This window comes from Sarcophilus harrisii, chromosome 3 (genome assembly GCF_902635505.1).
Source record: "Sarcophilus harrisii chromosome 3, mSarHar1.11, whole genome shotgun sequence".
Lineage (NCBI taxonomy): Eukaryota > Metazoa > Chordata > Mammalia > Dasyuromorphia > Dasyuridae > Sarcophilus > Sarcophilus harrisii.
The window spans coordinates 459,754,176-459,826,264 of record NC_045428.1 but is presented as its reverse complement, the minus strand read 5'-3'; the positions used below and the strand labels follow the sequence as shown (position 1 = coordinate 459,826,264).

Below are 72,089 nucleotides of genomic sequence, written 5' to 3'. Positions count from 1 at the left end.
TAGTTTTGTTCAATTCTTAATGACCTCATTTAGAATTCTCTTAGCAAAGTTACTGGAGTGATTTGCCATTTCCTGGGCAATCTATATTTTTGTAGATATTCCTTAATTTCACTTAGGTTGCAAATTTATTGGCATAAAATTGGGCAAAGTAACTCCTAATTTCCTAATTGCTCTAATTTCCTCTTCATTGGTGGAAAGTTCTCCCTTTTCATTTTTGAGACAAATAATTTGATTTTCCTCTTTCCTTTTTCTAATCAAATTAACTAAAGGTTCATCTATTTTGTTGTTTTTTTCATAAAACCAACTCAGTTTTTTTTTTATTAACTCAATAGTTTTTTTTTTTTTTACTTTCAATTTTATTGATCTTTCCTTTTATTTTTAGAATTTCAAGTTTGGTATTTGATTGGGGGTTTTTAATTTGTTCTTTTTCTAACTTTTTTAGTTATAAGCCCAATTCACTGATCTTCTCTTTCTCTATTTTATGTAAATAAGCATCTAGAGATATAAAATTTCCCCTAATTACCACTTTGGCTGCATTCCACAAATTTTGGTATGTTGTCTCATTATTGTCATTCTCTTGGATGAAATTATTGATTGTGTCTATGATTTGTTTTTTCACCCATTTATTCTTTAGAATGAGATTATTTAGTTTCCAATTATTTTTTTGGTCTATTTTCCTCTGGCCTTTTATTGAATGTAATTTTTATTGCATTGTGATCTGAAAAAAAAATGCATTTACCATTTCTGCTTTTCTGCATTTGATTTTGAGGTCTTTATGTCCTAATATATGGTCTATTTTTGTGTAGGTTCCATGAACTGCCAAGTAGTGTACCCTTTTTTTGTCTCTATTCAATTTTCTCCAAAGATCTAGCATATATAACTTTTCTAGTATTCTATTTATCTCTTTAACTTCTTTCTTATTTATTTTGTGGTTTGATTTATCTAGCTCTGAGAGAGCAAGGTTGAGATCTCTCACTATTATAGTTTTGCTGTCTATTTCTTCTTGCAACTCTCTCCTTTAGGAATTTACATGATATACCACTTGGTACATATCTGTTTAATATTGATATTTCTTCATTATCTATTGTATCTTTTAGCAATATATATAATTTTCTTCCTTCTCTCTTTTAATTAGATCCTTTTTTGCTTTTGCTTGATCTGAAGCACAAGAGATTCTGCTCCAACCTTTTATCTTTACTCTGTATGTATCACTCTGCTTTAAATGTGTTGTAGGATTCTGGCTTTTTATCCAATCTGCTATCTGCTTATGTTTTATGGGAGAGTTCACCCCAATCACATTTACAGTTAAAACAACTAATTCTGTATTTCCTACCATCTTATTAACCCCAAAATATACTTTTCTCTTTCCTTTTCCCCTTTCCCCCCTCCCCAGTATTTTACTTACTACTTCCATAATTGATCATATCAATAACAAAATCCAACAGAAATCATATGATGATCTTAGTGGATGCAGAAAAAGGTTTTGACAAAATGCAACATCAATTCTTTTTAAAAAACTAGAGAGTATAAAGATAAAGGGATCTTTAAATTAATAAGCAATATCAAAAACCAACAGCAAGCATTATTTGTAATGGAGAGAAGCTGGATGCATTCCCAATAAGAACAGGAGTGAAATAAGGATGCCCATTATCAGCAATATTATTCATTATTGTACTAGAGATGTTAACTTTAGCAATAAGAAAAGAAAAAGAAATTAAAGTAATTAGAATAGGCAATGAAGAGATAAAACTATCATTCTTTGCAGATGATATGATGATATACTTGGAGAATTCTAGAAAATTATCCAAAAACCTACTGGAAACAATTAAAAGCTTTAGCAAAGTTGCAGGATATAAAATAAAAGCACACACATTATCAGCATTTCTATATATTACTGATAAATTCCATCAGCAAGAAATAAAAGGATAGAAATTCCATTTAAAATAACTGTAGAAAAAAAAATATTTGGTCATCTACCTGCCAATACAAACCCAGTTCTATATGAACACAATTTCAAAACATTTCTCACCCAAATAAAGTCAGATCTAAACAATTGGAAAAATATCAATTATCAAAGGTTCACCAAGCTAATATAACAAAAATGACAACTCTACCTAAATCAGTCTACTTGTTCATTGCCATGGAAATAAAAGTGCCCAAAAATTATTTTATAGAACTAGAAAAAATGATTTAAAAATTCATCTAGAAAAACAAAAGGTCAAGAAGATCAAGGGAATTAATGAAAAAAAAAAAATACAAAGGTTGGTAACCTAGCAGTACCAAACTTAAAACTATGTTATAAAGCAACACTCATGAAAAGTATTGGGTATTGGCTGAGAAATAGAATGGTGGACCAGTGGAATAGATTAGACACACATAATAAAATAATCAATGACTATAGTAATATAATATTTGATAAACCCTCAAACTCCAGCTTCTAGGACAAGAATTCACAATTTCACAAAATTTTCTAGGAAAACTGGAAAATATGTCATAAACAGCATGGACCTATATGTCACACCTTATAGCAAAATAAGGTCAAAATGGGTACATGATTTGGGCATAAAAGGTGATAAGCAAATTAGGAGAGCAAGGGATAATTTATCTATCATTTTGAAGAAGGGAGGAATTTAGGAGCAAAGAAGAACTACAGAAAATTATGAAATGCAAAACTGATAACTGTGATTATATTAAATTAAAAAAGTTTTGCACAAATAAAACCAAGAAAAACAAGATTAAAGGGGAAGTACAAAGTCGGGGAAAAAAATTTTACAGCATGCATTTTGATCTTATCTTGGTCTTGGATATGTGGGTCAGTGTTTAGTTTCTGCCATACTAGTTTCCAATTTTCCCAGCACTTTTTGTCAAATAATGAGTCTTTGGGTCACTGGGCTGACTCAAAAGCTAGGGTCTTTGGGTTTGTCAGACACTAAATTATTGTAGTCATTGACTATTTCATCCTGTGAGCCTAACCTATTCCACTGATCAACTATTCTATTTCTTAGCCAGTACCAAATGGTTTTGATGACTGCTGCTTTATAATATACTTTTAGATCTGGCACAGCAAGGCCACCTTCATTGGCATTTTTTTCCATTAATGCCCTTGAAATTCTTGACCTTTTGCCTCATTTCCAAAATACATAGAGGATTAATTTATAAGAAATCAAGCCGTACTCCAATTGATAGTCAAAGGATATAACAGACAATTCTCAGAAGAAGAAGAAACTATTTCTAGCCATATGAAAAGATGCTCCAAGTCATTATTAATCAGAAAAATGCAAATTAAGACAACTCTGAGATACTACTACACACCTGTCAGATTGGCTAGAACGACAGGGAAAGATAATGCACAATGTTGGAGGGGATGTAGGAAAACTGAGACACTGATACATTGTTGGTGGAATTGTGAATACTTCCAGCCATTCTGGAGAATGATTTGGAACTATGCTCAAAAAGTTATCAAATTGTGCAGTGTTACTACTGGGCTTATATCCCAAAGAAATCTTAAAGAAGGGAAAGGGATCTGTAGGTGCAAGAATGTTTGTGGCAGCCCTCTTTTAGTGGCCAGAAACTTGAAACTGAGTGGATGCCCATCAATTGGAGAATGGCTGAATAAATTGTCATATATGAATATTATGGAATATTATTGTTCTGTAAAGAAATGACCAGCAGGGGAAAATTGGAAACTAATATGGCAGAAACTAGGCATTGATCCATACTTAACGCCGTACACCAAGATAAGGTCAAAATGGGTTCATGACCTAGGCATAAAGAATGAAATCATTAATAAATTAGAGGAACATAGGATAGTTTACCTCTCAGACCTGTGGAAGGGGAAGGTCTTTATGACCAAAGCAGAACTAGAGATCATTACTGATCACAAAATAGAAAATTTTGATTATACCAAACTGAAAAGTTTTTGTACAAACAAAACTAATGCAGACAAGATTAGAAGGGAAGCAATAAACTGGGAAAATATTTTTACAGTCAAAGGTTCTGATAAAGGCCTCATTTCCAAAATATATAGAGAATTAACTCTAATTTATAAAAAATCAAGCCATTCTCCAATTGAAAAATGGTCAAAGGATATGAACAGACAATTCTCAGATGAAGAAATTGAAACTATTTCTAGTCATATGAAAAGATGCTCCAAGTCATTATTAATCAGAGAAATGCAAATTAAGACAACTCTAAGATACCACTACACACCTGTCAGATTGGCTAAGATGACAGGAAAAAATAATGATGATTGTTGGAGGGGATGCGGGAAAACTGGGACATTGATGCATTGTTGGTGGAGTTGTGAACGAATCCAACCATTTTGGAGAGTAGTTTGGAACTATGCTCAAAAAGTTATCAAACTGTGCATACCCTTTGATCCAGCAGTGTTACTACTGGGATTATATCCCAAAGAGATTATAAAGAAGGGAAAGGGACCTGTATGTGCACGAATGTTTGTGGCAGCCCTTTTTGTAGTGGCTAGAAACTGGAAACTGAATGGATGTCCATCAGTTGGAGAATGGCTGAATAAATTGTGGTATATGAAAATTATGGAATATTACTGTTCTGTAAGAAATGACCAGCAGGATGATTACAGAAAGGCCTGGAGAGACTTACATGAACTGATGCTGAGTGAAATGAGCAGGACCAGGAGTTCATTATATACTTCAAAAACAATACTATATGATGACCAGTTCTGATGGATCAGGCCATCCTCAGCAACAAGATCAACCAAATCATTTCTAATGGAGCAGTAATGAACTGAACTAGCTATACCCAGAAAAAGAACTCTGGGAGATGACTAAAACCATTACATTGAATTCCCAATCCCTATATTTATGCACACCTGCATTTTTGATTTCCTTCACAAGCTAATTGTACAATAATTCAGAGTCTGATTCTTTTGTACAGCAAAATAATGTTTTGGTCATGTATACTTATTGTGTATCTAAGTTATATTTTAATATATTTAACATCTACTGGTCATCCTGCCATTTAGGGAGGGGGTGGGGGCGTAAGAGGTGAAAAATTGGAAGAGGTTTGGCAATTGTTAATGCTGTAAAGTTACCCATGTATATATCCTGTAAATAAAAGGCTATTAAACGTAAAAAAAAAAAAAAAAAAAAAAAGAAATGACCAGCAGGATGATTACAGAAAGGCCTGGAGAGACTTACATGAACTGATGCTGAGTGAAATGAGCAGGACCAGGAGTTCATTATATACTTCAAAAACAATACTATATGATGATCATTTTTGATGGACATGACCCTCTTCAACAATGAGATGAATCAAATCAGTTGCAATGGAGCAGTAATGAATTGAACCAGCCACATCCAGTGAAAAAACTTTGGGAAATGACTATGAACCACCACACAGAATTCCCAATCCCTCTATTTTTGTCCGCCTGCATTTTTTATTTCCTTCACAGGCTAATTGTACACTATTTCAAAGTCCGATTCTTTTTGTACAGCGAAATAACTGTATGGACATGTATACATATATTGTATTTAACTTATACTTTAACATATTTAACATGTATTGGCCAACCTGCCATCTGGGGGAAGGGTGGGGGAAAGGAGGGGAAAAGTTGGAACAAAAGATCTTGCAATTGTCAGTGCTGAAAAACTATCCATGCATATATCTTGTAAATAAAAAGTTATAATAAAAAAAAAGAAATTCTCGACCTTTTGTTCTTCCAGATGAAGAACATTATTTTTTGTTATTAGTTTTATTTGTTTTTATTTTTTCTAGATCTATAAAATAATTTCTTGGGAGTTTGATAGGTATGGCACTAAATAAGTAAATTAATTTAGATAGTATTGTCATTTTTATTATATTTCCTTGATCTTCCATGAGCAACTGATATTTTTCCAATTGATTAGATCTGACTTTATTTGTTTGGAAAGTGTTTTATAGTTGTGTTTATCTGGTCCCTGACTTTGCCTTGGTAGATGAGACTCCTAAATATTTTATATTATCAACAGTGATTTTAAATGGAATTTCTCTTTGCATTTCTTGCTGCTTGACTTTGTTGGTAATATATAAAAATGCTAATGTTTATGTAGATTGATTTTGTATCCTGCAACTTTGCAAAAGTTGTGAATTGTTTCTAGTAGTTCTTTAGTTGATTTTCTAGGATTCTCTAAGTATACCATCATATCATCTGCAAAGAGTGATAATTTGGTTTCTTCATTAACTACTTTAATTCCTTTAATCTATTTTTTTTCTTATTGCCAAAGCTAAAATTTCTCATATAATATTGAATAGTAATGGTGGTAGTGGGCAATCTTGTTTCACCCCTGATCTTATTGAGAATGGTTCTAGTTTGTCCCCATTACATATGATACTTGCTGATAGTTTTAAATAGAGGTTACTGATCATTTTAAAGAAAAGTCCATTTATTCCTATACTCTCTAGTGTTTTTAATAGGAATGAGTGTTGGAATTTATCAAATGTTTTTTCTGCCTCTATTGAGAAAATCATGATTTTTGTTAGTTTAATTATTGATATAGTCAAATTGTGCTAATAGTTTTCCTAATATTGAACCAGCTTTGCATCCCTGGTATAAATCCCATTTGGTCATAGTGTATTATCCTGGAGGTGACTTTCTGAATCTCTTTTCTAAGATTTTATTTAAGATTTTTGCGTCAATATTCATTAGAGAAATTGGTCTATAATTTTCTTTCCCTGTTTTTACCCCACCTTGTTTAAGCATCAGCACTATATCTGTGTCATAAAAGGGATTTAGTAGGATTCCTTCTTTTCCAAATAAGGATGGTTTGATTTGATTTAGCAAACAATTTTATCAGTAATTCATCTTACTAACATTACCCAATTGTTATTAATATTATGTAAGTCTCTGTTGTTGCATCTTTCAGTAAATCTTACATCATCATCATCCATCTTCTTATTCGTATCCTCCTTCTCCTCCTCCTCCTCCTCCTCTTCCTCTTCTTCTTCCTCCTGCTCCTCCTCCTCCTCCTTTTCTTCTTCCTCCTCCTCTTTTTCTTCCTCCTCTTCCTCCTCCTCCTCCTCTTCTTCCTCCTCCTCCTCCTCTTCTTCCTTTTCCTCTTCCTCCTCCTCCTTTGCTTTCTTCTTCTTCTTCTTCTTCTTCTTCTTCTTCTCTTTCTCCTTCTCCCTTTCCTTCTCCTTCTCCTTCTCCTCATCCTTCTCCTCCTTCTTCTTTTTCTTCTCCTCCTCCCCCTCCTCTCTCTCCTCCTCCTCCTCCCCCTTCTCCTCCCCATCCTCTTCTTCCTCCTCTTGCTCCTTCTCTTCCTCCTCCTCCTCCTTCTTGTTCTTTTTCTTGTTCTTCTTCACTACCTAGCAATTTTATAGCCCTTTAAAATTTAAAATTAAGAGCTCTTTTCATTCATCTATTCATCTTCTGGAGAATTTAAAGGTTTTTGAGCTGTGTCACTTACTGGAGCACTGAACCTAGAGGAATCAATGATCAACTGGTATTTTAAAGCATCACATGTAAAAATTTCTGCTTGGATTTATTTTATTGGAGAAAATGTCACTAGCATTTCTAGTAAGCAGGATGATATAGTGATAACATTGTAGATGGAAAGAAAGGACCCTCACTTGAATCTTGGCTTCTATCTATGTCATGAGAGACCTAATATAACCACCAGTAATAACTAATGCTTATTTTTCTCCTCTGGAAAATAATTTGCATCATTGCTGTGAGTATCAAATGAGGGAATGAAAATAAGAGGCATATGGGGCTAAGTGGAAAGTGGGCCATAGGCTGGGTTGTAGAATTCAATCCAGCAGTAGCTTGAGCCCTCTTCTCTGTTTCTCTGTGCCACCATCTACAGACAGATTCAGCTTTAAAAGCTGACAAAGCCAAGGAGAAACTTTTCCCCAGGTTTATTCCTTTCCTAACATTCCCATCCTCTACTTCCAGAACTTCAATATACTAGAAGTTTTGTATACAAGAACTTAGGAATACCCAGCAGATTTCCAATGCATCCACATCTTCTCAATCTCCTTCATTTAATCATCCTTTTCTTTATACTCTCCACGGGGATGCATCTCAAAATCTATGTTCTGGGCCCAGTATAATTCTCTTTTTGCACTCATTAATTTTGTCACTTTCCATAGGTCCAATTCTCAGATGTGAAGAGTGTTTTAGATTCAAATAGTCAGCCCTCATCTCTCTACTGAACTCTACCTCCATATCACTAATTGCCTGCTAGACATCTCTTTGTGGAGGTTAAGAGAACTGTCCAAATTCACATGGATAATAGATATTAGAAGCAGGTTTCAAACTCAGGTCTTCTGGCTGCAGCTGTCATTCTCTTTGAATCTACTATAGTGTGTTTACCTTGGTCTGAATGTGATAGCCAAGAAACCGATGACTGAGGTAATAGGTAACCTGTTTTTCCCAACATCAGATCAATCTTGTTAATATCTATGACCTAAGTTTCCATGCTGACTATTCCCTTAGTCTGGGCAGATATAATTTACAGTCCCTCTCTCTTCTCTCCAGGAGAGGAAAAGCTTCCCAGGTGCTGATTAGTATGACAAAAATTCCTCAATGAGGTAATGAAAGCATATGAGGTGAGAACCTGGGACTGCACAAAATTACAAGGACCCCATGGACTATGACAAACTTTTCCCTATGCCCCTCGTGCAAAAACAAAATTTCCCAAATTTATGTTCTGCTACTTCAGAATCACAGCAGGTCTATTTTTGCATCACTCAAAGATCCTGAATTACAATCCATTTACAAAATCTGCAAATAGTTCTTAACTCTGTGGAGTTTGTCTAAAAGTGCATTTTCTTCTGTCAGCTTCTGTGAACCTGTGTCCATCCTCCCACTGCACTGGCTGCCTCCCAGACTGCTAGGGTGTAATATCTAATTAGTATTCTAGGATTTGGGGTAGAATAGCTCCTTATTCCTCTCTGGAGGCACTACCTCCTGGAGAGTGATTTGACCTGTTGGTAATAACATTCCTTCTCCTATTTTCTATCCAGGATTTAATCTAGGAAGTGATGGAGTTCTGGGTTCAACTCAACTGGGCAAAATGGCTTCTTGATCAAGTCCCAGAAAAGACTAGTAAAAGCCAAGATTTAGAGTACCCAGGAACCTTTCTATGTTTTTAAAGAGATTTCCTATATAAACTCGTTTCTAAATACTTCTTAGATTCAAGCACTTCTTCCATGTCATGTCCAAGTCTTGTTCTTTAGAGAACCCAAGATCATTTAAGATAATGACTATCACTCATAATTGACTCTAGACAGTTGTCTTTAATTTCTAATAAGTCTATACTCCAGATCTGCATACCCTTCTGCCACTATTCTCAACGTGAGCTCTGGGGTATGATGACCATGAGTAGCTCTTCTGATGTAGGAATGAATTAAATCATTTGTCCTTAAATCAATTGAAACATCATAGTATTAACAAAAATTTTACTAAGAAGTTTAGGGAAAAAGTAACATTGGTAAGTACAAATTTAAGATAGTTAAATTGACATTTAGGGACAAATGTGCTTTCATTCTACTCTTCATGAATATTTTTTGACCACATATAGACTGATTCTGGATCCAAAGGGCAGTGACCAGGCCTGAAGCCATTACATAGACCTGTGAAGTAGGAAACAAGATGGGAATTAATCTGGGAAATTAACAAAAAAGATGGCACAGACAGAGGTATCAGGGAAGATTTCCTTTTCTAGTGATTTTTTATTTTGACAGGCTTGTTACATTTGTTTTGTGAACAGCATAAAGTCCAAAATGTCTTGGAACCGATGGAGATTGCAGATACATCACAGTCTTCATCGCAGCCCAATTCAACATGTGAAAAGTACCAGGCTGGAAAAAGAGAAGGTACCAACCTTGAAAAGTCTGTTTTAATTCAAAATACTAACTAGAGAGAGGGATTCAATATAAACATCAGTTTTCTCATGCATATCTTAAGTAGGAATATTGCCCAAGAATATCTCCTGTAGAATCTCTTTTAGGTTCCAGCCTTTATTATCTGAGATGGGAAGAGTAAGAACCCAAGTTTCCTATCCATGTGGTTTTGGACAGAATTGTAGATCTGATTTCAGGTCACCTGAATTGAATAACTTTTTTTTTTTCATATACTAGTCAAGCAACTACAGATAAGTAATTTTCTCTTTGAGTCTTAAATTCCTCACCTCTAAACTGGGGTACCCAGTGGGTATAAGTGGGAAACCCAACTTATAGTGTTGTTATAAGTAATTATTACTGTCCTCCATCTCCAGAGGAACCAAATGATTTTAAGGCATTTCATTTCATTTCATTAAGGCATAAGAACCCTCTCCCAGTGGCTAAGAAAGTCAGATCATAAACTTAGGGAGTTGATCTTACCTCTATTGTGCCTCTGGTAGTAAATACGTGCTCTACAATAATTGTTTTTCAAAGGACAGGTATCTTCACCTTCCAAGCAATTATCATCCATAAATTTTTTGCAGACAAAGCAAACAGAGTTTTTGTCTCCAGACAAAGAGTGCTTCTCTGCCTCCCCATCTTGGAGACAATATAGATCATGTTACATTGTATCCTTCTGTTCCATATCTTCTGTCCCATATCTTCTGTCATACAACCTCTCCCTCCCTCCAGTTGTTAATGTATTCAGTCTCTAAAAGGGATTTGAATGTAGTTAGAAATGGGGAAGAAGATGTGAGATCCCTAAGACAAAGAATGGATCTGAAGTTGGTCTATCACTCCAAATCTTATATCCCAGATCTGAGCTTGAGGGAAAATGAGGGAGACCCAGGGGCAAGATCTCCAATTTTCTATCCCAACACTCACCTGCCAAGAGGCAGAGCAGAAAGAATCCCAACAACAACAGATTATCCATCATATTCATTGGCTGCTTGCTGGCAATTGAGACCATGGGATCCTTAGTAAAGTTATTGTTATAATGTCTGTAGGAGTTATTGTTATGGACTTGCCTCTCAATGGCTTCTCTTTTATAACATTCTGAATGTCTTAAGAAATGGGAGGAGAGTAGGAGGGGCTAGAGAGACTCTTCAGTCCTTTCCAAACAACTGCTCTCTATACTTTTCTCCCATGTGAATCCTCAGTGGTCTTCCCAAAAGTTCATCACTTTGGAGATTTGATATCTCTTCCACTTGCCTTCTAAAACATTTGATTCTCCTGGATAATATATGAGGGGGGAAATAAAGAAATATTCAATTTATCAATTCATTGACAAGAACTTAGTGAGTACTTCTTATGCAATTTTTGCATTTTTGCACATTTTAAATTTAATTTTAAAGTTTAAAATTAATTTAAATTTTAAAAATGCAATTTTGAAATAAATTCTATGAGGGACAAAATAAGTATGACATAGTCTCTGAATTCAATGAGTTTATAATCTAATTGAAGAAACAATAGTAACAGTGAAAACAATAAATATTTTAGGGATCCAATGAACTACATAGACCTAGTTACACTGGCTTGTTGCTTTTCTTTATACAAGACATGCCATCACCTGACAATAAATTTTGACTGGTTGTCTCCCAAACTGAAAATGTTCTTCTTCCTCATCTTTCCCTCCAGGCTTCATGGATTTCCTTCAAAATCTAGTTAAAATCATAACTTTCACTGAAAGCTTCTCTCAATGCCCCTTAACTCTAGTGCCCTTCCCCTGCTAGCTCCTGTTTTTCCTGTTGTTTACATAATGCTTACCCTATTAGTGTCTGCAATTCTTGACAATAGGGATTGTCTTTTGTTCCTACTCTTTTTGTATCTCCAGATTTTAACATAGTTCCTGGCACATAGTTGATGCTCAGTGAAGTTTTTTTGACTAATTCAAAAATGATAACTAATAGCCAAGAAATGTTAAATCCAAAGTCACCCCTTGGCACATATCAGGCTACAAAGCAAGTGTTCTGAATGCCAGTGTTATTTCCACCACCTCACTGCCTCCAAGTGAAAGATCAGTGTGGGAACAAGTTGTATGAGAAGGCTTCATGAAGCAGTTGATAGTTTGGCTTGAACTTGAAGGATTATGAGGATATACACAGGTAGAGTAGAAAGTGAGGGCATCTCAGTTAAGAGGAATGATCTCACTATTCAAGTTTCATGGGAGCTGCGATCCTTGGGTGTTGGGCCATTGAAATAATATTGGAGGCTTAGTAACCTTCTCTTCATTGACTATGACAGATATGTTTATATCAGGAAGAGAAAATTGACTATACACTTGAGAAATAGGAAATGAGGTCTCCAGTATTCATTGGCTGACTCCCATTGCAGAATTAGTACAATTCAAGTAAGGAAATCCTTGTCTGTCTCATGGCTCAGTATTTCCATGAAAAAGGGTAGCACTGACTTCTGCAAAAAGTTGGCAGGAACAAAAGAGGAAATGAAATATGGGAATGTTACCCAGGACAATTCATTTACTTCTTGGAATTGTCCCCAATGGATGACTAGGCCCAACTCTAAGCGATTTTAATTCAATTTCATTTTATTTTAAATTCTGAACTCTTTCCCTTTCATATCCTCTTATCCCACAATTAATAAGACAAGAAAAATAAAACCTATTTGTCTCTACTGGGTCTATATCCCAAAGAGATCAAAAAAGAGGGAAAAGGACCCATATGAGCAAAAATGTTTTTAGCAACCCTTTTTTAGAGTGCCAAGGAACTGGAAATTGAGTGATGCCCATCAGTGTGGGAATGCCTGAATAAATCATGTTATGTGAATGTAATGGCATATTATTGTTTTATAAGAAATGATGAGCATGCTGATTTTAGAAAAGTCTGGAAAGATTTACATGAATGTATGCTAAGTGAAGTGAGCAGAATCAAGAGAACATTGTATATGGTAACCACAAGATTATATGATGCTAATTGTGATAGACTTTGTTCTTTTCAATAATGAGGTGATTAAAGGCAATTACAATAGACTTGGATATAAAGAGCCATCTACATCCAGAGAGAGAATTATGGCGACTGAATGTGGATCAAACTGTAGTATTTCCATCTTTATTTTCATTGTTGTTGTTTGTTTCCTTGTTTTCTTTTTCCTTACTCGTTTTTTTTTTCCTTTTGATTTAGGTTTTTTGTGCAGCATGAGAAATATGGAAATTGATTTAAAAAATTGCATGTGTTTAACCTATATTGGATTGCTTGCTGGGTAAGGGCTGTTGGACTAGGAGAAAGAGAAAAATTTGGAATACAAAGTTTTGCAAAGGGGAATGTTGAAAACTATCTTTGCATGTATTTGAAAAAATAAAATACTGTTAAATTTAAAAACAAAATCTGTTAATTATACCTATACACATATATTTATACATGTGAATGTATATATATATATATATATATATATATATATATATAGGTATGTATGTGTATATAAACAAAAGCATATTCCACATTAGCTATTTTTTTAAAAGGAAGGAAAGAAAGGAGTGAAAGGAGAAAAAGAGGAAGAAGTGAAGAAAGGAAGGAAAGAATAAAAGAAAAAAGGAGAGAAGAAAATATGCTTAAATTCACTTTGTTCACCTTCCTATCCAAACATAGATAGCATGTTTCATCATGAGATCTCTGAAATTGTGAGTGGTCATTGTGTTGATTAAAGTTACTAAATCTTTCAAAGTTGTTTGTCTTTACAATACTGTTGTTATTATTGGAATTGTTCTGGTTTTGCTCACTTCCTTTTGCATTATTTCATATAAATTGTCCCAGGTTTTTCCTGAAAACACCCCTTTCATTGTTTTTTTATAGCACAACAATATTCTATCATTTTCATTTACCATAACTTGTTCAGCCGTTCTCCAATTGATGGGTATTCCCTCAATGTCCAATTCTTTGCCAGGGAAAAAAAAAGGAGCTACTATAAATATATATAAATATATGTACATACATATACTTTTCCTCCTTCGTTATTCTTTTTGTAATATAGATCTAATCATGGTATCACTGGGTTAAAAGGAATGCACAATTCTGTAGTTCTTTGTGGATAATTTCAGATTGATTTCCAGAATGGCTAGAGAATTTCACTTCCATCAAAAGTGTAAGGTTTTTCACCCATTGTAAGCCTCCTAGAAATTACTTAACATCTGTGCTATCACTTATATGAGGAAAATTAGTCAGTTGGTTCTGGACTTCATGTCCTCTTCCTTCTATCTGATACTATCTCTCCCTAAAAAAAATAAAATAAAATAAAATAAATTTTAAAAAAAGGCTCTGAGTTTCCAGCTGCTAAAATGTTGCACAAATGTTAAATTCCTTCTAGCAATCAGATACAGCTCTTTGGCAGTGGGGGTGAGGGGGTAAGATGAAAGGGAAAGAAATGAAATTGTGAGTGGACCTAGTAGAGTTTGCAAGTGCAATGTGTACCTTAAGTTTGAGGGTCTGTGGGATTTAGGATGGAAGGATATCTAGAGAATGTTTAAAACAACGTTTGTTTTTGCTTTTAATTTCTTCCTATAAGAGGCAGTTAATCAATAAAGATTTATTAATAACTATGTGCCAAACACAATGCTAAACATTGTTGATAAAAAGAAAGCCAAAAATAGTTTTTGTCATTGAAAAGCTCACAATATAACTGGAGAGGCAACATGCAAACAAAAAAAAAAAGTACAAACATGCTATATTCTAGGTAAATAGAAAAGAATCAATATTGGAAAGCCAATACAATTAAGAAGGGTGTGAAGGCTTCTTGTAGCAGATATGATTTTAAATGGGACTTGAAGTAAGCCAGGGAGGTCAGACTGTTGGCATGAGGAAGGAAAGCATTCCAGGCCTGAGGAACAATCAGAGAAAATTCCTAGATCTGAGAAATGGAGTGTTTGGGAAAACAGCCAAGAAGCCAGTGTCACTAGATCAAAGAGTATATTGTGGAGGAATATTGTATGTGAAAAATATAAGAAGAATTGGAAAGATTAGTGAGTGGCAGGGCACTAGGTAATGAAGGGATCTGAACATAAAAGAGGTTTTGTATATTTATGTGATAGGTAACTACTAGAGTTTATTAAGTAGAGACAATAGCATAGTTGGATTTGAGCACTTTGATGATTTAATGGAGGACAATCTGGATTGTGAAGAGATTTGTGGCAGGCAGACCAGTCATAATACTATTCCAATAGTCTATATGTGAGGAGATAAATCCCTACACCAGAGTGGTGGAAGTGTCTGAGCAGAGAAGCTGGCTTATTTGGGAGATATTATAAAAGTGAAATTAATAGGCTATGGCAACTATTTAGATATGGGAGATGAAAGAAAGAACTCAAGGATGAACCTAAGTTACCAGCCTGGGATATTAGGATGATGATGGTACCCTCAATTACAATAGAAAAATTTGTAAGCGGGAAGGGTTTGGAGGAATATATACATATATGGTATAAATAGTATGCTTATATCTGCATTTAGACTCCATCAGTTCTTTCTCCAGTGGTGGATAGCATTTTTCATTATGAGTCCTTCAGGATTGTCTTGGATCTTTGTATTGCTTTGTATTGCTGAAAATAGTTAAGCTAATGACATTGGTTCATTACATATTATTACTCTTATTGTGTATAATGTTTTCTTAGTTCTGCTCACTTCATTCAGCATCAGGTGATTTAAGTTTTTTTTGTTTTTTCCTGAAAGCATTCTGCTCATCATTTCTTATAGCACAATAATATTCCATCACAACCATATACTATAATTTATTCAGTCATCCCCCAATTAATAGCATCCCTTCAGTTTCCAATTCTTTCCCACCACAAAAAGAGCTGCTATAAATATTTTTGTAGCTTAAAAAAAAAAGTTCTTTGGAATATAAACCTAATAGTGCTCTTTCTGAGGCAAAGAGTGTTGTAGTTTTATAGCCCTTTGGATATAGTTCTAAAGTGCTTTCCAGAATGCCAAGGAAAATTCACAATTCTACTGTGCATTAATGTTTTAATTTTTCCACAATCTTTTCAATTATTGTCGTTCTCCTTTTATGTCATTTTAGCCAATCTGATAAGAGTGAGGTGATATCATATGATTACAGAGAATTTTGATTCCATCGTCTGAAGATTGCCTGATAGATAATATTCGCTGATCATTTTTCAATTGGGAAAGTTTTACTTTTACAAATTTGACTCAATTACCTATATATTTGAGAAATGAGACCTATACCAGAGAAACTTGTAAAAAATTGTTTCTGATTTTCTTCTTTCCTTCTAATGTTGATTGTATTGATTTTATTTGTGTAAAACCATTTTAACTTAATGTAATCTAAGTTAACACATTCTATACCTTGTAGTGATTTCTATTTCTTGTTTGGTCACATATTGTTCTTTTATCTTAGGTCTGACAAATACACAGAAGGTGGAGTTGAGGGAAGAGGGTCAGGAATTGGAAAATTCCCCAAAGGTCAAATTAAAGTCCAAACCAAGTTTTGCACATCAAAAGAATTAAACCTCTTTTCAATGGCAGGGTAGTCAATAAATTCCTTAAGACAATAATACACACAGCAAAATAATGTTTTGGTCATGTATACTTATTGTGTATCTAAGTTATATTTTAATATATTTAACATCTACTGGTCATCCTGCCATTTAGGGGAGGGGGTGGGGGGGGTAAGAGGTGAAAAATTGGAACAAGAGGTTTGGCAATTGTTAATGCTGTAAAGTTACCCATGTATATATCCTGTAAATTAAAGACTATTAAATAAAAAAAAAAAAAAAAAAAAAAGACAATAATACACAATAATATTCTCTCTTTGTGGCTTCTCATTTACAGTAGAAATTGCCAACTATTATCTGATCTCCACTGCAATTCCTTAGTAACTGAATATTTTCTTTCTGAATCCTTGTAATATATTTTTTTCTTTAATGGGTTTAATTCTGAATTTTGACTGTGCTTTCTTAAAACTTTTCATTTTGAGTTTCTTTCAGTTGACAGTCAGTGAATTCTATTCTATCTTCAGCATTCCCTCTAATTTTTATAGATCTGGGCAGTTTTAATTTATGATTTCCTGAAATAATATCTAGAGATTTTTTTTAATTGTGGTTCTCCTTTTTTTAAATTCTCTCTCCTTGATCTGTTTTCTAAACCTGCTATTTTTAATAGCAAATACATTATATTTTCTTTGGGGTTTTCTATCTTATTATTTTCATCCAAATACTTTTTACCTTCTTATGGAGTCATTGATTACCATTTAAATGGTCTATTTGATTTTCAAGGGATCCATTTCTTGGATAAGATTTAAACACTTTTCCTTCTAAACTATTTGTTTCCCTTCCAGTTCTGTTCTTCAATTTTAAAAAATTCCATATTTTATCTATTGCTTCATTTCTATTTAATTCTTTTTTTTTTTCAATTGAAATTGGAAATTGCTGAAATTACAATGCCACTCTCTGCTTCTAGCTTGGATTCTTGTGTCTCTTTGAACCTATTAAAAATTTTTTATAGCTGTCTATATCTTCTTATGTTATTATTTTATCCAGTTAATTTGTGGATTCATGAATTTGGGCTTTGTGCCAGATAAAGCTTCCACTCCCATTACACTTTTAGGTGGAGTGACTGGGTCTGCCTCATCTCAGTTTGGATCACATGGTTTTCTATTCTGGCCTTCATATTCCAGGGTTAGGTACCATTGAATCTTTGAGGTTCACTAGCCCTAGATCTTCTGAGGTAGTCTGGGTACTTCAGAGATTTTGGCCTAAGATGTGCCAGTCTAAGTGCTGCCTTGCCCAAATTGTTGGCTGCTACTACTGGCCATTTCTGATGATTTTGCTGTGAGTTTCTGAGCATACTAAGATTTTCTTGGGAGTGTCTTCTACTTTTATTGCCTCTAGATACAGAACCATGAAGACTATATGTATTTCTGGAGTGTCTCTTGTCCCACTGGATGGCCACTAGGTTGTTTGCCTGATTGGCACTGCCAATCTTGGAAGTCCCTTTCCAATTAGCAGTAGGCTTCTGGATAATTTTTTGTGATGGTCTGGAATGGAATAAATGAATTTCTATAGTTTCTCATTTCATTTCTTGATCCTTTTTTGGTCTCATGTGATTTTTAGGCTTTTGCTAAAAGAGGGATATGAAAATAAGATGGCCTGCTTTTATTCATGTACCAATATTGGCTAGAAATATTGAGACCTTTTCATTTCCATTCTTCTAGACTAGCTTTTTCCACAGGCTATTACTATTATTATTATTACTATTTTATTATTATTATTCAACTCCCTTTGATTACTACTGTGAATCTCATGTCAGTGTTATAGTATGTTTGAAATTATAGCTGTTAGTATAACAAGAAAGATAGTGAAGTTAAATTGTAGGTTCAGGAAAGCACCAGTTATAAACCAATCATTTTTGTAGGGCACACTAATCTCTGTCCCTTACTGGTCCTGTTTTAGCTAGCAAATACATATACAGGGGGAAACAGAACCTTCTGCTGCTAATATTTGGGGTGATATGACAATGAAGTAAGCTCTATGGTATAATTAACTGCAAGGTCATATTCATAGGTGCTTTTGTCTTTCTATATGTTGGGTCTGTTTTCTCTGTCTTGTGAATGTTCCTATAAGGGCCCCTGGAAGTTTTGCTGTGCTTTTGTTTCCTGAAGTCTTTGAATATGAGGGACTTGATCTAGGATGAATATTTGTCATAAGACCAGGAAAATCCAAGGATTTGAAAATACCCCTGTGGGCAAATTTTTCACTTTCAAGGTTTGTAGATGTCAGAGATTAAAGGTCTGGAGCATTAACTCTGTTCTGTGTTTTTCTATTTCTTTTTTTTTCATTCTCTTTTCTAGTTTCAAAATCTTCCTGACTTTCTTTGTTTCATGTCCCTTTAGCACCAATAGTTTTAGATTATACAATCTGATTCAGGGTTAATTAACATATCTCATCTTAATGTTATTAGATCATTTTATATGACTATAGCTAATTTTTTCAGTTAGACTACAGCATCTTAAAGGCAGAGGCCTTGTTCTTTTTCTATTGTTATTTCCTAAAGTTTGCACCTAGGACAGTACATTTCATACAATAGGTATTCAATAAATGGTTGCTTACTGACTGGCATGCTTTTTTTAATAGTCCACTCTTACCTCCATTCCTCTCTGTGTATCTTTGTCTCTTTCCTAAACTAAAGTCTATAGTTTAGGGGGGGAAATTTTTTTCAAAGGAGGCAACAGAGATTAATGAGATAGGTATGGAATGAAACAAAAATTAGAATCTGATTTTGTGCTATTCAATTCACATAATATTTATTAAAAAAAAATAGGGAACTTTTCCCACCCCCTGCTATCTCTAGTACTGCCTACACCAACCTATAATCATACATCTTCTGTTAGTCACCCTGTGTCAGTGAGTGGGAAAATAGTAGCAAATGAATAGCAAAGTTACTGTGGTCTTGCAACTGATGTTCAGAAATAAGGGCTTGAAAGAACATGAACATGATAGTATGTAACTAAAATGCAAAATGAAATTTGGCATGTACTTACTATAGAAGGCAGAAACTGGAAAATGTCCTGACTTTTCTGGCGCTATGATCTAACTTGAACAGAACAAAATTTTATCATAAAAGTGTCTTATCACCAAGCTGCAGCAGAATACCCCCTCACTGTCATTGCAGCAGACACCAGTCCTCATGGCTATAATATTAAATAACAAAATGATAGCAGGGTCTTTGGTATTGGTGCTGGTTTTTATGTGAATGCCATTGAAGAGCCCTGGAAAATCAACTATAGGATACTTTTCTATGTAATAGCTGAGCTTCTCCAGCTTTCAAATGCCAATTTTCCAGCTGATCCAGAGAAGATATCTATTGTTGGCCATTCTATGGGAGGCCATGGAGCTCCAATTTGTGCTTTGAAGAATCCCAGAAAATACAAAATGTCTGCGTCAACATTCTCTCCAATCTGTAATCTAATATTCTGTCCTTGGGGAGAAAAGACCTTCGGTGGATATTAAGGATCAAATTAGAAAAAAGAGAGACATATGATGCTTCTCATCTTGTGAAGTCTTATCCAGATTCTCTTTTGGACGTATTAATCAATGAAGGCAGAAGTGACCAGTTCTTTAAAGATGAACCTCTAGTTGTTTTTAGATTGTTAGATGGTTATGATCAGAACTACTACTTCATTGCAACTTTTGTTAATGATCACATCAAACATTATGCAAAATACTTGGATTCATAAGGTTTCATATATGAGTAATCTCAAAATTATTAAAGTTACCATATAAACTGAACTTTTAAAAAGATAGAATTATACATGAAAAAATTTTTGCCTGAAAGCACTCACTTCTAATTTTTATCAAAGGCTTACCACTTGGAGAGTAGTTTGGAACTATGCTCAAAAAGTTATCAAACTGTGCATACCCTTTGATCCAGCAGTGTTACTACTGGGATTATATCCCAAAGAGATTATAAAGAAGGGAAAGGGACCTGTATGTGCACGAATGTTTGTGGCAGCCCTTTTTGTAGTGGCTAGAAACTGGAAACTGAATGGATGTCCATCAGTTGGAGAATGGCTGAATAAATTGTGGTATATGAAAATTATGGAATATTACTGTTCTGTAAGAAATGACCAACAGGATGATTTCAGAAAGGCCTGGAGAGACTTACACGAACTGATGCGGAGTGAAATGAGCAGGACCAGGAGATCATTATATACTTCAACAACAATACTAGATGATGACCAGTTCTGATGGATCAGGCCATCCTCAGCAACGAGATCAACCAAATCATTTCTAATGGAGCAGTAATGAACTGAACTAGCTATACCCAGAAAAAGAACTCTGGGAGATGACTAAAAACCATTACATTGAATTCCCAATCCCTATATTTATGCACACCTGCATTTTTGATTTCCTTCACAAGCTAATTGTACAATAATTCAGAGTCTGATTCTTTTTGTACAGCAAAATAATGTTTTGGTCATGTATACTTATTGTGTATCTAAGTTATATTTTAATATATTTAACATCTACTGGTCATCCTGCCATTTAGGGGAGGGGGTGGGGGGGGGGTAAGAGGTGAAAAATTGGAACGAGAGGTTTGGCAATTGTTAATGCTGTAAAGTTACCCATGTATATATCCTGTAAATAAAAGGCTATTAAATAAAAAATAATAATAATAATAATAATTTAAAAAAAAAAGGCTTACCACTTTCCGAATAAATATATAAAATCAAGCAATCTTATTTTCTTTTGCTCTCTAAAAGTCCCCTCAGAGAAGACGTGTCATAATGTAGGGGCAATTTGAACTCCTTGTGAAATAAAGTTTAAAGAATCCCAGGATATATAACTGATCATAGTTGATTGTAATGAATACGTGATTCAGACATAATAATAAGTTGTTAGCCATTGGGTGTGTCAGTTCTTAGAGTCTTACAATTATGGGATTGTATCTCAATAATTGAATAAAGAGACAATGCAAAGAAAAGAAAGGAAAAGAAGAAAAAAAGAACAGGAAAGGAAAGGAAAGGAAAAGAACAAAAATAGATAGCAGAGATAGGGAGAAGAAAAATAATGAACCCAAATCTTGAGTCTGCCAGGATTCAGTAAGGGACAGAAAGTGCCTCTATATACAAAAAGGAAACCTGTGGGCCTAGGGAATGCAAGATCACCTTCAACCTAGGGCATGGCCTGAGAATTGGGAATTGGGGGATGTGTTAATAGAGGATTACAGAGTTCAGGTTTAGAAATTAGGCAGGCTATAGCAGAGGAACTGGGGCTCCATGCAGATGTCTTGATCCTGGCAGCATTTGGCATTTGAAATAATGCCATCCTTATAGTACTGCCTATCCTGCTGTTCTACTACCATCACACTATTATTGTTGCTTTGGTGTCCCTAACTAATGTGTCTTTCATTAGGTATGCCAAGATTTTTTTATTACAGTAGATGGCTGTTATTCTGGACAATAGCCATATCTATGTATTTTCTTTTGTTTTTCCCATTTCCCCCCTTCCTCATTTCTTTCTCACTTTGTAAGTTAGTGCAGTTCCCCTAATGCACTTTCTTCTGAAGCTGATGAAAATTAAAGGATTAGGGACAGTCTAGTTTCCTCTTTAATATCTCCATCTTCTACCCCAGCAAGGACTTCCAATGCTTGGTCCAGTATAAAGTAAAGATGCCTAATAGCTTTCATCCATTCCATCACTCACCATCCCAAAGAGCTGGGAGAAGTCAAGGAGCAGCAGCTTATCCATTGCCAATGGATGGTAAGGCCCTGAACTGCTGAGGACAAAGCAGTTTCTCAAAATTCAACCTCTCTGAGACTACTTTATGCTCCTTTCCCTCTGAATTGCAAGCAATAAGAGGAGGAGAAGCTGTATTATTTCTGTACTCAAAGGAGCCAGTACAAATGTGTCCTTCACAATGAGCATTCATTACTCTGTCTATTCTCTCTGTCCTTGGGACTGGAGAGAGAGAGCACTACAGCTCTATAAAGTAATGAGCATTAAGAGGTTAAGGGTCTCAGAACACACTATTCACTCAGCAGGTTGTGGGATAATGTCCATTGATATGAGTAGAGGAATTCAATCAAAACCACCTATCCCTGTTTCCTTTGTCCACCAAGCCATCTTCCTCATTCCTGCTATAGTCTGGAAGGGAAAAATGTGTTAACTCATTCCCAGATCTTTAGGATGAGGAGGAACAGATTATAATTAGAACAAAGTATGCAAGCCAAGAGAATGTAGGGCGCTGGTTAGAATTTGATTTATGTCTTTAGTAAAAGATAGCTACTGCTAACAAATGATTGAAGAGGCAATTAGGCTGCATGAAGAGAGGTGGTGTGGAAATGTACAAAAGCATATAGAGGGAGTACACCTAAAACAAAACTTCAGTGATTTAACAATTTGGCCCCTACTTGGTCCTGAATGGAACAAGAGATACAGGAGATTTTAGGATAAAAGGGTCAAGGAAACTTAAAGAAAACAAAATAAACTTGCTGAATTATTGCTTCACCCATAATCATAGACTCTCTATTTCCTATCAAACTTGATTCATCAAGTATCTGCCTGTTGGTCAGCCAATAAACAATTTTTTAAGTTGTACTAAGTGCCAGAAGGCAGCTGGATGGCAGAGTGGATAATGCTGGGTCTGGAATCAAGAAAAACTAAGTTCATATCTACTTTCAGATACTTACTAGCTATGTGACCCTGGGCAAATCACTTAATGCTACTTGGCTCAGTTTCCTTATCTGTCAAATGAGCTAGAAAGGAAATAGCAAACCAGTCCAGTATCTTTGCCAAGAAACCCCCCAAAAGGGTAATGAAAAGTCAGATACAACTGAACAAAAGAGCATCTTTGAACATCTACTAGGTGTTGCTCTAAGCACTAGGAATACAAAGAAAGTCAAATGACAGCTCCTGTGCTCAAAGAGCTCACAATCTAATGGGAAAAGACAGCACATAAAAAGGATCTATTAAGAGAGGTGGCTATGATGAAGTCTAAAGAAGTGCAGCTGGTAGAAAAACAGAGCAGAGGTTCTCCTTTCTTTTCCACTGGCCCAGCACCCTTTACATTGAAACTGAAATCCAGACTTCTATACCTGGCTCTTCCAGCACTCAAGCCTCAGAGATTAATCTTTGGGGCTTTTATCATGAGGCCCAAAACAATCGACTGGAAGGGGCTACACAAGCCCACTTAGCTTACTGTACCTACTGACTGGACCTAGACACTAGATCATGCTTCAGTTTCACATCCAATCCATACATCTACCCCAGGTCATTTCACAACTTTCCTACCTCACCCAGAATAAAATATCTCTCCTATTAGAATGTAAACTACTTGGGGAAGTGGGGGAGGCGGGAATATCTCTTTTTAAAATATTTGTAGCACAAACAACTCTTGGGAGCTTAACAAATTTCATTAATCTATTCAACCATTCTTTCAATGGAATAGATGGTCTTTGAAAATTTCTCTAACTGAAAAATTTCCTTAGCCTTCTGCCAACGTGAGAATTAAGTTCTCTGAGTTTAGTTGATCTGTGTTTTTGGACATTCATTTCCACATTCCGACTATAATCAAAAATTCACCAGCTTGGTAGGGTCTACCAGAGCTTCATTCAGTTCCTCTGGGGAAAAAAATTGGCTGGATCAGTGAATATCTATGTTAATACATTGATATTTTATGTTCAACAAAGGAATTCATTAATAAAGAAAATATTCTGTATGAAGTCTAACTAGAAAGATTCCTCAAGAAGTCTCAATGGACAGATGATTTAGCTGCATGTCATAATTTGACAATATGTAAATTTTAATCTGTTTTTATAATCCAGATGGTTAAAATGCTCCCTTTAGATTAATGTGAATTTCACTGAGGAGGATTTTGAAGTCCCCTGAGGCTCAATAAAATTAATATGAAGAAATCTGTGAAAAGGAACATTTGAGAAGCTTGCAATCAATAGCAATAATTAACATTCATATAATACTTTAAGGTTTCAAGAGTACATCAGGCATCATATCTCATTTGATCATCATAACAACCCTAAGTTAGATGCCATTATCATCCTCATTTTACACAGTCTGAGAAAGTTTAAAGGGTCTTGTCTATGGGTACATAACAAATAATTTTCTTTAGCAGAATTCAAATTAAATTCAAGTTTTATTGACTGTAAGTCTAACACTTATAACAAATTCCATGCTGCATCAATATGGAGTCCTCCCCCTGACAGAGCAAACACCAAATACTTCTTGATAGAATTATAGTTTGATTAAACACAAGATATCCTTGATGGAAAATATTTATCAGGCAGATTAAACTTAAAAGTATACCATATGTATATTCTTTTATTTTTCCTTCAAAAGCTGGTTCTTAATTGTTTATCAGAACACCCCTGGAGGAAACTGATGCTATATTTTTTTGAGAAATGAGAGATCAGATCTCATGATACTTGTAAGATATTTCTATCAAAAGCAATCAAGAAGACATCAATAACTAATAATCTATATCCCAAACATTCTTGACTCTATAAAATCTTCATGAGCATTTACACACATATTGAAGTTAACCTTGATGAAAACACAAGAGGAAAATGGGCAAGCTTTCCTAAATGATATTCTTCATCATACTAAATGTGTACTGTACTTCATAAAAAGTATATGTATATATACTGAGTAAAAAGTTTTGGGGAAGACATGCTCTCATTTTATTTATTGCTTCTTGATTTTTTAAGTATTTAATTTAAAGACTTTCTACCAACAAGGCACTTCCTCTGCATGTATTAGGATGATACAATGTTCTTTTTTAATTTAATAGCATTTTTTCATTACATTGGAAGATAGTTTTCAACATTCATTTTTGTAAGATTTTGAGTTTCAAATATTTTTCTTCCACCCTCTCCTCCCAACTTTCCTAGAGAGCAAGCAATCTGATATAGATTATATATGTACAACCATGTTAAACATATTTCCAGATTAGTCATATTGTGAATCAGGAAACGAAGAAAGGAGAAAAAAAAGTGAAAATAGTATACTTCGATGTGCATTCAGTCTCCATAGTTCTTTCTCTTCATGTGGATGGCATTTTCTACCACAAGTTTATTGGAACTGTCTTGGATCACTGTACACTGTTCTGTGTACAAAGCTCTCCTGGATCTGCTCACTTCACTCAGTATCAATTCATGTTACAATGTTCTTCAGGAAGTACAATAACCTCCAATGATTAGGACTAAGCAAGACACAAAACAGGAAAGTTTCTCACTGCCATGAAGAATGTTCTGTGCAATCTAAATTGAAAGAGATTCCTAGGAGATGATGAGAATCTATAGATGCTGCTATTTGCAGCTGTTATTGAACTGATTGTTTCAAACATCAGGAACCACAGAGGCTCCTAAATAAAACTTGCCTCTCCTAAGAGATGAAACTAATAATCTAGTCAAGGAAAAATAACATACTACATATCTTTCCATCGCCATTTTAAGTAATTGCAAAGTTTTATTTTTTGATATTGTGACATTTTATTATTCACTGACATATCATTAGAAAAAATACTCATGTTAAGAAAGATGGAGCTTTGTTTCAGGAAATAGTATGAGAGTACTGAAAATGCTGCCAATATATAGATCAGTATATAAAGAATGTCCAGCATCCAGACTAGAATATGGAATTAAGAAGGTCAACCCTTCAAGCTAATGCATTAAGGCATGAATACTAGACAATGAAGAAGATTTATAAAGAAAAGAAATCATGGGAAGGTGTTAATCTATTCTAAAGGAGGAAAACCCACATTAATAAAATATAGATTCATTGTAATAAAATATTACAGAATAGCTAAGGAAAAGATAGATGATATAACAGATAAAGGAACAGTCTTGGATTTAGGAAGATTTGGGTTTAAGGCCTACTTTTGGTTTATAATGTACCCATGTATAATAGTGAATAAGTCATTTAACTTAGTTTCTCTAGATAATTTTCTTAAACCATAAGTTTAGAGAAATGTTGTCCATCTGTATTGCTGAAGGGAGGTTTGACAACAGGAGTTCCCTACATTTCATTGGAAAACACAGGTCAAGACCAAGAAAAAATAGCAAATTCAACAGCTGAATGGACTTAGGGAAGACATTCTAGAATGAATCAAGACAATTAGATTGCTCAATGGGTAGAATGGTATTCCTGGAGTCAAGAAGATTCATCTTCCTGAGTTCAAATCTAGCCTGGTCTTCCTTGATTGTGTATCCTGGTAAGTGACCATCTCTTAGCCTATTTCTTGACATAAGGAAATTAAATCATCTTCCATTATATTTCTTTTCATAAGTCCTTTGTTACTAAGATGTCCTAAGTCGAAAAGCTGGTTAGTTTTTTGCACTAGGAGGGGAACTTCACCACCATGAAGATGTACAACATCCTTGAAAAACCCTGTAAAAAGTTACCCAAACCTCTAGTCAGTAGAGCATTCTTGCCATTCCTCTGGTAATATGACTATATTCCACCCTTGCCTGACACCCAGAGATCAGCTCTCCTTTCCCACAGCTATTATCTAAATTCCTCCCTATCCCTGGCATTCTTCCTCTCTCTCTCTCTCCCTTCCTTACCCTTTCATCCAGGTTTCACTTTTTGTGCCTCTACCCTCTGGATCTTGTTCACATACACCACCAGCTGCTAGTGATGGCAAGTATCAATGTATCTCCAAGGAAGCCTTCTGTAAACAGTCTCTGAGTAGTCTTTTTCTGGCAGAAACCAACCAAAATGTGAAACCAGTAATAAGCATAAACTTGACCACCAGGACCTCATTTTAGTCCCTGAACTGCTCACCAAAGCTGAAATTAAATTTCCTCGCAGTCACAACTTCTTAGGGCAGAAATAACCACTTTCCTGTTCCTCTGTTTTCTCTTCGGGAAAAATTAAAAAGGTATTTGATCTCTCTAGGTCTTAGTTTTCTTTCTTGTAAAGAGAGAATTGGATTAGATATAGTTGATATTATGATGCTGCAAATCAGAAATGTACTTGTCGGACCTTAGATAAGAGAAGAATTTGTGACCAAACAAAAAATAGAAATTATTACAATATGTACAATGTATAATTTAGATTACATTATGTTAAAATTGTTTCACACAAATAAAACCAATGCAGCCATGATTAGAAGGAAAGAAGAAAACCAGAAATTTTTTTCTACAGCAAGTTTCTCTGATAAAGACCTCATTTCTCAACTATATAGAAAACTGAGTCAACTTCATAAAAAGACAAGTTTTTTTCCTAATTGAAAAATGGTCTAATAATATAAGCAGGCAATTTTCAGATAACAGAATCAAAAGTATCTATGCTCATATGATACCACCCCACTCCTATTAGATTGGATAATATGACATAAAGGGAAAATGACAAAAGTTGAAGGGGATGTAGGAAAATTGGGACAATGGAGTTGTAAACTTATCTAGTCATTTTGGAAAGCAATTTAGAACGGTATTCAAAGGGTTATAAAATTGTACCGGGGGGCAGCTAGGTAGCATCGTGGATAGAACACCAGTCTTGAAATCAGGAGAACATGACTTTAAATGTAGCCTTAGACACTTAACACTTTCTAGCTGTGTGACCCTGGGCAACTCACTTAACCCCAATTGCCTCAGCAAAACAAAACAAAAAAAACTCCTTGCTTCAGCAAGAGTACTATTAGGTCTATATCCCAAAGAGATTTTTTATTATTATTATTATAACTTTTTATTGACAGAACCCATGCCAGGGTAATTTTTTACAACATTATCCCTTGCACTCACTTATGTTCCAGTTTTTCCCCTCTTTCTCTCCACCCTCTCCCCTAGATGGCAAGCAGTCCTATATATGTTCAATATGTTGCAGTATATCCTAGATACGATATATGTGTGCAGAACTGAACAGTAAAGAGATTTAAAAAAAAAAAAGAAAAGAGCATTGATATATACAAAAATATTTATGGCAACTCTTTTTGTTATGGTAAAAATTGGAAATTGAAGGGATGCTCTTAATTGGAGAATGGCTGAATAAGTTGTAGTGTATGAATGTGATAGAATAGATAGAATATTATTGTGCTATAAAAAATGGATGCTTTCAGAAAAAAAAACAAGAAAAACTTACATCACCTGATGCTGAATGAAGTGAGCAGAATTAAGAAAACATTATACACAATAAAAGTGATAATATATAATGAACCATTGTGATTAGCTTACACTAATTTTTTTTAGCTTAGCTATTCTCAGCAATACAAAAGATCCAAGACAATCCTGAAGGACTCATAATGAAAAATACTATCCACCACTGGAGAAAGAATTGATGGAGTCTAAAAGAATACTATTTATACCATATACATATATATATTTCCTCCAAACCCTTCCCACTTACAAATTTTTCTATTGTAATTGAGGGTACTACCATCATCCTAATATCCCAGGCTGGTAACTTAGGTGTCATCCTTAAGTTCTTCCACTCATCTCCCATATCTAAATAGTTGCCATAGCCTATCAATTTCACTTTTACAATCTCCCAAATAAGCCACCTTTTCTGCTCTGACACTTCCACCACTCTGATGCAGAGATTTATCTCTTCACATATGGACTATTGGAATAGTATTATGACTGGTCTGCCTGCCACAAATCTCTTCACCAGATTGTCCTCCATTAAATCATCAAAGTGCTCAAATCCAACTATGCTATTTTCTCTACTTAATAAACTCTAGTAGCTACCTATCACATAAATATACAAAACCTCTTTGATGTTCAGATCCCTTCATTACCTAGTGCCCTGCAACTAATCTTTCCAATTCTTCTTATATTTTTTTCACACACAACCTCCCTCCATAATATACTCTTTAATCTAGTAACACTGGCCTCTTGGCTGTTTCCCCAAACAAGACACTCCATCTTTCAGATCTAGGAATTTTCTCTGGCTGTCTCTCATGTCTGGAATGTTTTCCTTCTTCATCTTGATATCCTGATCTTCCTTATTTCAAGACCCATCTAAAATCCTATCTACTAAAGGAAGTCTTCCCCAACCTCTCTTAATTCTATTGGCTTTTCTTATATTGATTATTTCCTATATATACTGCATACAGCTTGTTTGGACATTTTGTTTGCATGTTGTTTCTCTTAGTATAGTGTGAGCTCTTCAATGACATGAACTGGGTTTTTTTTACCTTTTTTTAAAATCTCCATTACTTAGCTCTGAACTTGGCACATACTTCTTAATAAATTTTTATTTATTAACTGCTTCTTGTAGAGACAAATTAAAAACAAAAACAAAAACCTTTTTAAACATGCTCTAGATGTCCTTCCAGACCTGAATTCCATACATATTTATTCAATCTTAAAGTACAAATTGCTCTCTTCATGCAAATCTTCCAGGCCTGCTCACAATCTTATTGCTTCTCTTACATCTATCCACCAAAGAGCCATTGCTGATTACTAGGGAGATAAACATTCAAGCAACATTTTAGTAGTTGGAAACTGTACTCAGTGGATTGAAGCATATTTTCTTCTCTCTTTTCTTCCTTCTTTCCTTGCTTCCATCCCTCCTTCCTTTTTTCACTTCTTCCTCCTATCAGAGGGGAGAACTGAAATGAAACTAGAGGCACTATCCTTCCTACCTCATGATTAGAGGTGCTTCACTAATATCTTTCAAAAAAAATGAATGGGCAAAGAAGAAAGAGCCGTGATAGAAACTTATTATGGGAACAGGGAAGCCTGGGGTTCAACTTCAGAGGAGATCAATGAAATAAAAAAGACTTCCTCTGCCTCCTAAGGGCAACATGAAATGGCTCTCTGACTGGAAAGAATTTTTACAAGAAATCAAAAAAGAATTTAAAAATCAATTGAGAGACAATGAGGAAAAACTAAAAAGAAAAAAAAAAAGATAAAAACCATCAAAGAAAAATAAGAAGAGGAAGCTAATCAATTAGAAAAGAAGATACAGTCTCAAAGATGAAAATGTCTTTGAAAACTAGAATTGGGGAATTAGCAAAGGAAAGTTAGTGAAGTGATGAGACCAAAAAATAACAAAACATTATAAAGAATGAAAAAATAGAACAGAATGTGAAACATCTTTTAAGAAAAATGACAGTTCTGGACAACAGATTAAGAAGAAAAAAATATAAGCTTAGCTGGACTACCTGAAAGTTGTGACCAAAAAAAGAACTTTGACAAAGTAATGCAAGAAATAATCCAAGAAAATTGTCCATGGATAGAACATGAAGGGAAAGTAGAAATACAAAAAATCCTCCAATCACCACCTCAACAAAATCCTTTGTGGAAAACACAAAGGAATATTATTGTCAAATTTTGAAACTCTCAAATGAAAGAATAAATTTTGCAAGAAACAAAGAAAAAACTATTCAAATATGCTGGTGCTACAATTAGAATTGTACAGGACTTATCAAAAACAACAATAAAAAAACTGCAGGTCCTGAAATCATATCTACCAACAATCAAAAGAACTAAGCCTGTACCCCAAAAATATCATATCCTGCAAAATTATCTAAAACATTGAAAGAGAAAAAATTAGGACTATACATATATATATATATACTATATATATACATATATATAGGACTATACATATACATATATACTATATATATACATATATATATAGGACTATACATATACATATATATATCAACCAAACCCAAAGTTAATAGAAAATTTAATATATAAGAGCCAATATCAAAGAGCAATTTCAAGGAACTCAACATGACAAATGGTTTGTTTGTTTGTTTTTTACATGGGAAATGTATAACATGTTTAAGACTGAAAACAATAGGGTAGCTCAAAAGAAATATTGGGACATAGATAAGATTAAAATAGTAACTATGTTATACAAATGAAGTACAGAGAAAGAATAGACACAAAAGCATTAGAGGTAGTCTAGTCCTGAAAACCTACTTACATTGGGAATGGATTCAATAGGTAGCATTACATATATATATCATGAATGATATAGCACCCTCCAAAATCTAAAAAGAAATAAGGGGGAGGGATGGGCAGAAGGAAGAGAAAAGACTAGGGGAAGAAGATAAGGGAGAGATCCATGGGTGGGAGAAGGTTAAATAATAGCAAAGCAAATTAAGGAGCAGAATTAAAACAAAAAGTCAGCAGGTAGAAGAAAGATATGTGTATGTGGAGGAGGACAGGGTGTGTGTATATGTATGCATGTGTATGCGATATGTATACATAAATATATCCTTTCTTCACTATAGTCTGCTTAAGGAGGAAGGGGGAATGAAAGGGAACAAAAAAGAACAAAGTAAAAAAGATATACAGCAGAGAACAAAAGAATAATTTCCAAGGAAGTAAAAATGGAATATAATTTTTATTATATATAATTTCTGAATATAATTTCTCCTATATAATTTCTTGAATATAATTTCTTATATACACACACACACACACACACACACGCACACACACACACTTTCTTGAACTGGCAATTTGGTTTTTTTTTATATATAATTTGAATCCTCCCTGATGGTATTCTTATGGCCACATGACAATGTTCTCCTTTGTTTTGTATTTATTTTCTATTTTTTTAAAATAAATTTAAGAAAAAAAACTGCAGACACTAATAGGACAGGAAATATGTAAACAACTATATGCAAACCAGATATAAACTAGAGAAATAGGAGAAGCAAGGGAAGGGCATCAGAATTAAGGAGGATTGAGATAGGTTTTCTTTTAAAGGTTCCATGTTAACTGGGACTTGAAGCCAGGAGGGAGAGATGAGGAGGGAGAACATTCCAAATGTGGAAGACAGCCAGTTCAAATTTAGTGTCAGGTGATGGCATGTCTTGTGTAAATCACAGCAACAAACCAGTATGACTGGATCAATAGATGGGACATTATAGGTATGACATTCTAGGATTGTATAGTTCATTGGATCCCTAAAATACTTATTATTTTCTCTGTTACTCTTATTTCTTCAATCAGATTATAAACTCATTAAGTTCAGAGATTGTCATATTTATTTTGTCCTAGACACATAAGTACTCACTAAATACTTGTCAATGGCTTGAAAAATAGAATATTTCTCCATTTCCTTTCCACATATTATCAAGGATAATTAAGTGCTCTAGAAAATTAGGTGGCAGAGGTACCAAATCTCCAAAGGTGAGGAACTTTTGGGAAGATCATTAAGGAAACCCATGGGAAAAGCATTCAGGAAGGAGTTGTTTGGGAAGGACTGAGATTCTCTCTAGCTCCTCCCAGTCTCCTCCCATTTCTTAAGAAGGTTACTATCTACAGCTCAGAATGTTATAAAAGGGAAACACTTGAGAGGCAAGTCCATAACTCCTACAGTCATAACAATAATTTTACCAAGGGCCCTATGATCTCAGTTGCCACAAGCAGTCAATGAATATGATGGACAAGCTGTTGTTGCTGGGATTCTCTCTGCTCTGGATCATGATGGGTAAGTGCTGGGATGGAAAGTTGGAGATCTTGCCCCTGAGCCTCCCTCATTTTCCCTGAAGTTCAGGTGTGCGGTATAAGATTTGTAGTGATAAACCAACCTCAGATCCTCTCCTTGTCTTAGGGATCTCCCATTTTTCTCCCCCCATCTCTGACCACATTCAGATCTTTTTTGGGGGTTGAGTCCATCAGTAACTGGAGAGAAGGATGTTGGATGACAAGAAAGATTGAACAGAATATAATATAACATGATCTGTATTGTCTTCAAGATGGGGATGCGTGGAGAGACATTAGAACTCCAATCAAAAATCCTCTCTGCAATGTCTGCAAAAAATTTAAACGTGGTATTTGTTACAAAGGTGAAAGTACCTGTCCTTTGTTAAACAAGTATTGTAGAGCACGTTTATATTACCAAGTACAACCTAACGGTAAGCATCAGCTCCCTCTGTTCCAGATCTGACCTGCTTAGTCATTGGGTGGGGATTCTTATACCTTAATGAGTTATTGGGATCATGTAGTTCCTCCAGAGAGGGAAGACTGTAATAACTTATAACAACCCTGTAAGGTGGGTAGTAACTGATATTATCACCTCCATTTTACAGGTGAGGAACTAAGACTCAGAGAGAAAATAACTTTTCTGTAGGTACTTGACTAGTATATGAAAAAGAAAGATTAAATTTAGATGTCTTGACATCAGATCTACTGAAGTGACCTAAACCATACCAATGGGAAGCTTGGGTTCTTACTCTTCCTACCAGAGATAGTAAAAGCTGGAGCTTAAAGGGGATTCTCCTGGGGAGGCAATATTCCTACTTGAGATATATATATATATGTCTAAAGCATGAGGGGACAGGTGCTAATTTTGAATCCCCCTCTGTGATTAGTAATTTGGATTTCAGCCTTTTCAAGGTTGGTACCTTCTCTTTTTCTAGAATATAACATTACACATTTTGAATTGGACTGTTCTAATGACTGCACTTCATCGACATCCTCCAATAGTTCCGTGAAATATTGGACCTTTTGCTGTTCAAGACACAAATGTAACAATCCTGTTCCCTTAATTACTCATTAGAAGAAGAAGTTTTCCCTGATCCCTCTGTCTGTTCCAATGTTGTTTGCTCACTTCTCAGGTTCATTCCCTTTCCTCCCCCTACTTCACAGGTCTACAGAATGGCTTTCAGTCCTGGCCACTCCTCTTTGGATCCAGAATCAGTCTATGACTGTGGTCAAAAAACATTCATGAAAATTGGATGGAAGTCTATTTGTCCATAAATGTCCATTTAAACATCTTAGATTTTTGTACCCTGCTCATGATACCTTTCTCCCTAACCTTACAAGTAAATTTTTTTTCAATACTGTGTTTCAGCTGACTTAAATAAAAATTGTTTCATTCATTCCTGCAATAGAAGAGCTGCTCATTGTCCTCATACCCCAGAGCTCTAGCTGAGAATGGTGGCAGAGGGATCACTATCACAGACTTATTAGAAATCAAAGGATATTGTCTACAGTCAATTATGAATGATAGTAATTTTCTTATAGTATTTTGGGTTCTCTAAATAACAGTAAGACAGGAGATGGAAAAAAGCGCTTTAACTCAGAAGTACTTTGAAACAAGGCTATAATATAGGAAATTCTTTAGAGACCATAGAAAGATTCCTGGATACTCTGAATCTTGGCTTTTACCAGTATTCTCTGGGACTTCATCAGGAGGCTATTTTGTCCAGTTGAGGTGAACACAGTTACTCTATCACTTCCTAGATTAAATCCTGGATAGAAGTTGGCAGGGCTGGGGACAGAGATGTATTACCAACAGGTCAAACCACTCTTCAGGAGATAGTGCCTCCAGGGAGAAAGAAAGAGCTATCCATCCCAAATCCTAGAATACTAATTAGATGTCAGAGCCTAGCAGTGGGAAGGCAGCCAATGCAGTGGGAGGGTGGACCCAGGGTCACAAAGGCTGACAGTAGGAGATGCACTTTTAAACAATTCCACCCCACAGAGTTGGGAACTATGCTCGGCTTTTGTGAACAGATTGTAAATCAGGACCTCTGAAGGATGCAGAAATCAACCTGCTGTAATTCTGAAGTAGAAGAATGTAAATTTGTGAAATTTTGTTTTTGCATGAGGGACATGGGGAAAAGCTTGGCATAGCCCATGGAGGCCTGGTAATCTTGTGCAGTCCCAAGTTCTCACATCATATGCTTTCATTACCTCAGTGAGGAATTTTTGTCGTACTAATCAGACTCCCAGGAACCCTTTGTTCCCCTGTAAGGATGGGGATGCTGTAAGCCATATCTGCCAAGTCTAAGGGAAGAGTCAGCATGGAAGCTCAGGTCACTGATTTTGATGTTGGGAAAAATAAGTTATCTATTTTACCTCAGGCATATGTTTCTTGACTATCACCTGCACACTAAGGTACATATATCATGGCAGATTAAAAGAGAATAGCAAGTGGAATTTGAAATCTGATCCTGAGATCTATTATCTATGTGAACTTGGACAGATCTCCTACCCTCCACAAAGTGATGTCTATCAGGCAGTTAGTACTTAGGAGAGTTTAGGAGAGAGATAAGGAGAGAGATCTAAGACTCTCTTCAGATTTGAGAGTTGGACCTATGGGAAGAAATGAGATTATATGAGTACAGAAAGAGAAGAGAAATGGGTCCAGAACATACTTGTTTGGGATGCCTTTCCTTGGAGAGTATAAAGAGAAGGATGATTAAATGAAGGAGACTGAGAAGATGAGGATGCATAGGAAGTCTGCTGGGTATTCCCAAGTTCTACTATATTGTGTTCCTGGGAGCAGAAAATGGGAATATTAGGAAAGGAGTAAACATGGGAAAGTTTCTCTTTGCAATGCCAGTTTTAAATAGCTGAATCTGCAGATGGTGGCACAGAGAGACAGAGACAAGGGCTCAAGCCAGTGCTGAGTTCTATTCTACGGCCCAAACTATGACTTACTTTCTACTTAGCCTCATGTGCTTCTTCAAACTGCCACTGTGGTACAGATACATCAAGAATTTGAACTCTTTGCCTGGAAAGATTATAATGAATTTAAATTCCTTAACCTTAATGACAAAGAGTAAAAAATTTCTTGATGGAACATAAGAGGAGGGCTGAATTCTGTGGGCCTTTCCTTCCTCAGTGATAGCTAAGCTACCTTTCCCACTCACATTATCTTTGTGACCCAGTATCTTTAATCCTGACCACAGCTGTGTAAGGTAGGAATTATTAGTATACCTATTTTATAGATAAAGAAACTGAGGCAGAGAAAGGTTTATTCACTTGTCTAGCATAACACAACTAGTAACTGTCTAATGCAAAATTCAAGCTTAGGTATTTCTAATTCCAACTTTTGGAGCTCTATCACATCATCTACTTCCCAATATATATTGGTACTCCCTCCAACAGTGCTAATTGCATAAATAGCAACCCATGAAAACCATCTCTTGTGTGCTTATTGTCCATGTCTTCCTGTAAATGGTCTCCAGGGAATCCATGCAACACGCTGGTCTTCCTCTTTATCTTTTACATATAGGAAGCACAGAAGACAGTTTACCAGTTATCTTTCACTCTCACCACACGACCAGCCACCTCCTTTTTTGATGATATGCCTCATCTGTAAAATACCTTGCATCATTGTTGTGAGTAGCAAATGCCTGAATGTAAATCAAAACAGTTTGTAAATGATTTTTTTAAAAACACCATCAATATATGGAAGGAAAATAAACCAAGAATAGAGACACCTGGGTTTTGGCTCTTATTTAACTTGCAAAATATTTTTTTGATATCTCATCTTATTCTTACAATACCCTGAAAGGCAGATAATGTTATTATCTCCATTTCACACATGAGGAAATGGAGGTAGACAGTGTTTAAATGAATTGTTCAGGGTCACACATCTAGTGTCTGAGGCTAGATTATCTCCAAGTCCAGTGCCCTATCCGCTGTGCTACCTGGCTCATTTTGACTACCAATATAAAGAAGATAACCTTTTTTTTTTTTTTTTTTTTTTTTCCTGAGGCAATTGGGGTTAAGTGACTTGCTCAGAGTCACACAGCCAAGAAGTGTCTGAGTCTGAGTGTCTGAGGTCATATTTGAACTCAGGTCCTCCTGACTTCAGGGCTGGTGGAAGATACTCTTTTCAAAGAGGGTGCTTCATATGACATTTATCTACTGAGCTCATTTTTTAATGCCATATGTTCAATGGGATCATTATAATTTTTAGCCAGTTATATCATTGCAAGTCATAATGTGCTATATTATATTGTTGGGGAAAGATTGCCTATTCCCTTTTCAAAATTGATTTAAGGTTCTCTCACAGCATACTCTACTAAAGATATAGTAGAGATTGGAAAGTAGGCACTTAAGTAGCAGTTATTAGTATTTCTTTTCTTAGTCACTTAATTTTTCCCCCTAAGCATTGCGCATACTTTCCTCCTTCAATCATCTTAAAAAAATACTTCCCTTAAAGCTTTCAAAATTGTTCCCTTTATCATGGACATAACTATTATTTCTTCTCAAGATATGTACTTTTCATCTCTCTTTAAACTCATTTTTATCTTCTTGTGCAAAATAGCAAAAACTAGGATATTAGAACTCAAATATCCTGGCACTGTAGTAAATTGATGGGAAAGATTTTATTATGGAAATGTTTATAGATTTTTTTAAAGCTATTTTTAAACTTCACAGTCAGAGATTACTCCTGTCCTATTTCAACTGAAACCCTCCACACACCTTGTTAAGGGCCCCACATCCTAATTGACAAGCTCTCTCTAGATGGAAGATCAGAGCAACAGTGATGGGCGCTGACAACCAATAATCAAAGTGGCTGCTATCTCAACGCATAAGAGATGTCTGGGTCCCTCAATATGAATAGCTAGGACCCCACTCCTATGTTTAAGAATTTTCTCTTTTTTCCTCCCTTTCCTCTTTCCCTGACTGCAGCAAACTGATGGAAGGTAAATAAAATAGAACCCCCAAATTTTAAGAAAAATAGGAAAGCAGCATACTGCCATCTTAAATTATTGGGATCCAGGATGAAGCTGAAAAAAACAGTGTCGGAAAAATTTCAAAGTGAAGGCCTGCCTTTTTTAAATAAAACTGACATAATTAACATCCTTCCTGGTTCACGAAAAGAAGAGAGAATTTCTTTCAAACATGTAACTTTAAGTTTGTGTCTTAGAATTGGAAATTTGATTATACATTACATGAAACTCCTAAGCTTTAAAATCACTTTTAATTGGTGTGTGCGAAAAAATAGAATTGCATGTTTTTATAATCTTTAATTATTTATAATTTTTAAAGTGTTATGTTTCTTTCTAAATTATATATTGAGCGATTTGTAAAATTGCATGAGCTATGTTTAATGATAATGAGCAAGTGCTACATAATAGGAAGTTTTGTGAAGATTCACCCAAGCTATCATTTATATTCTATATTTTAAGAATTGTCCTGTTTTTCCCCTAATGCAAAGAAATTTATTTAAAGGGATAAAAGAGAAAACTAAATGCTCCTGAGAGCTACAATTAAGACACTTTGTCTATCACTTATGAAAATTCTAAGATTGATTAGGTTTTTCAGTTATATGAAACTGATTATTGAAAACTATATACTAGTTATTTGTATAATTTCTTATTTAGACTTTACTTTTAGATTAGTTCATCTTTGTGTCTGAGGGCATAAGGCACCTTCTTCCTTACTGGGTGTGATGGGAGATAAAAAGACCCCAACTGTGCTCTCAACCTTCCTCCCTTTTTTCACTTGTTGCAGTAGGTAAAAGAAAAAATTCCAATATGTGTTCAGTCACTTTTCTTCAAACTAGCCAGGTTTCTTTAAACCATTTTTGCTAATTAGAACATCAGCCTTCAGATAGTTTAGGTTATGCAATTCCTAAACAATTAACTTGGCTTGCTGAGGATTTTTTAGATCTGAACTTACCTGAAGCCTCTAATTGGTAAACTTGTTTTTTGAGCTAAAATCTCTTAGGTCTGTAACTGATCATTTTTGCTTTTGAGCTTTGAATTCAGGTGTGGATGATAGAATATTAAGTCAGGAACCAACCATTCCAGAGAAATCACTCAGAGGATCCTAAACTTTTATAGGTGGGAGTTTGCATTTAGGCAGAGGTTGAGAGGACAACTTTAAGCTTTCCTTAAGGTGGGAACCTTCTGGCTCAGTTTCCCAGTTGTGTTCTTTTGTATATGAATGTTTTCCACATAATTATTTTTGAGCCTGATTTTTACTGTTTGTTTGGTCTTTTATATCTCATACCTGAAATCAAACAGAGATCCAAGGATGCTTTGTCTTGCTTTTTCCTCTTAAAGCAAATTTCTATATTTAGAGCAAGTGGTCAGTGCAAAAGCCATGGAGAGCTACAAAATTGTGCATACCCTTTGATCCAGCAGTGCCTCTACTGTGTCTGCATGTCAAAGAAATCATGATAAAGGGGAAAGGACCCATATGTGCAAAAATGTTTGTAGTAACTCTTTTTGTGGTGGCAAAGAACTGGGAAATGAGTAGATGCCCATCAATGGGGGGAATGGCCAAATAAGTTATGGTATATGAAAGAAACAGAATATTATTGTTCTATTAAAAATGGTGAACAGACTGATTTTAGAAAGGCCTGGAAAGATTTACATGAACTTTTGATGAGTGAAGCAAACAGAACCAGGAAAACAGTAACAGCAAGATTGTGTGATGATCAACTATGATAGAACTTGGTTCTCAGTGATTCAGTGATCCAAGGCAAAATATCATTCAAATACAGACTGAATGTAAATCAATATATGTTATGTTCACTTTCCCCCACTTTTTCTTCTGTTTTTTTTTTCTCTCATGGTTTTTCCCTTTTGTTCTGATTTTTCTCTCCCAACATGATTCATAAGGAAATATGTAAAAAAAGAATGTAAATGTTTAAACAAAAAAATTGTTTCTATATGTCACTGGGAAAAATAAAAATTTTTAAAAAGAAAAAAAAGGTCTAGATATGTGATGTTATTGGTATAAGACACAAGTATTAAACTCATTGCCCACAAAATTCCCAGGTGATTTCCAAACGAGATTAAAATGTTAACAGATAATATTAATTTGTGGTTTTCTAAATTAATATGAAACCTGCCAGGATCTATTCTTATTTGAGATTGACACCACTGGTATAGGGAAATTCCAGTCACAAAATTTCCTCTATAAATGCCAATCAGCAACAATTCTGCAACTTAACAGTCTTGAGGAATTGCCAGACACAATGAGAAGTTTATTGACTTGCTCAGGTCATATAGCCATTATTTTTGAACCAGGAGATTCAAAGAAAACTCCTTCTCTATGTTTACAAGATAATTGCCCAGAATTCCTTTGTCATTTCTTCATGTACTTAATCTGATTTCTTTCTCAATAAATGTAACATAATGAACACATAGGCTCAGTTCTCATAAGCTCAGAGCTGCTTTGAGATATACAAAGTGCTCAGAGGAGAGGGATGTTAGAGTTACAGGTTCTGAAGCTAGGCAAGTACAATTAGTGGAAATATATCTTGAACTCAAGTATTCTTGTTTCTGTGATCAATTCTCTATGCACTATTTCATATCACATCTGTTGATTTCATTGTAATGACATATTATTGCCTTCCTAGAGGTTTCCTACTCATACATACTCTGTAACAGAAGTTGGAACATATATTACAATTAAGTTCATTCTGTGTTTATTTTGGGGTTAATGTTTATCATGAACTCTATTATGCCAGAGGACCAAGCGTCCCAAGAATTATATTCTGTTTTTGGTTGACCAATAAATTCAACTGTGCCAGCTCCTTTCTTTGCCTCTTCAAGAACAATGAAGGAGCTATCCTCTCATTTAATTGAAGCATTTTTTTGTCTCTCAATTTCATTTATGGTGAAGTTGTCAAGTCAACAGCATTCACTTCATCTGCTGATGGTTGAGCAAGGATTTTGTATTTAGAATACCAATAGATCCTTTGGGTAGGATGCCCACACTGAGGTAACAGCAACCCCCTTAGCTTACTCAATGTGTATGATCATTAGTTTAACTATAAGAAATTTCCTACTATATCTGCCCATCCAAATATCAGCCACCTACTTAAGGTTGATGGGAGTGTTTAATTATGCCAGTGCAAAATTGCCCAAAAAACAAATCACAAATTTAGAATGACTAAAAACTTGGCCACGTACTCTGATTTGTCAATGCTCCATGATAAGTGCTCCTTGGAGAACACAGTAATTGTTTAAGACTGTGTTATAAAAACTGGAAAAACTAGGGCTAGGACCAAGGTTTCTTGTGTTCTTTTTAATGCAACATGCTAACATCAAGGATGTTGTGTATGTCAGGGTATGAAAAACCACTGATATATTTCCGCTAATTGTACTTGCCTAGCTTTAGAACCTGTAACTCTAACATCCCTCTCCTCTGAGCACTTTGCATATTTCAAAGCAGCTCTGGGGCATAGACTTATGAGAACTGAACCTATGTGTTCATTATGCTACATTTATTGAGAAAGAAATCAGATTAAGTACATGAAGAAATGACAAGGGAATTCTGGGCAGTTATGTTGTAAACATAGAGAAGGAGTTTTCTCTGAGTCTCTTGGTTCAAAAGTGTCTGAATGGGTTAATAGAAGTGGAGAGGAGAATTAATAGTACAGACTTTTTTTATTTAATAATTTTCAATAGTATTTTCTGACTTTTTGACTAGAAAGGGCAGACATGACAGTTAAAAGTGGAAGAAAGGAGGCAAACAATGTTGGTGTGGGGGAAGAGGACAAGGAATTGGATGAGTTTCCCAACAGGGTTCTATTACTCTGAAACAATCTAAGAAAAGGAAGAAGCATTACAGGAGATCCATTTCACAGCAGCTGGTTATAACAAACTGTTTCTCAGAGATGTCCTCACCATTCTTGCAGTTTGACTCTTAACTTGCCTAGATTTGCTTATACTTAATCTCTAGGGTAAAAGAAAGATGGGTACAGAGAGGTCCCTCCTAGGTTCTGTGCCATGGGCTCCACCCCAACACATTGGGTGTCATACCTCATGGGTCTCCCCAGAAAGGATTGCCTTTGTGAACCCATGCTTAGATCACAGAATGAGGCAATGTCCACAGCTCCTACTCTCACTTTAGATAGACTTCTTAGATGCTCCCTATTGCTCCACTGTTCTTCTAAGATAGCCCAAGGAAATGAAGTAGGCAAGGACTATAGTCCATTCCAGAGGCAGCAGGTGCCTGATATATTATTGCTACCACCCAAAAGATAGAGACTTCTCCATTGTGTCCATTCAATAGACTTGGCCCTTTAAAAAGTTTAGAGAAAACCTTCAAAATGTAAATTGAGATCCTCAAATCACTTGTGGAGGGCACAAGCCAATGACTTGTGCGGAGAATGATCCACAAGTGCTGTAATGAATCATATAATCTAATACATCTCCCTCAAAGACTGGGGCTCCCTTTATTTCCACCAGGGGTCAGACACTGTCCAATCATGACTTTCCAGACTCATGAATAAGAAAACCCAACCCTTGCCTTTTTCATAGTTTCTTAGCTCCCTTTGAGGATAAATTCTCTATGTTTCGATTGAAGCTGCCTTGGATTATAGTCTTAAAACAGAAGAGAAAGAGCATGGACGTCTGCCATACTCCATTGGGTCACTCTATTCCTTCAGGGACAATCCTGCTTTTTCTCCACCTCATTTCCTATGTTTCCATTCCTTCCAGAGACCACTTATCTATGCTAAAGGGAAAAGATACTATCTGAATCATACAGGACTCAATTCTTTTTCAAGGTACAGATCTGCTCATCTTCTTCATACTTCTCATCTTTGTAGAAGTGTGAAGTAGTTCTCTCCTAACTTGAATGGCTTCAGCTGTGAAAAAAGATAACCCAATTCTCCTTTAAGGTGAGAATAAGAGTATGGGTCCAGTAGTGTTGAATAGAAGGTAATTGGAGAGACAGTGAGCAGTCATAAATTATCAAATATTTAAGGGAGATAACAACTTTTTCCTTATTCAATTTTCTGCATCCTCTCCTTAGAACTTTGTTATCAATAGCCACAGCCTAGGGCCTAGAGGTTGGAGCATTAAGTGTATTCACATCTGATTTAGTGTTCATTAACATATTTCATATTAATGTTATTAGATCATTTTACAGAACTATGGCTAATTCTTTTTCTAAAATAGTAGCTTCTTATTTTCAAAATATGTGCAAAGATAGTTTTCAACACTCATTCTTGCAAAACTTTGTACTCCAATTTTTTTCTTTCTCCCTTCCCCCCACCCTCTGCTGTAAACAGCAAGAATTCCAATATATGTTACACATATACAATTCTTCTATACATATTTTACATTTATCATGCTGCACAAGAAAAATTAGATCAAAAAGGAAAAAATGAGAAACAAAAGCAAGCAAACAATTAAAAACTGCAAATACTATGTTGTGATCCACATTCAGTCTCTATATGCATGCAGATTGCTCTCTACCATTATCAATATCATTTTCAATAGACTTCTATTGGAATTGGCCTGGATCACCTCATTGTTGAAAAGAGCCACGTCCATCAGAATTGATCATCTTGCAATCTTGTTGTTGTGTTTACAATGTTCTCTTGATTCCACTCACTTCAGTTCATGTAAGTGTCTCTAGGCCTCTCAAAAATCATCCTGCTGATTGTTTCTTACAGAATAATAACACTCCATAACATTCATATACCATAATTTATTTAACCATTCTCCAACTGATGGACATCCATTCAGTTTCCAGTTCCTTGCCAGTTTAAAAAGGGCTGCCACAAACATTTTTGCACATGTGGATCCCTTTCCCTCCTTTATGATCTCTTTATACAAGTCCAGTATAGACATTGCTGGATCAAAGGGTATGCACAGTTTAATAGACATTTAGGTATAGTTCCAATGACTAATTCTTCCAATTAGATTATGGCATCTTGAATTCAGAGGTTTTATTGTTTTTCTATTGTTGTTATTTCCTAAAGTTTGTAACCAGGATAGTACTTTCAATAAATGTTTACTTACTGAATAGCATGCCTTTTTTAATAGTTCTCTCCTAATTCCCTAACTTAAAGTCTAAAGTTTGGGGGGTGGAGTTTTTTTTTAAGAAAGGCAAAGGAGATTGATGGGATGGGTATGAAATGGAACAAAATTTTAATCTGATTTTGTGCTATTCAATTCACATGATTATTTATTAAATAAAATAGGCAGCTCTCCCTATTCCCTACTATTTCTATCACCACCTATACCAACATTAGGATTGTACATCTTCCTTCTATCAGTCACCCTATGTCAGTGAGTGGGAAAATAGTAGCAACTGAATAGCAAAGTGGCCTTGAAACAGATTTCCATAATAAGTGCTTTGAAAGATTTTATAAAGTATATGAGCATGATATTTTGGAACCAAAATGAGAAATGAAATTGGGAATCTACTTAACACCAAAGGCAGAAACTAAAAAATGCCCTGACTTTCCTGGCTCTATGGTTTAACTTGCACAGAACAAAATTTTATCACAAAAGTTGGTTATTACCAAGCTGAAACAGAAGTGGACAATCTCCCATTCTTCCATAAGAATTCATCAAAGACCCATAAATGAATAGGTACTGGATTAAGAATTCTGTTCTCCCATCAGCAAGCATCATATGTAATGAAGACAAACTAGAACCATTCCCAATAAGTTCAGGGATGAAACAAGGTTGCTCCCTATCACCTTTACTATTCAATATTGTATTAGAAATGTTAGCTTTGGCAATAAGAAAAGAAAAAGAGATTAAAGGAATTAGATTGGGTAAAGAGAAAACCAAATTATCATTCTTTACAGATGATATAATGGTATACCTAAAACCCTAGGAAAGCAACTAAAAAAAACTACTAGAAACAATCCACAACTTTAGTAAAGTTGCAAGATACAAAAGAAATCCACAGAAATCATCAGGATTTTTATATATTATCAACAAAGTCTAAAAGAAGAGATACAAAGAGAAATTCCTTTTAAAATAACTGTTGTAATATTTGGGAGTCTGTCTACCTGCCAAGGGAAAGTCAGGAACTATATGAACACAACTACAAAACATTTTCTACACAAATAAAGTCAGATCTAAACAATTAAAAAATATCAATTTTTTACTCATGGGTAGGCCAAACAAATATAATCAAAATGACAATACTACCTAAATTAATCTACTTATTTAGTGCTATACCAATCAAAGGCCCCAAAAATTATTTTACACATCTAGAAAAAATAATAACAAAGCTCATTTGGAAAAACAAAAAGTCAAGAATTTCAAGGAAATTAATGAAAAAAATGTCAGTGAAGCTGGCCTAGCTATGCCAGACCTAAAACTATTTTATAAAGCAGCAGTCATCAAAATCATTTGGTACTGGCTAAGAAATAGAGTAGTCAATCAGTGGAATAGGTTTAGTTCACAGGACAAAATAGTCAATAACTATAGCAATCTAGTTTTTGACAAACCCAAAGACTCCAGCTTTTGGGATAAAAACTCACTATTTGACAAAAACTGCTGGGAAAATTGGTAACTAGTATGACAGAAACTAGGCATTGATCCACACCTAACACCATATATCAAGATAAGATTGAAATAGGTCCATGATTTAGACACAAAAAGTGATATTATAAGGAAATTAGAAGAACATAGGATAGTTTGCCTTTCAGATCTGTGGGAAAAAGAAAGGAATTTGTGACCAAAGAAGAACTGGAACTCATTATTGAGCACCAAATAGATAATTTTGATTATGTTAAGTTGAAATGTTTTTGTATCAACAAAACTAATGCAGACAAGATTAGAAGGGAAACAATAAATTGGGAAAACATTTTTACATTTAAGGGTTCTGATAAATGCCTCATTTCTAAAATATATATAGAATTGATTCAAAATTGAATCTAAGCCATTCTCCAATTGATAAACGGTCAAAGGATATGAACAGACAATTTTCAGATGAAGAAATTAAAACCATTTCTAGTCATATGAAAAGGTGCTCTAAATCACTATTGATCAGAAAAATGCAAATTAAGACAACTCTGAGGTACCACTACATAACTCTCAGATTGACTAAGATGACAGGAAAAGATAATAATGAATGGTGGAGGGGATGTGGGAAACCTGGGACATTAATACATTATTGGTGGAATTGTGAACGGATTCAGCCATCCTTGAGAACAATTTGGAACTATGCTCAAAAAGTTATCAAACTGTGCATAGCCTTTGATCTAGCAGTGTTTCTACTGGGTTTATATCCCAAAGAGATTTTAAAGGAGGGAAATGGACCCACTTGTGCAAAAAAAAGTTTTTGGAAGCCCTTTTTGTAGTGGCAAATAACTGGAAACTAAGTGGATACCCGTCAGTTGGAGAATGGCTACATAAGTTGTGGAATATGAATGTATGGAATATTATTGTTCTATAAGAAATGATCAGCAGGACAATTTTAGAGAGACCTGGGGACACTTACATGAACTGATGCTAAGTGAACTGAACAGAACCAGGACATCATTGTACCTAGATTGTACAAGATTATCCGATGATCAATTCTGATGGACGTGGCTCTTTCCAACAATGGCATGATTCAGATCAGTTTCAATAATCTTGTGATGAAGAGAGCCATCTACACCCAGATAGAGGAATGTGGGAACTAGGTGTGGATCACAACATAGTATTTTCACTCTTTCTGTTGTTTACTTGCATTTTGCTTTCTTTCTTATTTATTTTTTTATTCCTTCTTAATCCAATTTTCTTGTGCAGCAAGATAACTGCATAGATATGTATATATAGATTGGATTTTACATATATTTTAATATATTTAACATGTATCTATGGGAGAAAAGGAGGGAGGGAGGAAAAGAAAGAGGGAGGAAAGGAGGGAAGGAGGGGAAGGGAAAGAGGAAGGAAGGAAGAAAGGAAGGAAGGAAAGAATAAAGAAAGAGAGGAAGGAAGGAAGGGAGGGGATGGGAGGAAGAGAAGGAGGGAGGAAGGGAGAGAAGGAGGAAGGAAGGGAGGGAAGAAAGGAGTCTTCCAACCAACTGATTTAAGGCCAGTTTTACTCACAGAAATGGGCATAATCATCAAGAGAAGGGCACTGGAATAAAGAGAGATCGAGAGAGGCTTCCTATTAAAAGTATGATTTTGATTGGAACGTAAAGGAAGTCAATGAAGCCAGGAAGCAGAGATAAGGAGGGAGAGTATTCCAAATACAGGAGGTGGCCAGTCAAAAATTAGTGCTAGGGTTTCAGTCCCTGACACTTTGAAGTTTGTGTGAGGAATAGTAACAGATCAGTGTGACTGAATCAGTAGATTGGACATTCTCGGTATGACATTTTAAAATTGTACAACTCATTGGATCCCTAAAATACTTATTGTTTTCTCTATTGCTATTGTTTCTTCAGATTATAAACTTGTTGGGTTCAGACTATGTCATACCTATTTTGTCCATCACAGAATTTATTAAAGTCCTAGACACATAAGAAATACTCACTAAATACTTGTCAATGAATTGATATACTGAATATTTCAGCATTTCCCCACTCCCACATATTATCCAGGAGAATTAAGTACTCTAGAAGACAGGTGGCAGAGATACCAAATCTCCTTGGGAATACCATTGAGGAGACATATGGGAGAAGAATTCAGAGAAGAGTATTTGGGAAGGACTGAGAGTCTCCTTAGCCCCTCCCACTCTCCTCCCATTTCTCAAGAAAGTTATTGTCCATAGCTCAGAATGTTATAAAAGCGAGCTCTTGGAGGGAAGTCCATAACAATAATCCCTACAGCCTTTATAGCAATAACTTTACCAAAGGCTACATGGTCTCAGTTGCCTGCGAACATTCAATGAATATGATGTACAAGCTGTTGTTGCTGGGATTTTCTCTGCTCTGCCTGTTGGGGGGTGAGTGCTGGGATGGAATGTTGGAGATCTTGCCCCTGGGCCTCCCTTCTTTTTATTCTGAGATTTTACCAATTTCAGACCCTCTCCTTGTCTTAGGGATCTTCTATCTTCCTTCCCTATCTATGACCACATTCAAATTGTATTTGGGGACTCAGTCTATCAACAACTAGAAGAAGGGAGAGGTTGGATGACAGGAGATGGAACAGAAAAATAGAATGTAATATGATTTGTATTGTTTCCAAGATGGGGAGACAGGAAAGCCCTCTTCAAATAAATCCAAACAGCCTGTGTGCCATGTCTGCAAAAAATATAAGAAAGGTGGTTGCTTGGAAGGTGAAGGTACCTGTCCTTTGAAAAACAGTCAATGTAGAGCACGTGTATACTATCAGCAGAACAATGATGGTAAGGATCAATTCCTTCTGCTCCTGATCTGATCTTCTTAATCTTTGGATGAGGGTTCTTATGCCTTAATGAGTTGTTGAGATCATTTTGCTTTTCTGGAGATGGAAGACAGTAATAATTACTCATAACAACACTATGAGGAGAATAGTACTATTATTATTATTATTATTTTATAGGTGAGGAATCTAACTGTAGTTACTTGACTAATGTGAAAAAGAATGTAATTAAATTTAAGTGTCTTGACATCAGATATAATGCTCTGATTTAAGCTATACTAATGGGAAGCTTGGATTCTTACTCTTCCTACCATAGATAGTAAAGGCTGGAAGCCTAAAGGGGATTCTCTTGGCTATCCTTAGGCAATATTCCTACTATCTATCTATCTATCTATCTATCTATACATGTGTGTAAATGTGAGGGGACAGATGATGATTTTGAATCCCCTTCTTTAGCTAATATTTTGGGTTGAAGCAGCCTTTTAAAGGTTGGTAACTTTTCTTTTTCCAGATTGGAAGTTTTCACATATTGTTGCAGACTGTGTTCAAAACTGCATATCATTTTCAGCCTTCGTCGGTTCCATGACATATTGGGTCTTTTGCTGTTCAGAACACAAATGTAACAATCCTGAGCCATTAGTTACTCACTAGAAGAGGATATCTTCCCTGATGACTCTGTTCCAAAATATGTTTCCTCACTTCCCAGGCTCATTCCCTTTCCTCCCCCTACTTCACAGGTCTATGGAGTGGGTTTCAGTCCTTGCCACTCCTCTTTGGATCCAGAATCAGTCTATGACTATGGTCAAGAAACGTTCATGAAGAGTTGTATGGAAGTACACCTGTCCATAAATGTCAATTTAAATATCTTAAATTTTTGTATCTTACTCAATGTTACCTCTTTCCCTAAATATCCCAATAAATTTTTTTATTTCTATGATGTATTAGCTGATTTAAGGGAAATTTATTTAATTCATTTCTACATCAGAAGAACTATTCATGATCATCATATCCTAAAGCTCAAGCTGAGAATGGTGGCAGAGGGGTTACTATATAGATTATGCAGATAAATTTATTAGAAATCAAAGACAACTATCTAGAATGAATTATGAATGATATTGTCTTATACAATTGTGGGTTCTCTTAAGAAAAACAGGACATGACATGGAAGAAGTGCTTGAATCTAAGAAGTACTTAGAAACAAGTTTATATAGGAAAGTTCTTGGAGAACATAGAAAGTTTCCTGGATACTCTGAATCTTGGCTTTTACCAGTCTTCTCTGGGACTTCATCAGGAGGCCATTTTGCCCAATTGAGTTGAACCGAGCACTCCATTACTTCCTAGATTAAATCCTGAATAGAAGGTAGGAAAAGGAATATATTACCAATAGGTCAAACTACTCTCCAGGAGGTAGTGACTCCAGGGAGGAATAAGGTGCTATTCTACTCCAAAGCCTAGAATACTAATTAGATGTCACACCCTAGCAGTCTGGGAGGCAGCCAGTGCAGTGCGAGGATGGATACAGGTTCACAGAGGCTGATGTAGTCACAGTAGGAGATGCACTTTTAGACAATTCCACCCCACAGGGTTGGGAACTATGTGCAAGTTTTGTAAATGTATCATAATTCAGGACTTTGGGGGTTGCAAAAATCAATCTGCTATAATTCTGAAGTAGCAGAACATAAATTTGGGAAATTTTGTTTTTGCATGAGGGGTACAGGGAAAAGTTTGTCATAATCCAAGGGATCCTGGAAATCTTGTGCAGTTCCAAGTACTCACCTCATATGCTTTTATTATTCTTTCATTATTATTATTATTTCATTCCTCAGTGAGGAATTTTTTGTCATACTAATCAGACATCTAGGAACCCTTTATTCCCTCTGGAGAGGAGGAAGTAGGGCTGTAAGCTATATCTGCCCAGACTAAGGGAATAGTCAACATGGAAACTCAGGTCACCGATTTTAACAAGATTGATCTGACATTGGGAAAAATAGGTTAACTCTTACCTCAATCCTATGTTTCTTGGCTATCACATGCAAACCAAGGTACATATATTATGGTAGATCCAAAGAGAACAGCAGCTGGAGCCAGAGGACCTGAGTTTGAAATCTGGTCCTAATACCTATTATCCATGTGAACTTGGATAGATCTCTTAACCTCATAGTGATGACTAGCAGGCAATTGATGATATGGAGCTAGAGTTCAGGAGAGAGATGAGGGCTGATCATTTGGATCTAAGACACTCTTCAGATTTGAGAATTAGATTTATGGGAAATGATGAGATTAATGAGTACAAAAAGAGAATTATTCTGGGCCCAGAACATAGAGTTTGAGATGCCTCTCCTTAGAGAGTATAAAGAGAAGGATGATTAAATGAAGGAGAATGAGAAGATGTGAATGCATGGGAAATCACATGACTAAACTGGGGGAAAAGTTTCTCTTTGGCACTGATAGCTTTAAACAGCTGAATCTGGGGATGGTGGACAGAGACTGCTAGTGCCTAGAGACTGCATCATGTTGTTTGGAGATATTTTTTGCTAAAATATTGTAATGAATTTTTAAAGTCCTCAACCTCAGTGATATTAAAGATTTCTAGATGGACCATGAAAGGAGGATTGATACTCTGTAGCCCTCCTTCCTTGGTAATTGAAAAGTCCGTAATAGGTCCCTGGAGGAGGAGTCAGAATAAGTAAAAGTCCTTGGTCTTTAGAGGGAGAAGTGAAGGAGACAAGCAAACTGGCATGAGGCTCCTGGATTCTCCAGTCCAAAGTCACCAACCTCTCTCCTCCTCCTCCTGAGGCCAAGTGAAGTCTGACTTGTTTCACCCCACCCTCTAATGCTTGCCTATAATTAGCTGTATATACCAAACATTGAGTAAGCACCATGGTGAGAAGGGCCATTTTTCCAAACATATGCTAATAGAGTCATTGTCAAATAGGTAATTAGCCTTAAGTGCTTGGTTTTCTGATTCAAGCACACCTTTTAAGAGTTTCAGCCCTTTACAGGTAATGACTAAGCTACCCTTCCCATTCACACTATCTCTTTGTGATCCACTATATTCCAATAAGAGGAAAATTTCTGTGCCATGTGGTGACCCTGGGGCCCCCAAGCTGAGCAGAGATCTAATTTCACTGCTTTTTCTGCATTTCACACTCCATTTTTTCCATTACCCTCCCCTCTCTTGCTTTCTTTCCTTATTGATCAATCAATAAGTCCCAGAAAATTGCCTATAGGAACAGTGGGAAAGAAGATTCTTAGAGAAAATAATTTTTAAAATAAAATTTCTAAGTGTGACCTAGTCTCAGTCCTTGTTGTTTTGTTTGTGAATCTAATAAGATAAGATTTAATTTAATTTTAAATTTAATTAATTTAATAAGATAAGATTTAAAGTAAAGTTGAGTCTTTATTCCAAAAATCTATTGCCCAAGTAAAAGATGCAGAAGCTGATGATACAGCCAAATAACAGTTCATGTAAAGAAGCTATGAAGATTTTCTTTTGTGGCCTATTGATTCAATAAGAAGGAATGTTGTCACATGGTTAAAAAAAATGCAATTTTTTGATATTTTGATCTGTGACCTCATAATAATAGTAATAATAATGATAATAATAATATAGTATTCATGTGATACTTTAAAGTTAAAAATGCCTTAAAACATGTTGTTAACTAATTTAATCCTGACCACAATTCTTTAAGGTGAATGTTATTAGTATCTCTATTTTATAGATGAAAAAACTGAGGCAGAAAGAAGTAAAGTCCCTTGCTTAGAATAGTAAATGTCTAATATAAAATTCAAATTGAGGGCTTCATAACTCCAATATTTGGAGTTACTTCTACTACACCATTTACTTCCTCCAAAAGTTCTAATTGCATAATAGCATAAATGCAAACCATCTCGTGTGCCATTTGTCCATGTCTTCCTGTAAATGATCACCAAGGAGTCCATGCAATATGTTCTTCCTCTAAGTATTTTACATATATGGAAAACAGAAAACAGCCTATGAGTTACCTTTCATTCTCACTACTTATCAACCACTTGCTTTTTCTGATCATATGCCTCATCTGTAAAATACTTTGCATCATTGTTGTATCAAATGAATAAATATAAACCAAAACAATTTGTGTATGATTTTTTTAAATGCCATTAATATAGTGGTACAAAAACAAACCAAGACTAAAGAGACCTGGATTTTAGCTGTTAAAAATTTTTATAAAGCACTTTTCAGATATTTTATTCCCACAACCCCTGGGAGGCAGGTGTTATTATTATTATCTCCATTTCACATATGAGGAAATAGAGGCAGACAGTGCTTAAATGAATTGCTCAGGACCACACATTCAGTATTTAAGGCTTAATTCATCTCCAAGTCTTATGCTCTATCCACTGTGCAATCTAGCTCCTTTTGACATATGGATATAGAGAAGATAGCCATTTGAAAAAGAATCCTCCATATGACATATATCTATTGAACTAATTTCTTAAAACCTGAAGTTCCAATGGGATCACTATAATTTTTAGCCAATTATGTCACTGCAAGTCATAATGTGCTGTAATATATTTGGGGGGAAATTGCCTATTCCCTTTCCAAAATTGCATTAAGGATCTCTTGCAGCATTCAACAATAGAGATTAGAAAATAGGCATGTGGTAGAAGTAATTAGGATTTGTTTTCTTAGTCACTTTAATTTTTTTTCCCTAAGCATTGAGTATACTTTCCTCCTCCAGAAATTTTGAAAAATACTTTCCTTGGCTAAGATGACAGGAAAAGATAATGACGAATGTTGGAGGGGATGTGGGAAAACTGGGACACTGATGCATTGTTGGTGGAGGTGTGAACAGATCTAACCATTCTGGAGAGCAATTTGGAATTATGCTCAAAAAGTTATCAAACTGTGCATACCCTTTGATCCAGCAATGTTACTACTGGGCTTATATCCCAAAGAGATATTAAAGAAGGGAAAGGGACCTGTATGTGCCAAAATGTTTGTGGCAGCCCTTCTTGTAATGGCTAGAAACTGGAAATTGAATGGATGCCCATCAATTGGAAAATGGTTGGGTAAATTGTGGTATGTGAATGTTATGGAATATTATTGTTATGTAAGAAATGACCAGCAGGATGAATACAGAGAGGCTTGGAGAGACTTACATGAACTGATGCTAAGTGAAATGAGCAGACCCAGGAGATCATTATATACTTCAACAACAATACTGTATGAGGATGTATTCTGATGGAAGTGGATATATTCGATAAAAGAGAAGATCCAATACAGTACCGATTGATCAATGATGAACAGAATCAACTACACCCAGAGAAGGAGCACTGGGAAATGAATGTGGACTACTTGCATTTTTGTTTTTTCCCCAAGGTATTTATACCTTCTGAATCCAATTGTTCTTGTGCAACAAGAGAATTGTATGGATCTGCACACATATATTGTATCTAAGATATACTTTAATATGTTTAACATGTATAAGATTGCCTGCCATCTAGGGGAGGGGATGGAGATAGGGAAGGGAAAAGTTGGAACAGAAGTGAGTGCAAGGGACAATGTTGAAAAATTACCCATGCATATGTTCTGTCAATAAAAAGCTATAATTTAAAAGGAAAAAAAGAAAAATACTTCCCTTAAAGTCTTCAAGACTGTTCCCTTTATCATGGACATAACTCTTAATATTTCTTCTCAATTGCAATTTTCATCTTTCTTTAATTTCATTTTTATCTTCTTATGCAAAACAACAAAAACTAGGATATTAGAACTCAAATATCCTTGCACCATGGTCATTGATGGAAAAGATTTTGTTATAGAAATGTTTGTAGCTTTTTAAAAATTATGCATTTTTAACTTCACAGTCATTTCCTTGTAGGTCATCCTCGTCCTATTTCAGCTGAATCCCTCCAAGCAAGGACCCCATATCCTAATTGACAAGCTTTCTCTAGAGAGGTGATCAGAGCAGCAGTGATGGGTCACTGGCAATGAAAAATCAGAGTGGCTGCTGTCTCAGCATATAAGAGCTGCCTGAAAATGAATAGCTAGGACTCCACTCCAGTATTTAAAATTTTCTCTTTTCTCCTTCCTTTCCTCTTTCCCTGACTGCAAGAGGACTAATGGAAGGTAAAGAAAGTAGGACCCCAAAATTTTAAGAAAAATAGGAAAGCAATTTACTCCCATCTTAAACCTTTCAGGAAACAGCTAAAAAAAAAAAAAAACAGTGTCAAGAAAGTTTCAAAGTGAAGGCTTGTACTTTTGAAATAAAATTGGAACATTTAACATCCTTCCTGGTTCAGAAAAGGAGAAAGAATTTCTCCAAAAAAAAATGTAACTTTAAATTGGCGTGTATTGGAATATTAAATCTGATTATAAATTATATAATATTCCTAAATTTTAAAATCACTTTTAATTGGTGTGTGCTAAAAATTGAGTCATATGTTTGTATCCCCTTTAATTAGATGTAATTTATTTAAGATGTTGTGTTTCTTTCTAAATTATATATTGTATGATTTTTAAAATTCTATGACCTATATTTAATGATTAGGACCATATGCTTTATAATAGCAAGTTTTGCAAATTTTCACCTAAAATATTCAGCTATCACATGTTCTGAATTTTAAGAATTTCTCTGTTTCCTACCTAAAACAAAAAAATTTCCTTAAAGGAATGAGGGAAAACCAAATGCTCCTAAAAGCTATAATTAAGATAATTTGTCTATCATTTATGAAAATTCTAAGATTGATTATGTTTTTCAGAGTTATGTGAAACTGGGCATTTAAAACTGTATACTCATTATTTAGATAATTTTTATTTCAATTTTGTTTTTATATTAGTTTGCCTTGGAATCTGAGAGCACCTCACTGGAAGCAGGGGAAGGTGAAAGGACCCCAAACATGCTCTCAGCTCTACTTCCCTTTTTCTTTTGTTAGGGGAGGTGAAAGAAAAACCTCACCATCTGTTCAGCAGCTTTTCTTTAAACTAGCCAGATTTCTTGAAGCCATTTTTGATAAGATCTTCAGCCCTGAAATCATTTATGTTCCTAAACAATGAACTTGTCAGAGTGAAAATCTATAGATCTGAACTCACCTGAAACCTTTGATTGGTGAGACTTGCTGTTTGAGCTTAATCTCTTGAGAATATAACTAATTGTTTTGCTTTTGATCTTTGAATTCAAGTGTGAATGATGGGTCATTAAGCTGGGAACTCATCAATCCTGAAAAATTACTCAGAGGCATGCCATCCTGTAGAGGTTTGAATCTGGGCAGAGGCTGTCAGAACAACTTTAAGCTTTCCTTTAGATGGGATTCTTCTGGCTCAGTTTCTCAATTATGTTCTTTTGTATGGTTTGTATAATTATTTGAAATTGTTACTACTTGTTTGATCATCGTTTATGTCTCATACTTGATGAAAAAAGAGCTAAAGATATTTTGTCCTGCTATTTTACTGTTTTTACCGCTTTTTACTCTTATAGCAAATTTCTCTATTCAGAGCAAGTGATCAGTACAAAAGCCATGAGGGCAATGCAAGTATGTAAGATCTTGCTATTTTCCATCTGAAATGTGTAGTCACTGGGTAAATGAATATTTGGCCTGCTCATCTGCTTGTTACTAAATACATATCTTTCTAGAAATATATTTCAAAATGTAAAATGCTATTATTTGTGAGACCCAGCTATTATTCTAATGATTATTGAAACTAAACCTGAAATATCTTAGTATGATTTGGAGTTGAGAATTTTAGTTATATCAATGTAAAAATCATTTTTATTTAAACTTACTGCTAATGTGGGAATAACACCTGCTTGTACTGTCTCTTGTTAAACACCTTTGATATACATAGACTGAGCTGATGCAATTACAAAATAGGCTGCTGATCAATCTATATTGGCCTTCCCCAGTTCTTATATTCCATCCTATAACAAGCCCTTATAAGAGAGGGAGATGATCTTTCATCCTCTAAGTGATTTAACTTTACCAGTCTACAAAGAACTCCCTTTTAGTCTATTTTTACTAGTCACAAAATAGGAGAAACAGTTCAGGATTGTTGAATAGTCACCCACATCCAACCTCGCCAAATAAATACAATTTTTGCAATAATCCCTTTCTATTTCCAAACTCGATTTATGCTAGCCACTCTTTGTGAAGTGGTCATATAGGCAGTCAGTCACAGAGTCAGGATTTTAACCCATTTCTTTAGATCATGGATCTGATGCCAAGCACCCAGGAAATGCTCACTAAATTACCTATTTGTTTATTTCTTTCTATGTCTAGAAAAGAACCAGCCTCAAGAGAACAGGCAGCTGAGATAACTTATTGAAGAGGTACTCTTAGATAGAAGGTAGGTGCCATGAGACTATGAGAGGTTTGATGAGGATGGGTGGGATAGTTTATCTACTCCTCCCCTGCCCTACTTCCCTGCCTCAATTACCATCTCCAGTTCAGAGCCTTATAAAATTAGATGCCTTGGCAAGTTCATTGGGAGTACTCAGTTCTTAGGTATCTGCCCCAAGTCAAGTAGTCGTATTGTTGAATTTCTCTGGCTTAATAATCAGGAACCAGGCAAATGTTAAAGAGACAAGGCTCCTTGGATGGAGCATTAAGGACCTTGCAATCAGTTTACTCTTATTCCCCCCCCCCAAAAAAATATCAGTTATAAATCAAAGATCAGTTAAAAATAAAAGAGCAGAGGTGATTTTAAAAAAATAAGCATCCTTTCTTTTTCCTCAACCTTTTTTTTTCTTTTCCCATGTAATCTCTTCATTTCTTCTCCCATTTCTTACTGTTTAACCACTTTGGGAGTCTAATAATAGCAACAAGTTGGGGGGGGGGAGTAAAGATAGGAGGAAAACAGGAAAAAGATAAAAAGAAACTAAGGGAGACAGTGTAATTTCATCCATGTTGCCTCCAAAATGGGGAGCTAGGGTTGGTTTAAAGGAAGTGCCATCTTTAATTCATACCTCATCTGAAAAAGATTTATATATTCTACCTTTTTGGAAGGAGAGTCAACATGAGGGAAAAGTTGGGATGAAGATTGAAGATTCACTTCATCATCAAGAAGGATGGTCAGGAAATCAGAGTACCAGGTTGAGCTGTTTCTGCCTAGGATCTGAAGTCTATATTGGGAGAGGGAGAAGTCACCTCGAACTATTAAGTTTATAATATTCTTTTGTTCCCCTGGGATAGGATCAATATTCAGGGCTTCTTCCTCTTTTTACTATCATCAAAACAACCCTCTTAAGGAGGAAATGTAAATATCCTTATTCCTGTTTTACAGACAAGAAAACTGAAGTTCAGTGAGATTAAAATGATTTTTCTGAAGGCATATAACTAGTAACCTGACAGCAGGGCCTTAAATCTGAAAAGGATGTATTATTATTTCTGCATTTGGTTGTAAGGTTTTTATTTTCTTATACATGATCATTTCTTGTGTGGGTGCGATATTGTGTTGAGAAAAAGGTGTATTCATAAAAATTAATATCTAACTTTTCCAGAGCTTATGCATTTCCTTAATTTCTTTCTTTTTTTGATAGATTTGTCTAATTCTGAGAGGGGGAAAATTGAGATCCCCTACTATTATAGTTTTATTATTTATTTCCTCTTCTAACTCATTCAACTTCTATTTCAAAAAATTTACATGCAATACCATTTGGTGCATATGTATTTAGTATTGACAATACTTCATTGTCTATTGTAATTTTTAGAAAGATACAGTTTCTTCCTTTATCTCTTTTAATAAGATGTATTTTTGTTTTTGCTTTGTCTGAGATCATGACTTCTACCCCTGCTTTCTTAACTGAAGCATGAGAGATTCTGTTTTAGCCCCTAAAATTTACTCTGTATGTCCCTGTGCTTCAAATGTCCTTTTTGTAAACACTGTATTATAGGATTCTGATTTTTAATCCATTCAGCTATCTGCTTCTTGTTTATAGGTGACTTCATCCCATTCATATTTACAGTTACAATAACTTTTATAGTTGTGATATATTTTGCTCTATGCTATTTTCCATTTTTCTCTCTCTCTTTCCCTCCCCCTCTTTCTCCCTTGTTCCCTCTCTCTCTCCCTGTTTCTCTCTGTTTCTCTGTCTCTGTCTCTCTTCTTCCCACCTCTGATGCTGTTCCTGTCCCTACTCATAAGTGTCTTACTTCTGATCAGTTCCATCCCTAATTTTTCTTCTCTTCTATCAGTGCCCTTCCCTACTCCTGTTACTTTCCTCTTCTTTATAGGACTGAGAGATTTTTGGATTCAACCTTCTGTATATGTTATTCCCACTTTGAGTCAATTTTAAGTAGGTAAGATTTGAATTTTCTCCATTATCCTACACCTTAATTCTCTCTCCATTATAATAGCTATTTTATATCTCTTCATTTATGTGAGATGATTTACCATATTCCCCCCTTCTTCCAGTGCAATATTCTTTCTCACCCCTTATTTATTTCGTTTTTTTTTAATATCCCATCAAACACCTTTTCTGCACTATGTATGCTACAATAATATATTTCTTAAGAGTTACAAATACCATTTTGCTATATAGAAAAATAAATGTTTAACTTTATTGAATCCCTTATGTTTTCTCTTGTTTCTTTTTTTAAACTTTTTATAATTATCTTGAAATTTATATTTGGAGATCAATTTTTTATTCATTTCTTCTCTTTTAATTAGAAATGTTTGAAAGTCCTTTATTTTACCCATCTCCTCCTGTGTGGAGGCAGTTGTAAGTCCTTTGAAAGGCAAATCAAGGTGAGGTTTCTTGGAGGACTTTAGGAGACTTTGCAAGACCAGTTTCCTAGCTGATAACTCATATCTGAGTTCCTTCAGATTATTTATTGACCATTAATATGACCAAAGTATATTTTCAGACAAGATGCTTTAAAAAATGAAAACAAGTAACAAAAATAATAAGAAAAAAATAATGATTAATAGAACAATTAAATGTCATAACCTTAGTTATACTTTCTGTGGCTTTCTGGCATTTATGTAATGTGTAACAAAGAAAATATGCTTATGTTGGGATATAAAAAGAAGATAAAAGAAATAAAGTCAGTTCCTTGCTTTAAGCTTGAACTCACCAGATCCTACCTTCATTTCACTCACTGCTTCATTCAGCACACCTGCCAGCTGCTGGCAATGGGCACCAGAACAGAAGGAAAGAAGAAAAGGCAAAGCAACTCTTACCAAGCTGCTTTATGTGCAGCACAAAAAAGATAAGGGTAAGAGGATTATCTGCAGGCTTATTGGGGGAGAGAATTTTTTAAATAGGAAAACAGATGAATGAGAGATTATAAGAAAATGGCCCAGATAAGTTTCCTGTAGATGCTTTTTCTCTATAGAATATTATTAAAATTTGCTTAACCACAGAAATTAAGGTGCCAGTGATTAAAAAAACAATAATTAAGAAGGATGTAGTAGAGACATATCCTGAAGTAACTAATGATAATGATTCTAGGAATATTGAACATGACACTGAAGTAGTTCTGCCCACTCTTAATCATGAAATACTAGGAAGGACTCATAATTTGGAACCCTGCCAGTTATCCTTAATTGAAACCTTAACAACTGATATTTTGTGCCCCTTTGATTAGTATATGGTGGCAAAGACAGCATTAGAAGATGGAGATTGTTTATTATGGAAATTGAATTATCATGATCCAGAGATCATGATCACTGATCAGTCACTAAGAAATCAAGGAGCACAAGTACCCATAATTTTAAAAATGCTGACAAGAATTTTTAAAATAGGACAAACTCAATTTAAAGACAGAAACCAATATATACAAGTACTGGAAAAGGTAGTCACAGAAAGGGGATACTATATAGCTAAAAGATAGCTTGAAGATTTTTTAAATGTGTGGAGTGTTGTTGTCCTTGGTTCCCAGGAGAAGGAATGCTTGATTTACAAAGATGGAAATTTAAAAAAAAAAAAAAAAAAAAAAAAAACAGTTGACAGTCATTCAAAATTTGTAACTCCAAACCTGAAACCAGGTGCCACACCAGAATTTCTGGTGGCTTTCATGTCTGACTCTAGATTTGGGATTCTCCCTTGAAAGAGAGAAAAACTCAAAAAGAAGAGACCTCAAGGTAGTAAAAATAAAGTACCAAAATATAAAGGAAAAAAATTGGGAGAACATACCCAGGACTAATTGAGTATGTCAGGTTTAAATTTGTATATAAAAGCTGGAAATAGATTTCTATATGTGTCTGAGTGTGTCTACTTTGCACCCTGTTCTATGTTCAAAGTTAGCAAGCTTGTGAGAGAGAAAAATTCAGTCTCTCTGTTGCTGGCTTAGAAAAATATAAGGCTGAATTTCTGGAATTCATTCAGAGTAGTAATTCTTTCAGAGTGGCTCAAGAAAATATCTTTAGAAGTTTCAAACCATCCTGTTACTCCAGTGTTAGAGTTCTGATCCTTGATTCAGAGTCCTAAATTCTTCTTCTTCAGACTTGGTGTATGCTGAAGGAAATGTCTTTCTTAGTTCCCTTTAAATAGGAGATTGCCCTAAGTTTTGGAAATGTAGGAGAGCAAGGAAATATAGGAGAATGTGGATGAGTATATTGGTCTTTGATCATGGTAAGGTAATTTAGGAGCTAAATTTGAGTTCCTGGAGCTTAGGATAGTGCAAATCCTGCAATATGCCAAAATTCTGTTAGCAGTGCTATGTCATCAGTGACACTGAAATATCCAGATTCCAAAATAATTCTCTTTCTTTCCTTCTGCTTCTGGCTCATTGCAGCAGCTTTACAGGAGAGGGGGAGACAAGGGGGAAAATATATTCAATATAGTGAAATAGTGAGAAAGTTTAAGCATGTAGGAATGCAAAGAGCTTAAACTGAAAGAAATTAGAGAGTTTGGGAACTTTTGAGAAAATGGAAGAGCAATGTGCCATTACTTTAAAAACTCTGCAAGGAAGGAGCTTGTAACTTTGTTTTCAGTACTCAGAAATCTCGGAGTAAAAGCCCATATGAAGCAAAAATTGACACTTAACACTTTCCTGGCTTACTAAAGAGAAGAAGTTTGTATGAATTGGGAAAACAACTAAAAGCTAATTTTGCTTTAAAAGATCAAGGGAATCTCACAAACTAAAGTACTGGTTAAATTTAAAATAACTTCAAATTTGTATTGTGTTAAAATTGGAAACTTAATTGGTTGTGATAGATTCTATTCTATCTGAATTGATAAGTAATGGGTTCTTTCTGAGATTGTAGAACCCAGGTTTGGTTTGTTATCTAGTATCCTGAATGTTATTAGAATATAAACTGAAAAACTAACAGGATATGGAAAATGTGTTTTAAAATCTGTTGTTATTATCAGACTTGCTAACTGTTATCCAATCTCTCCCTACCTCCAGTTAATGTGCTCAGTCCCTAAAAGTGATCTGAATGTGTCAGAAATGGGAGAGGAAGATGGCAGATCCCCAAAGCAAGAAGAGGATCGGAATGTGGTCAAAGATGGCAGAGGAAGATCTTGGGGAGATTCCTAAGACAAGGAGAGGATCTGAAGGTTTATCACTCCAAATCTTATATCCCAGATCTGAATTTGAGGGAAAATGAGGGAGGCTCAGGGGCAAGATCTTCAATATTCCATCCTAGCACTTATCCCCCTGAAGAATAAAATCTGAGCAACAATAATTTATCTGTCATATTCACTGGCTGCCTGCTGGCAATTAAGACCATGGGTCCTTGGTAAAGTTATTGCTATAAAAACTAGAGGAGTTATTTGTGGTGTTCTTTTCTTTAAAATATAATCATTCTCTGTGGGAGCAGGTTTCTTGGGGAGATTTTCTGGAGGCAGCCTTAGTTTCAGTTGAAAGTAATAATCACTGCAAATACAGCCAGCTGATAACATCCAAATATTTATTTCTCCAAGAGCTCTTGCAGGTTTGTCCTTTGCTTCTGCGTCTGTTTTCTTCAGCCTCCAGCTAGCACAAAAGTGGAAGATGGAATAAATCTGACTCCACCTCCTAGAGAGGGCTTGTGGGCTTCCTCCCAGAGTGCTCCTGGCTCTCAATCATCCAGAGTGCTCCTCTCCAACTCCTGGCAATGTTCCGAACTGAACTGACTGACTCACTGAAGCTCTTTTTATGCTCCTTGTAAAATGTTGACTCCTCTTCTGAGAGTGGGATTATGGAATCTGAGAGTGGGATTATGGGTTTCTGACTCTCCCAGAGTGCTCCTTGGCCCTAAGAGCTTCTTGCTTATATGAGCTCTCTAAAGATGTGAACACAAGCATTGTTTCTGTCAGTTCCACTTAGTACCTTGTTTCAAGTCCTGGCCCATAACATCTCCTTGTAAGATCAGATCAATCATACTGAACCATGCTAAATTAGATAATTATTGTTTCTATCAATTCTAATGACTTAACAACTTGTAAGGATTCTAACAGTTATTGTTATGGACTTATCTCCGAAGGACTCCCCTTTTATAACATTCTGAGCAGTAGTTAGACAACTTCTTGAGAAATAGGAGGAGAATGGGTTGGGCTAGAGAGACTCTCAGTCTTTCCCAAACAACTCTTCTCTGATCTCCCATAGATTTACTCAATGATCTTCCCAAGAGTTCCTCATCTTTTGAGATTTGGAATCTCTGCCATCTGCCTTCTAGAGCACTTACTTCTTCTAGATAATTTGTGTGTAGATAGATAGATGGAGAAATATTCAGCTTATCCATCCACTGACAAATATTTAGTGAGTACTTTTTAATGTGTCTAGGACTTTATTATTAAATTATTAATTTTATGATGAACAAAATAAATATGACAGTCTCTGAACTCAATGAGTTTATAATCTGATTGTAGAAAAAATTGCAACAGAGAAAACAATAAATATTTTAGGGATCCAATGAGTTGTATAATCCTAGAATGTCATACTTAGAATGTCCAATTTACTGATCCAGTCACATTGGATTATTACTGATTTTTACACAAAATATCTGACCTAAAATTTTCACTAATGTCTCCCATACTTGGAATGTTTTCCTAGCTCATTTCTGCTTCCTAATGTCATTGACTTCTTTCAAGTCCCAGTTAAAATTGTAGTTTTCATAGTAAGCCTGTATCAGTCCCCCTTAATTCAAATACTTCCCCATGCTGCTTCCCCTGCTGATTTTCTATCTCCTGTTTATATCTTGTTTCCATACAGTTGTTTACATATTGTCTGTGGTATTAGTGTCTACAAGTTTTGTCAGCCGGGATTGTATTTTGTCCCTACTTTTTTGTATCCCCAATATTTAGCACAATTCCTGGCCTATAGTTGATACTTATTAAAGTTTTTTTTGACTGATTGAAAAAAAAATGATAAATAATAATCAAGAAATTAAATCCAAAGTCACCCTTGGCAGATATGAGGCTAAAAAGTAAGTGCTCTGAACATCAGTGTTATCTCCATCACTTTGATGCCTCCACATGAGAGATTGATGTGGAAACAGCCAGTCTAAGAAGGCTTCATGAGGCAGTTGGCACTTGAGCTTGAACTTGAAGAATTATGGAGATATGCACAAGTAGAATAGAGGGTGAGGACAATAAAAAGAAGGACCTCCCCACTCAAATTTCATGAGAATTGAGGTCCATGGTTGCTAGGTCATTGGAACAATATTGGATGCTTCATAACCTTCTCTCCATTGACTATGACAGATATGTTTATGCCAAGAAAAGAGGGCTGCCTATACACATGAGAGATGGGAATGAGTCCTCTAGGATTCATTTGCTGACTCCCATTGCAGAATTAGTGCATTTCTTATGCTTACCTAGAATATAACCACAATGAGAAAAATCCTAATGTAGACGGGTTGATTGTCTTCAGAAAGTACACACCATTACTAGATTGGTGGTTTGAATACTATTACCTTCTGGGCAACTCAGATACTGTTCCCTCCTTAAATAAAGCTTAAGCATCTAGTCTCTAAACTAAAAGGAATGGTAGTGCCAAATCCTCCTCTCATGAGGAAAAGACAGCACCTAAATTGAGAAATTGAATAGAAGCCAAAAACTAAAATCAAAAGTTGCATAGCCATAGGTCCAAGAAAACAGATATCATATGATCTATCCAGAAGATCCTGAATGTCACATAAGACCATAGATGAGCAGCCCAAGTTGGAACAACCTATTTTTATTACTATAAGACTTCAAAAGTGCTGCAATGTCAGAGACGTGAGTTACTTCTCTGCATGTGAATCCTAGCTGTATATGCTTTCTATATTCGTGCACCAACACACCCTGAAAACACAGTAGGTGCTTATTTAACATTAATTGATTGACCAGATAGGGTTTGCTCTTTGGCCCATTTTGCAGTCAAAAGGTCCTAACGTTTTGAAAGTGAAGAGCCTGGGAGAAAAAAATGGTAAGGTAGGTCCATGGAATTGGGGTGACCCAAGTGTAGAATACAACTTAGATTGTCTTCCATTCTACTCCCTTTATCCTAATTGGTCAATACCCACAACCCAGGATAATATAAAACAAGAATTACTAGAAGGTTGATTTGCAGCCACTACTGTACTTCTAAACTCAGTTTCTCCTTGACCTTAGAAATGATCCACTGCTTGGAACCAGCGAGGTATGAAAATAGACAAGTTGCTTCTATTTAGTTTCTCTGTGCTTTGCCTCTTAGGGCTAAATCTTGGGATGAGCTCTTTTCCCTGATTTTCCCCCACCTTTTTCCAAGCTTAACTATGGGACATCAGGTTAGAGGTGCTTTACAGACAGCACCTCTTGTTGCTTTTCAGTCCTCTTCTCCTAATCAGAATTCTCTTGAGTACCGAAATCTAGTTTCTCTTGTTTCTTCTGACCTGTCTTCCAATTCTGTCATTCTTTAATTTCACAAAGATTTGTTGATCAGCTAATATTATGCAAAAGACACTGAGCTTGACCTTGAAGGGAATATAGGTATTCAAGGACTTACCTGCCCTTATCTAATAAGGAATATGACAAGTAGGCAAGTAATTAGAAGACAGAGTAAAATGTGTTGAATATTTGAGAGGGAGCTAGAGAGCTGTGATAATTCAGAGAAGAAGAGCCCACTCCTGGGAATTACATCAAAGAAATGAGGGGAAGGTCAATGGAATTCCTTTTCCAGAGTTCAGCATTAAGGGCATACAGTTAAAATGAGGTAATATATGTAAAGAGCAAAACCTAAAGCACTTCATTAATGCTAGCTACTATGATTATTATTAGAGTTGAAAGCAAAAGTCGATTCTGAATGGTCTTCAGCTTGTTAACCTAGTTGCAACTCCCAATCTTAGCAGTCCAGTTTATTGTTTGGCTTTGGGATGCACTGAGACTGGAGATGACAGGAAGAATTCTGAAGACAGTTTGGTATACTGGAAGGTATCCTGGACTAGAAGTGATGAAACCTGGCTCTAACTTAGGAAAATTTAAAAAGGTACTTGATTGGGGTAGCTAGGTAGCACACTGCATAGAGCACCAGTCCTAAAGACAAGAGGACCCGAGTTCAGATCTGGTCTCAGACACTTAATGCTTCCTAGCTGTGTGATCCTGGGCAAGTCACTTAACCCCAATTGCCTCAGGAGAACAAAAAGGCATTTGATCTCTCTAGGTCTCAATTTCCTTTCTTGTAAAGTGAGAGAATTGGATTAAATGTCTTACCTAAGGAACACTTACCATGGAGCACTAATAAATAAAGGTACAAATGGCTAAGGTCTTAGTCATTCTAAATATGTGATTTTGTTTTTGGGCAGCTTGGCCTTGGCAGAATCCAATATTCCCATCAACTTTAAATAGATGGTTGATATATGGAAGAGAGGATATAGAAAGAAGTCGATCTTTCAGGTGGTGGTAATGATATATCAGTTCAGAGACCTGCTGCCTCTGGAATAGACTGTGGTCCTTGCTCACTTCATTTCCTTGGACTATCTTAGAATAACTATGGAGATCCAGGGAAGATCTAGAAAGCCTAGCTAGAATCAGAGTAGGAGCTGTCTGAGGACATTGCCTTTATTCTGTAATATAAGTATGGATAAGGTTCAGACCAGGCAGGCCAATGAAGTATGACACTCAATGTGTTGGGGTAGAGCTCATGGCATAGAGCCCAGGGAGGGAGCTCTTTGTAGTCATCTTTTGTGAACCTCAGAGAATAAGCATGAGTAGATGATCCAGGCAGGCTTTGAGTCAAACTGCATGAAGGGTGAGGACATCTCTGAGGAACAAGTTGTTATAACCCACTGCTTTAAAATGGATTTTTGCAATGATCCTTCCTTTTCTCATAGTGTTTCAAAGTGATAAGACCCTTTTGGAAAAACCCAATTCCTTGTCCACTTACCCTATACCAACATTATCTGCCTTCTCCCTTCTACTTTTAACCTTCATGTCTGCCCCTTCTATTAAAAAAATTCAGAAAATACTATTGAAAACTCAAAAGAAAAAAAATTATATTAGTAATTCCCCTCTCCACTTCTGTTCTGCCTATTAAGACATTTTTGAATCAGGCCATTTAGAGAAAAGCCCTTCCCTGTGTTTACAAGATAATCCCACTGAATCCCCTTGTCATCTCTTCATGCATATAATCTGATTTCTTCCTCAATAAAAGTCACATAATTTGAACACTACAGGCTCAGGTCTTATAAGTCTGTGCCCCACATCAGTTTTGGGATAGGGAATGTACCCAGAGGAAAGATATGTTAAGATCATAGGCTCTGGAGTTAGGAAAGTATAGTTAGTAGAAAATATATATCAGTGGTTTTTCATACTTTGACATACACAACTCCCTTGATGTTAGCATGTTGCAATGAAAAGAGTACAAGAAATCTTGGCCTAGGACTGACTTTCCCTCTTCTTCTGACATAGTTTTACATAATTCCTATCTCACCTAAGGAGCTCTTATCATGGAACATTGATAGATTAGAATACAAATAGCTAAACTCTTAGTCATTCTAAATTTGTGATTTATTTTGGGAACAATTGGCTTTGGCATAATCCAACACTCCTAATCAGCCTTAAATAGGTGGCTGATATATGGATGGGAGGATATAGTAGGTAATAGTTTACAGACTAAGGATACACACTTTGAGTAAGCTAATAGGGTAGATGGTACCTCAATGTGGGCATTCTACCCAATGTAGTTATGAACAAGCTGGCCCACAAATTGGAATTAGTCATTTGGAAGATTCCTTCTTTCCTTCCTTCCTTTCTTAGTTTTTTCCTTCTTTCCTTAGTTCTTTCTTTCTTTCCTTCCCTCTTCCGTCCTTTCCTCCCTCTTTCCATATGGGACACATGTCCCTTATCTACAGATGCTCTTAAAAGTATTTTTTCCCTGTTTCACACTTCTAAACCCTCCCAAGATATCTTGGGGTTTACTGGCTATATTTCTTAAAGACCATTCCTTAAACCAAAATCAATCTGATTCTCATTGGCCACCAATAGGTTTAAGTCCAAGCTCCATTTGGTCATTGTTTAGGTCCTGATTTATTCAGATTGAATGTAAATAGCAATTATTTCTGCTTTGATTGGGAACCTTGAGGGTCTTTCCCTCCCAGATTCATTTATCTATTTATTTATTTAGATTTTTTTGAACTAGATGAAAAAGGAGATTCTTTGCCTCAATTGCTACCTAACCTTAATCACTGAATGAGTGCAGCGTCAGTCAAACTGAGACCTTAAAAAGCTTTAAAAAGCCAAGATCTCCCACTGCATCGAGGGCTATCTCTACTTGTTTTGGTCTTACCATTGGACCAGACAGCTCTGGAAGGAAAAGTGAAGCAGGTGACTTTGCACAGCCCTTCCTCACATAAATCCAGTTCATTTGCATGCCATGGTATCTCCTCCCTAATGTCATGATGCTCTTTGAGAACAAAGAACAAACAACAATAGTTGTGAACGATTATCTGATGAATGATACTTGAAGAAATTACAGTAAGGCTTCTTTCAAAAATTACAGAATTTTTAAAAGTTGTGTTTTAAAAATCTGCACTTTTATGTGTTCTGCTCCAAAGAAAACTCTTAAATCAAAACACAATCACAAAAGACTGTATAATGCATTATGCTTAATAATTAGTATACTTTACACAAGTGTTTTTTTCTACTTAGAAAAGGAACTTCTCAGCCTGGGATTTCAATAGGAATTTCACTATACAATAAGCAATGAATTAATCTTATTTAATAGGGGTTTGGTCTATCACTTGATCTTAACACTATTAAGCAGAAAGAAAAACATTTATGGAACTTCAAATCAGGAAGTGTGCTAAAGTAGTCCCACAATAGGCCATCAATTGATATTTCATTTAGGTCTTGAAAAAAAGATAGATTATAAATTAAAGAAAAGAAAAGAGTATTATAGAATAATAACCTATTCATAAGTGAGGGAGACATTGGGCATGGAATGTTTCAAGAAACATGAAAATAGCAATTTAGATGGAGTGATAGATTTTTAGATAAAGCTGCAAGTATTTATTAACCAGTTATTATGTGCCACATATCGTATTAAGCATTGGAGAAACAAATATAAGCAAAAGAAAGACAGTTTCTGTCTTTAAGGACCTTATAGTCTAATGGTGAAAGACAACACATAAAAGAGAGCAGAAATAAGGACAAAGGAGGAATACTGTGCTGAAATACAGTGGCAAAATCCAGGAAATCACCAGTAGACCAAAATCCAGGATGGCTGATCTGAACTTTTATTCTAAGTTAAGACAAAGTCCAGAGAATTTACATAGGGGAACAGTGGGATAGAACACAGAATTGGTAGTTTGAAAATAGATCCTGAAGGGCCTTGAATGTCAAGTTGAATTTATATATTTTATTTTCTAGGAAATGGAGAGCCATAGAAAACTTTTGAATAATGATGAAATATTAGGATAAGGAAAATTACTTTAAATAAAATCATGTATGTGAGATAACAGTCACTTAAGGTCCATGACCCTGTAAGAATCAAAGAATCAAAATCATCCCCTTAGCCAGATATCAAAAAGGTCCTTTCTGCTATATATTCATATTATCTGCCTTGTAATGTAATTGTTTTTCTTGTATCTAAATCAGAATGTGATGGTAAATGTTTAACAATCGTGGGGGAGGGCAAATATGCATAACATGTTTTAAATTAAATCTTCATTAGTAAAATTCCATCAGGTTCTTAAGTCTAGACAATCAACAAAACAATAAATCAAGCATTTATAGCATTTGCTGATTTCAGAGGAGTAAATGTTCACACTGAAAATATAAAAAGCTGTTTTACCAAATCCAGCACATGTCTCAGTTCTAATTTCCTTATTTCTACTTCTCAGACTCCACACATTTTTGCCTTCAATTTACTCCCTAATTTTCCTATTGTCTTCATTATTTTCCTTCCAGATGGATCTCTCAGTGCTTAATCATATGCACTCTCTCTAGGGTTCTTCATACCATGGCTGATCACAACTGACTCACTTCTGACTATGGAAAGGACCTCTGCTCTCTTCAGGCAATTGCAGACTCTATAAGAAATTAATCTTCTTTTTCTGCTCTCATTAACCATGTTAGTTACAGAAGATGGAAACTTGATCACACACATTATAGAAATGATGGCATAGGCTCATGCATCAAGACTAAAAGATCTCTATGATCAGATAAAATGCCACTTTATTTGAACAAATGTAAAGAAGTCAGCCCTGTGGTAATGGGCCCCTGTCAAGAAGATCCACCTCTCTTTTCCCTGGGATTCCCTGGGCATCAATGGCAACTCCTGTGTCATTATTAGTCTTCCTGAAAAATTCACTGCAATCATGAAAGAATTTTCTAATTTTTAGTTTCAGTTCTTTGATTAGTATAGATAATGACAGAACTGGTCTAACTTACAGGTGTGTCCCTAGGTCTCAGGTGTACCACACATGTGAACTCCTCATATGTTCCCTGATGATGCATATTCTCTGCATTATCTCCAAAGAATGCTGTAATAACTTATGTCTGATTAATGTCTGCTTTCTGAATATCAGTCCAATTAAGTATAGAGCACATCATCACCAGTAGACCAGCCATTTAGTGATCAATTCTCTGGCATGACAACTCATGAAACAAAGAAAAATATAAAAAGCCACAGTTCTTTGTAACTTCCTGGTCTCTTCTGAAATAATGGTAGAAACTAGGAATGGGGACTAATACTGATGCATTTTTCACACATTTCTTTCCATAATTGTTAACATCTGCTGGTATTCTAACTACAAAATCCTTGCTCAATCACCAGCATTTGGACTGAATGCTATTGAACTTGACAAGCTCACCATAAATGAAATTAAAAGATGAAAAAAATGGTGCAATTAAATGAGAGGATAGAACTTTCATTATCCTGAAAGAGGCAAAGAAAAGAGTTAGCAGAGTTTATTGATAATTCAAAAACAGAATTCAATTTATAAAATACTTGGTCCTCTCCCATAGCGATTTAATCATTAATGTTAATCAAAAAATAAACTCATCATGAACATAATTGTAATGTATGTTCCAATTCTATTGCAGAGCATTATAAGTAGGACATTTAGAAGACAATAATATACCATTACAATGAAATGAACAAGTATGATATGGAAAAGTAGATAGCGAGCTGACCACAGAATCAAGAGTGCCTGAGTTCAAATCCCACCTCTAAAATATAAGTTATGTGACCCTGAGCAAGTAAATTAACTTCTCAATGCCCCAGTGATTCCTCAAGATTCTAAGTTGGTTGTTGCTGATTGGCATTTGTAGAGGAAATTTTGACACTGGAAGTTACCTTGACCAATGGTGTCAAACTCAATACATCCTGGCATGGTAATTTAGAAAACCACATATTAACATTATCTGTGTTTTCCTGTTTATATTTTAATCCATTTTGGAAATTGGAGAATTTTGTGAGCAGTGAGTTTGATATCTGTGCCCTATAGCAATGAAATCACAGATCTAGACCTTTTATTTCTAAAGGACTTCAATGGTACAGGGCAAGATGGGGGGAGGGGAATGTTGAGAGATAAGAGGAGAGACAGAAAGACTGATAGAGGTGATAGGGAGAGAGAGAGAGAACTCTGGAGATTTCAGAGAGTAATTGCTCACACTGAAAATATAATAAACTATTTAACTAACTCCAGAATATGCCTCAATAGATAGATAGATAGATAGATGACAGATAACTTACAAAGCACCCTGTTTCCCACACTATGTTAATCACTGAGGAGATAAAACAAGCAGCAATTTAATCCCTGCATTCAAGAAGAATTTCTAATGGGGAAAGACAACACATAAAAAAGAGCTAGAAAATTAGAAGATGAGATAATATAGCATGGAGGTATCAAGGAAATGGTATGATGGTCCAGTTCCCAAAATGAGAAATTAAAAGCTTACCTATGTGAACTGAGGAACACAGGGGCAACATCCAAGATTGGGAGGAGGAATAAAGAGTAAAATAATGATTAGTGTAAATAGCATAGTAAAGAGATGGTCAAGAATCAAAGTTTAGGAGTAAGAAAAGAGAAAACCCAAAGGATGGCAACAAATATGAAAAATCAATGCTGAAAAGATTGAGGAAAGTTAGGCTTATTAAAGAATTATTGGGTGAGCTGTGAATTAGTGCAATTATTTTGCAAAGCAATTTAGAATTATGCAAATAAATTTAATAATTTAGCCATATCTTTAGACCCAGAGATTTCACTACTACACCTATATTATAAAAAGCCAATGATAAAAAAAAATTAAGTCATAACGTGTCAAAATATTTATACATTTTTGTCTGGTAGTAAAAAACTGGAAACAAAATAGTTACCTATCATCTAAGGAATAACTTTTTAAAATGTGAACAATAAATATAATAGAAAATCACTGTGTTTTGAGAAGCAATGAATATAATCAATACAAAGACACATAAAAAAACTTGTATGAACTGATACAGAGTGAAGTAAGCAGAGATATTTAATAACTATAACAATGTAAATTGGGGGGGGGGGGAAGCAACCACAAAACAATTGAAATAAATGTTAGAAAATTGCAAAGAACAAATGATCCAAAAGAAAAGATATGAGAAAACATTTCTCTTTTGGTACTTTGCTGAAATGGTAAGGGAGAGAGGTCATTGAGAAAGGAAAATTGCATA

At 35.4% G+C, this 72,089-nt stretch overlaps 2 long non-coding RNA genes and 1 pseudogene across 2 annotated transcripts; all 3 read left to right on the top strand.

Annotated features, from left to right (window-relative positions):
- The first annotated feature begins 19,286 nt into the window (after positions 1 to 19,286).
- Positions 19,287 to 20,097, top strand: LOC100925606 (annotated as a pseudogene).
- A 6,452-nt stretch (positions 20,098 to 26,549) lies between these two features.
- LOC116422096 lies at positions 26,550 to 61,755 on the top strand. Its single transcript, XR_004232683.1, has 3 exons — positions 26,550 to 26,588; positions 56,334 to 56,400; positions 61,407 to 61,755. It is a non-coding gene; the product is annotated as an uncharacterized LOC116422096 (long non-coding RNA).
- On the top strand, positions 32,949 to 34,157 carry LOC116422097. Its single transcript, XR_004232684.1, has 3 exons — positions 32,949 to 33,203; positions 33,708 to 33,815; positions 33,937 to 34,157. It is a non-coding gene; the product is annotated as an uncharacterized LOC116422097 (long non-coding RNA).
- Positions 61,756 to 72,089: the final 10,334 nt, after the last annotated feature.